The following is a 72089-nucleotide window of genomic DNA, read 5'->3' on the forward strand; positions in this document are numbered from 1 at the left end:
GCTTAACTTTTTATTAAAATTGAAATTATATAATTTAAAGTTTTAACTTATTAACTTATTCATGAGCCAAATTTCTTTTTTACCACCATGTCCACTAATACCCTAATGTCCTCTGTTGAGTGGGTGCTATGTTTGGCCCTGTGGCTCAGAGGACTCATCTCTAATACGAATTGAAGGAATTGCTTAAGATGATCCATTGGGATAAAGGAAGAAAGAAGGGGGGGGGGAACTAGGAAAAATAGATGTAAATAGGGGGAAAAGAAAGGCAGACTGCCACGTGCAGCGCCTCATTTGGATGTGTCTGGAGTCTTGGAAGCTTGACTACCCTACGTTCTCCTACAAATGGACCTTGAGAGCTTGTTTGGAGGTTCTAGCAGGGGAGCGCAGCTACTCGTATACCCTTGACCGAAGAACGGTCCTCCTCTATCGGGGAAGGTCGTCCTCTTCGACCGAGCGCGCAGCTTCGGGAGGGACGCACATGGAGCGGTGAGGGAGGAAGGGGACACCCGCCTAGCCAGCCAGATCAGCCGAATCAACCCTGGCGATCAATGGGGTGACAGATGTCGCAGCCAGATCGCCCTCACATCCGAGAAAAGAGGCTGGGCTACAGGCTATATAAACCTAAAGAGATTTACAACTTTACACATAGGCTGAGTTTCCTGTTTACATTTTTGCCCATAACATGACTTTATAACTAAAACAAAACTTGCTGCAATCTCTATAAAGGTAATTTAAACCCCCAAAATGCTAAAATTGAAATGAAAGTGTCTTAAATTTGGGATTTTTTCATATTATCCAGAATCCCTTGCAGCTGGGTGGGGCATGCTAAATATTGTCTTCTTGATTGGTGAAGTCCTCCCGGAGCCTCGCCCATGTGGAGCGCCTCCTCCACTGGCGCTCCGCCCGCCTCGCTGCAGACAGCTGGCCGAGCGCTTTGTGCAGTTCGTGGCGCTCCGAGTGGACCCCAGGTCTGTCTTCCTCCCGCTGTCCCCGCCCGCCCTTTCCCCTCTTGTTGTTTCTCCTCCCGGCTATTCTCCGAGCCCCTTGCTGCCCCATCCATCCCTCACCCCCTCACTATTCAGACTTTTTTTTTTTTGTCTTTCTCCCTCTTGTCTTTTGCACCTCCGCCCCCATCTGGGAAGACGCGGCCCTTAGGTTGGGATTGGGTCATTCTTGGCTCTGGGTGCATTTTTATTACCCTCCTTTGCGAAGGTAGGCTCATATCGCCCCAGGCGACCAGGCAACGGCTGCAGCCCTTCGTGGATTGAGCTGGGAGTCTCGTTTTCAGAGAGCCAAGTGTGGCCTGGGGGGATTTCTCAAGCCAGGGAATCATCTTCTAGCTGGGGGTGGGCACGTGCGGGGCCGGGAGGGCCACAGCAGATTCACTTCTTGCGGACAATAGCAATATTTGTCCTGTCCACCTCCCAGTTGCTGTGATAACATATGACGATGCATGTAAAACATGAAGATTCCAGTGGGCGTGCATTTCGCCCCCGCGGCCCTCTGTAACTTGCCCCTCCAAGCTGAATTTGGAAAAAATCCTAAGATTGTCAAGGTCAAAAAAAACATCATAACGGTATGATGAATCTGTGACATACTGTACTGCTAGCACAAATGTCTTTACAACAAATCGCCCCCAGGTTCCCAAGATCCAGAACAAGGAATCATAAATAGAAACAATATGAAAGCCAAAGCTGTTGTTTTTTTCTCCATGTTTTAAAATGGTGGTATGTTTTTATTGAGTGAAGGAAAATGCAGCAATAAAAGAAATCAATTTCCTGTTCCAAAATCCTGAATATTCATGTAGCTCCTGAGCACTGGCAAAGGACACGATATTAAAAACGTGGGTTGTTGGTTCCTGTGCGAGGAGCTGCCTGCTGCATTTGTTTTTCAGAAGCCTGAAAAGCCATCATGGCAGCGAGGCCCAAGCTCCACTACCCCAACGGAAGAGGCCGCATGGAATCCGTAAGATGGGTTTTAGCAGCCGCTGGAGTCGAGGTATCTCTCTGCTGTTTCTTCACAGATTTGCCATACAACTTTGAGACTTTTGAGGAAACAATAAGTTTCAGAGAACCTGAAAGGAAAGTGACCACAACACTCAGAGCAACCAAAAGATCTTTATTGCAGCAGTGCAACAAAGAGAAAGGAAAGAAGGAAAGAGAGAGAAAAGAGAAGAGATGAACAGGGAGAGAGCAAGAGAGAGAGAGGGCGCCTAAGAAAGATAAAGAGCAAGAGAGAGAAAGAGCAAGAGAGAGGGGGGCCTGGCCGGAGGGAGTTTTTATAGCCCAAATCTAATGGGGCCTCTGGGTCTGCAAGCTGCCTTGTTGGCCCAAGGGGGGGTTAAATGTTCAGCCTTAAGCAGGGTTGAATGTTCAGACTTGAGGGAAACAGGTGATAAAGGACCAGATAGAGGGGGATTTGAGTGCCTGGGCTATCTTGCAGCCAACGTCTGTTCAGCCTGCCCTGCAGACAACACAGTTCAGCCTGCTCTGCACCCAACAGAACCTATTCATCCTTTACCAAAATCACAGCTGTGCTTTGGGTCAGAAGATTCCTTCCTGTCAAGGGACTTTTCTTTATAAATGGAATGTAATCTATGGATTTCTGTTTCTCCTTTGACTTTTACTTAATCACTGGCCTCTGATCTAACACCAGTGAATAATAAGGAGAAAGGGAATTAATCAGAAAATTTCCAATTTCACCCTGAACATTTACTAATTATGCAATCTCTGGGCAAATTTCCTGTTGATAGCTTCCAAATGGCAAACCTTGGCATTTTGCCAGCATACTCTTGAGCAATGGTCCACATAGCATTTCTGTTCCTTAGGTTTTTTATTATGAAAAGTTTCAAATACAAACCACATCGAGCATTGCCATAAATTCTATGCATTACCCATCTTCCAGCTCAAAAGATCATTAGCTTTATGCTAATCCTGTTTGATCAAGCTCCTCCCTCCACTTGTTTTGTTGGAAGCATTTTTAAAGCAAAATTCAAACATCATATCATTTCATCTAGGAGGACTACTTCCACATTGCTCTTGAATGGGTTGGGAATTTAAAACTTAACAACAGTGTTATCACACCCAACATTTATCACATTTCTTGTTATCATCTAACACTCAGTCTAATTGTCTCCGATTTTTTAGTAGTTTGTTCCAGTCCTGATCTAAACAAGGTCAACATATTGCATTTAATTTTGTGTCTTCCAATATTTTAAAATTCTCTAACAGTTTTCCTCCACATTAAAAAAAAACTATACTTAGCAATAATTCCAGATTTCTAGAAAGTTGTAAAATTGTGCCATGTAACCCTAAATCCCCCCCAATGATCACATTTTACATGTCAAACTAAGAAATATGTGACTAACTACAGATTTTATTTGCTTTCACAATTTTTTTTCCTACCAACGTCCTTTTACTATTCCATGGTTCAACACTATATTTGTATGTTTCTCTACTTGCCCTCAATCTGTGATAGTTACTCAGCCTTTTCTTTATTTCACCTCCTTGATGTATTTTTGTAGGATTCTCCATGTCTGATGTTCTCCCATGTTAGATGGGTTTATGAGTTTGAGGGCAGGAAGTGCCAAACTGATGTTCTCTTCTCTTTGCATCTTATCCTGGGTGAGATGATATCAACATGAATCATCACTGGAGCTGGTAACCTTGGTCGTTTGGTTAAGGTCTGTCACATTTCTCCATTGTTGTGTTATTGTTTTTCCCTGTATTCTTTGGAAGCAAATCATTAAGTCCAGCCCACAAGCAAAAGGATGGGAACTAAAGCTCCACCTCCTGGAGGAGGGAGTATTTTACATTTGGAATTTTTATGTAAGGAAGATTTCTCTACACACACACATACATACATACACACACACACACACATCATTTAGTTATTGCTTAGGTCGTTCCAGCTTTGGCCATTGGTACTCTTTCTTTCTTTTTCTTAGCCCTTCATTACTTTCTGACACTATAAGATGCTCTAATGCTCATCTTGTATTTTCAATCAGGTATTTCTCCAAGGAGCCCTAGTCCCTTGTAGTAGGAAATTATATTAGAAGCCAAGATCTGGGTGCTAGTTATCTGCGTCTGTTTCTTAGTTGTTTTTTTGTGGGGGAAAAAAAAACCTGCCTTGTCGAGTGTCACCCATTCTGGATTTGGCTTGTTTACCATCTGGGAGTTATTTTGAGGTAACATGGTGAAATGAGACTATCCTCTCTTCTCTATATTTCCTATAAGCTGCTCATTGAGCCCAGAGGTGTGATTAGATCCAGGCTTCTTTTTGTCTTAGATTTTATTTGCCTCGCCAGACTACATCAGGAGAACAACTTGGAAAGTACTTCTATTGTACCACATCAGGGGCTGCATTGTACCGCATCAGTGACACTGAGCTTGATATTGTAAACTACAATATCACTACATCACTTTTTCAACTAGTGGTTTTAGTAGCTACTAATCATCATCATCATTGCTAGGGATTACAAAATAACAATTTTTCTATCATTTCACCTGAATTTATTAATTTATTAATGATGATTCCCTTATAATGAATAATTTTTACTCCTTATTTAATTTCCTTGAAATATGGCTCATATAGAAAGTCTTGATTAATGTTTGGTTCTATTTACCCTTTTCAGAATAAATGGTTGTTGCCTTAGCAACTTCTAAAGATAACAAATGTTGATTTGGGTTTTATTTATATGTTTTTGCATATCTTTATAACTTTCCACACAGTATTTTACAGTTTTCCAAACTGGTTGACATCATTTTTATAAACAAATCCTGTTTCTGACTTCTGTTAAGAAATTGGAAGATCTGATGATACTGGGCCCTAATTTGTACAGAGCAGCAATTGCTGGATCTAAATAAGAACTTCCCCACCATTCCCTGTTGTCTCAGCTTTTATTTTTTAATCGTGTGAAGAAAGGAAAGAAAGCAATTGTGGTCCCAGGACCTGAACCTGGTTGACTTCCCTTGTTTGTCACTTGTCTAATTCTGGCAGGGCTTTTGATTTTTTCATAGGTTTTGAATAGATACATGTATGTCATATACACGTATGTCATATCATCCTTTGTCAAAGTCTCTTTTTCCCTGCCTTCATTCTACCCTGCCCCTCCTACTCTCTTATGAGTCAAGAATCTTCCTTAAAAAAGTTAACAAAATCTTTAAAAAGTTAACAAAAAGAACATGGGTCATATAATCACCTACCAAAGACCAATCGTATCGAACAGGCCGATGGGGTGGAATAATGAGCCTAGCGGGGTCTCCAGGGTGAAGAGAACTAAAACTGTCCTCCTTGCCAGGGCCAACCACATGGTGTATAGTAGTAGTTTCCAAAAGATGGTGTTGGGGGAGGTCACTCCCTATCTCTTTACCAAAAGATGATTTTAGCTAAATTTATTCTCATGAAGCCAGCAGACAAGTTTGTGTTTTCCAGTAACCCAGGACTGGGTGTTTGGTCCTCTTATGGAAAGCACACAGACCTAAGTAATGAGGTGCCTAGAAGTGGCTAGAACCTGCTGAAAATCAGCTGTCCTGATTCAGGGAATCAGCATCCTCTTCTCAGTCACTTGGTTTGAGCCCTCGCTGACATTGCTCTGAGCTGGTTGTTGGTCTTTTTTGTGCTTCTCTTTGATGCTTTGATGCTTTGGACTTCATTTATCTGAAGACCCCCTCAGAAACCCAGCAAATACCCATATTAAGAGGAAGAGTAACACATATAAAAGAGAAGACTTAAAGGCTAGGAACTCCTGATTCAAGACTTCTAAGTAACTCACTTAGAAGAAAGAGTGTTTGGTGTGGAAGGGGACAGTTCTCTATAGAATCCTACATGGGGAACTGTATCCTGGACTAGGGAGAAAAGACAAGTGACTGGGTGGATAGAAGTTGAGCTGCTGTCTCTATCCCTGCAGCCATAGACTGTTACTTAGGATTTTTCCTTCCTTCTATCTCCCTGTCCCCATGCCAGTGCCAATTTCTCTTATTTACCAATGGTTTATAAAGCTTGATACAAAGCAATCAGTGAGAGATAGCATTTATTTAGCACATTTGTTCTCAGAAATAAAATATCAGAATCATTCTTGTTTTTTTTAAAAAAATTCTGCAATTTTGGGCCCTCCCAAGTACTGAATGTGAGTCTCCCGGGCATATGTATGTTTCCTGCTTTCCCATTTATGTTTTAAGTGATCATGGCCATAAAGCTTGAGAAACAGTAGTGTGGAGAGAAAGCTACTTGCACCACCTTTGACCTTCCAGGATTTAGGACAAATGTCCTAATTATTGTTGCCTTGAGGCTACTGCCCCCATGGGCCTCAGATGGGGATCCTCTGGGGAGTTAGGATTCCTCTCCTTGCATTTGGAAGACCCTGATGAGTAGCAGAAGTCACACCTATACCCCTCACTCTGGTTCATCCACATCAGCCAGCTCAGATGGATGAGCGGAAGCCTGCGGGTGCTGCTACCCTGTTTAGCTCCACTCTCCTTAGAATGACCTAGGCAAGCAGTGCAGGGTCCCAGCTGCTGGGGACTCCTCCTGGGATTCTTGACACAAAGAGCATTGGTATGGAGCATTATAGAATGTGTTTCATGCTGTCGCCAGAAGAGGGCCTTGTTTTCATTCCTTTTTCTCACCTCAACTTTTAAATTTGAAAACTCAGACCTACAGAAAAGATGTGATAGCATGCCTTTCAACTCAACTCACCAGTTGTTCACATTTTGCTACATTTACATTTTCCCTTCCTCTCTGTATTTTTTTTTTGAATCATTTGAAAGAAGAAAGAATAAATATTTTGATAAAGAACAATTAAGAAAATTAGCACTAAGTCCCTAACATCTAATATGTAGTCCATATTCAGATTTTTCATATTGTCCAGTGTCTCTGTTACATGTTACTTAGCAGATATAACAATTTCCCCTCATCTAATCTAGAGTTAGGCATTTGGTAGTTTTGTCTTAGAATGGGTCTAAGTCTCATTTTATTGAGAACAATACCTACTTCTTTCTTCTTTTCTTTTTTTTTTTTTTTTTTTTTTCCCATGCTGTTAGCTCTTAGAGTTCAGGTCATTGTGTCACTGAATGTCCCACATCCTGGATATGCCTGATTTCTACCTTGAGATTAAATTCAAGTTAAATGTTTTTGGAGATGTTTTTACAGGTGATAATCTGCCTTTCTCCATTGGTCACAACAGAAAGCACAGGATGTCTGAGTCTCCGCTTTGCAGAGCCCAGTTTGATCATTAGATAGACAGTGAGATCTCCAGACCCTTCTATTGAAAGGACACATTTTCCCTTTATCACAATTAAGTAACTTTGGGATGATACTTGGAGAGTAAGTGAATGTTCTCTACCCCAGTGATTTTAGTGGCCATTATGATCCTTGTCAGAATTAGTTATTACACAAGAGGATGCAAAGTTAGGATTTCCTAATTTTATCATTCATTAGCATTAATACTTTATCAGTTAGCACTACTTCTTTTTCAAAACAGAGCTTTTGCCCCCTCCCACCATTTTTTTAGTATTATCATTTATAGGCATAGAGATTTTGTTGTGTGTTATAATCCACACCTGACATCATTCTTTTTGATGCTTGATTTGTCTCACATTTGATTAGGGAATCCATCTAAAATAGTGTCCTCCATGCCTTTTCCTCTGCCATGTATCATTCATCTGTGAGCACTTCCTTACTCTGACATAAAAGTATAAACCTTTACTTGTAAGAGCCCTGGGTCATTTTGGTGGGTAGTGATATTTAGGAACCAAGATATGGATGCAAAGTATGCACTTGGTCTCTGCTTCTTGAAGCAATTTAAATTGATGTTTTCACTCCTGTACCTCTAATGATATTTACCTTCTTGTGGCGGGGGTATCTTTTTTTTTTTAATTTAGTTTGATGAAGAATTTCTGGAAACGAAAGAACAGTTGCACAAGTTGCAGGATGGTGAGTATGAACATGAAACTATTGTCTACAGTACTGCTGAGTTTTTTGTTTGTTTTGTTTTTTGGTACCAGGGATTGAATTCAGGGGCACTCAACCACTGAGCCACATCCCCAGTCCTATTTTGTATTTTATTTAGAGACAGGGTCTCACTGAGTTGCTTAGCGCCTCACTTTGCTGAGGCTGCCTTTGAACTTGTGATCCTCCCATCTCAGTCTCCTGAGCTGTTAGAACTATAGGCATGGGCCATCACAACTGGGTGTACTACTGTTTTTAAAGAACGTATTTATGTGAAAGGGTAAAGATGCAGAAAATATTAAGAACAGTATCCTAAAACCAAAAAAACTAAAAGAGAATATACAGCTGAAATTGCCAGGAAGTCATTTATTTTTTGGTGGTGGTGGTGGGGGGGGGGGGTTGGTAATTCAGAGGCACTAGGCCACTGAGCCACATCCCCAACCCTATTTTATATTTTATTTAGAGACAGGGGTCTCACTGAGTTGCTTAGCACCTCACTTTTGCTGAGGCTGGCTTTGAACTTATGATCCTCCTGCCTCAGCCTCCCAAGGTGCTGGGTTTACAGGCGTGTGCCACTGCACCCAGCAGGAAGTCCCTTCTTGCTCAGGAGTTCTAATAAAAGCTCACTGAAAGGCAGGAACAGTTCCTTCCCCATCCAAGTGAACAACCCTTCTCCATCCCTGTCTCCTCCCTTAGCCCCTTTCAACCTTTCTTCCATTTTCCCTCTCCATTTTGCTCTTCCCCTCCTTCTCATCCTTCCCCATCTTCTCTACCTAGTTACCAAATGGAAGTGAAATCCATAAAAGGCTTCTCTTTAGTTCCTTGGCCAGCCCTGATCCCTCTGTGCCCATCCTCTGCATGGGAACCATCAGCATGCCCTGAAGGAATCCTACTAACTCTCTGAGCAATTTCCCAACCAGCTATCAGGTCCCAGGCCCAAGTCAAGGCTCCCTCTAGGGCCAGGTCTACAGGACTGTAATGCCAGCTTTTGTGTGTGACACTGGTCTGAAGTTAGTGCCCCAGCCCAAGGGCTGAATCTTTTCTCTGCATCTCATCACAAGGTTGGGTATGTGGAATGTGTTTGATATAGGTTTGTTGGAGAAGGTTCTGGGTTCAGTGGTAGCAAACTTGGTAGTAAATGGCCTGTGACTGTAGAAGAGGAGAAGCCAGCAGGAATACCTAAGAATCCGCAGTGCCTTAGGTTTCAGGATCAGATTCTCTCAGTGCTGTTCAGTGCACTCTGAAGTGACAGAAAGGTCCTGTTCTACACTGTCCAATGCAGCCACCACCCCCCTGCCACCTCTGACCACTGATACTTGAAATGTGTCTAATGTGACTGAGGAACTGTATTGTAATTTTTAGTATTTTAATTATTCTAATATAGGTATAAATATTGACTGGTGCAGCTCTGAACACGTATCTCCAGTATGTGGCCTCCCCAATCCCTTGTCTCAGTGGTAGGTATTATTGATTGGGAAATAAGAAGGGAAGATTTACAACAGTGTTAGTTTTCAGGCTTCTTTCATGGTTAAATCTGCTCCCCTGGATGAAGTTGGAAGTTAAAGTTCACTTTCATCCGGGAGATTTCTGATATTTCCTAAGTCAGTGGCTCCACTGCCCCTTTTCATTCAATAGAGCCCTTTTTTAGGGGTTGGAGAATGGGAAGAAGAGGTCAATTCTAACTCTGGGCTTCTGTTTTCAGGTAACCACTTGCTGTTCCAACAAGTGCCCATGGTTGAAATTGATGGAATGAAGTTGGTCCAGACCCGATGCATTCTCCACTACATAGCAGAAAAGCACCATCTGTTTGGCAAGGACCTCAAGGAAAGAACCCTGTATGGTGGCTCCTCTGACACCCTTTCTAGTGCCTTAGCTGATTAGCAATCCTCTGCAGCACACCCCATTCCTTTATGTCCTGAGTCATTAGTGTGAACAGGAAACATACCCCAGAAAGGCCATGAAGACTGTTTGGAAATTCAGTATAGAAAATCTGAGTAAAATAAGTTTGGGCCATAATTCCTAAAGACACAGTCCTAAACATCAAAATCCCAAAAGGTCTAAAATTTCTAAGGTCTAAAATCCCAAAAGAAAAAAATCCTAAAAATATATTATTCTGTCTAGACAAACTAATTCTTAAAAATTCTTTTAGAAGACATTTATTTATATTTTAAAGGGGTTTTAATTTGAGAAACATAAAAACATGGCAGAACTACCATAGCCTACTTTGCACAATAAAAAAAAATCTGTTACCAGATATTTTTGCAAACATAAACATTCAGGTAAACTAACAACAGTCACATGGATATAATATTTATGAGAAGAAAAACAGTATTCATTAAAAAATAGGCCAAAAACCAAAGTATATAAATTCATGTCACTGTGGTTGGTAGTTGTGTGTATCTAGCTTCTCAACTGCAGTCATCTGGAATACTGAGAGAGACAACCTAAGACCTTTGGCAAGCTGGTCATATGCTGCAGTGAGGCTCCACAGAGTCGGTCACCCAGAGAGCTGACATGCTGAGAAATTTTATCTTTCACAAATGCAGATGTACAAAAAGGCCATCTCTTCATTTACTGGGGAAATGTCAACATTTTTATGTACATGCACAATGCTTAGACACAAAACAACCTTGGGATAATGCCCCTTTAGGGAGTCAAAGTTGCAAAACATACATAAAATGAATTAGAATTCTCTAAAATTCTTCACGTAATGTATACCTCCAATATTGGAAATGATGCAAAAATGAAATACATGGAGAGTGAATTATAAAAAGTAGTGCTGGCAACTTAAAATAGTGTGTGGGGAGGGTGTCTGTAAAAAGATGCCCTGTCCAAAAAAAAAAATACTAAAAAGAAAATTTGACTTCTAGGATTTAATATTCAGAATTTTAATCTTTCAAGATTGTGTCTTTTGGGTTTATAATCAGACTCAAGTTAAATGATAGAAAGGAATTGAATTCTGATATATCTATTTAAGATGTCATGATTTCATAATGTCATAAATATTTTAACATCTTTAAATACTTCAATACTACTTTTTAACTTCTTTGAGTATTAGGATTGAGAAACAGACATTCAAGGCCTGGGATAGCATGCATTGATTATAGTTTGAACTGAGTCTGGTTCTTGCACTTTCTGGATACATGATCCTAGGCAAAGGGTTAGGCCTCAGTTTTCTATACATCAGGTGTAATAATAGCACATCTACGTGGTGTCATGGGATTCAGTGACATAATGGATGCAGAGTGTTTAGCACCATGACTGGTGTGCTCCAAGTATTCTGTAAATGATATTCATTATTTTTATAAATGTAAAATTCACACCAGGAGCACTTGGTGTGAATGCTGGGGTGAGGGTGGAGGAGTAGGAGCTGGGGAGAGAGGGCAGCTGTGACTGTCAAAGTTCTGATTTGTGAAGGATGTTTTCGAACCGTAACTAGAATGGACTCTCTACCTTTGCTCTTCAGACAGTTTTAGGCAAATGTTCTTTGGTACTTAAGTTAGCAGAGCCTGAAGAAAAAGCACTCTATATTCTTAGATGTGAAAACCGTTGAGTTCAAGGAGGAGAACTGAGACACCTGCTTTTCTGTTTGAAGGATTGACATGTATGTGGAGGGGACACTGGATCTGCTGGAACTGCTTATCATGCATCCTTTCTTAAAACCGGAAGATCAACAAAAGGAAGTGGTTAACATGGCCCAGAAGGCTATAATTAGATACTTTCCTGTGTTTGAAAAGGTAGGTGGCAGAGAAGCCCGAATAATCCCATGGGGCATCACAGATGCCCTTTTCTGTTCAGGGTAGAATAAAGCTGAGCCCAGTTGAGCTTTACTAACGTAAGAGTTAACAGACTCCTAAGAACTAGCTAACTATGGCCATCAATACAGAGCTGAAGCCTTGGAGCCCCTCAGACTCTCTGAGAGCTACATTTTTCAGAAATCTAGCAAAAGTTTGTGCATTTTTATTCGTACTTCACCCAGCACTTACCTTGTATAAGAGAGAAAAGCAGGAACTACCTCATTCATTCAATCAACAAACACTCATTAAGACAGCTCTCATGATCAGACATCCTCCTTGATAGTTTGATGTGAAGAAACCCATTTCCGTTTTCTCTTCCCTTTGCTCTTACCTTTTTTGTTTTGCAGTTTTCTACTTGGTATTATCATACTTATTTCCCTGAGCTTTAAATCACTTTTTTTCCCTTGAATCAGAAGGAATTTTTTTAAATGTTTCTATTAAAAACAAACAAGAGGATATAAAATTATGGAAAGGCCTATTTGGCCAACTCCCTCTGACCATCTTCATGTCATTAGAGTAAAGAAAAAGAAGTGGCATTGGGCTGGGGTGGAGGGGTGTTCTGTAGTCTAGTTTCATGGTATTTTTCCCATAAGCCCTTCGTGAAGTAGGAGAGTCACTGGTGAGTCTAGTGGCCCAGTGGCCCATGTCAGGCTCCTTGTAACATAGCTATGAAGTAAAAATTGTTATCCTTCTTGCACATAATGAAATGGAATCAGCAATCTATCAACCTGTCCAAGGTATGTGGTTAGAAAATGGACAGCAGGACTGAAACGCTGGCCTCTGCGTACGCATTCTGGATTCACTGTGCTTTATCACTCTGGCTCTAGTAGCTGTGTTTGATTCAGAATCAATTTCGGGGTCCCTGTCAGACATCCCCACACTCGTATGTGCACACACATATTCTAGTGCACATAAAAGTTCACTGAGAAAGGAAGAACACTTTGTTGCCACTGTTCTTTGCCTCTCCCTGATCAGAACTTGTTCTTACAAATCCCCATACCTAGGTGTTACCCTCAACCTCAAAATGGAGTCAGGATGAACTTAAGCCTTTACTTTTCTCTGTTTGGGAAGTTGTGAGGTTTATTTTCATGGTCAGGTTTGGTTTATTACTACAAGTCCCAAGGGTCACAGAACTGGGAAGAGAATGGACCCCTTGGAGACAATGTATCATTTAGGCTCCTGATATCACTCCACCCCTCCCTGACCTGCAGGGACTCATCATGGCCAGCTGTTTGCTATAGGTGCATTTCTGGAATGGCTTTATTCTTTTCTGAATGCAAAGTTCAGAAACTGATGTTTTCGTTTCCCCTTTTAGTGTCTCATTCTGATCTACAGCAGATATTTAAGGCTGCTTTAATTTCCATACTTGTTTGTGCTTTCTCTTCCTCTCCCGCTTAGATATAGAGGTGTCCTCTTCATTACCATTGTTATAAAAGGATAAAAGGACAAGGCCACAATTTCAACCCCTTCTTAGATACTACACTGATAAAATAGCTTCTTCAGTTTTTTCACATGGAATATCATAACCAATGTAAACCATTTATATCCTGCAGGTTTTAAGGAGTCATGGACAAAACTTTCTTGTTGGTAATCAGCTGAGCCTTGCTGATGTGATTCTACTCCAAACCATTTTGGCTCTTGAAGAGAAAATTCCTAATATCCTGTCTGCATTTCCTTTCCTCCAGGTAAATAAAATGGTGTATTGGAAAACTGGCCCAGAATTCTTGGGCCTGTCTTCAGTTTCTGGTGAATATGTGTGTGTGTGTGTGTGCGCGTGCGCGCACACGCAAATGAGAGATAGAGATTAAGTTTTAGATTCTATTTAGTAGCCTGGTGTGGTGGTGCACACCTGTCACCTGTAATCCCAGTGGCTCGAGAGGCTGAAGCAGGGGGATTTCGAGTTCAAAGCCAGTCTCAGCAACTTAATGAGGCCCTAAGCAACTTAGTGAGACCCTGTCTCTAAATAAAATATTTTTAAAAAGGGCTGAGAATGTGGCTCAATGGTTCAATGCTCCCTGGGTTAAATTTCTGATACCAAAAGAAAAAGATTCTATTTAGTAAAATGAAATTAAGTTATAGACCTGAAAGTGTTTTTCTGCTTCTCAAATCCTTACAGGTGAAAGATAATTGACATGAAAGAAGTTTTTATTTTCACTTTACATAACTAATAGGCAGTGAAATACTATACTTTGAATATACATGAAAGATCTAAAGAGTCTAGGGTAAACGATAAACATCTAGCTTTTTGGGTAAACTGTGGCACCAGGACCTTGATATTTTATATCCATGAAGCTGACAACTTCCTTTTAAAACCCAAGGCGCGTATATGGAAACACAACTTTAATCTCTGAGCAGATTAAGTGTCAACATTAAAGGACTTCAGAATCTGATAGCAGATCTGGATTGGATTAAACAGTATTCCTGTATTGACTGAAGGGAAGGTAAAAATCATACAAGTTTTATTTACATAAATAGGAACTTCAAGTAAGTCTTGAAATGACAAATCATTTGGAATAAGCCTTCAAATATTAATATAATATTCAAAATTAGATAATACAAATAGATCTTAAGTAAATAATAAAAAGATTGTCATATTTGTGTATTAATTGACATTAGCGTTTTTGTTAATAGTGAATGTATTTATGTTTTTCATATGTATACTTAATTAATCTGTGTCTTACACATAATAGGCATTTAATAGTAGCTTAAAAATAAATGGCCTTATTTTAAAATAAATCTTATTTTAAGTAAGATAATTTAATAAGAGAATTTTTAAAGATTTGTTTTAAACATTAAAAATATTTTTAATAAATAATTTTAAAAGATTTTAAAAACATATATGAGTGTACATAGCTTCATATATATAGTTCAAAATTTTCATTAGAGCAAATGAACTTCTCAGTTACTGAAAATTTTAAGATTTGACTCTGAGTGAAAAACACATTTTTTTTCTTTCTTTACAGTTTATATAAATATCTGGTGTCTGAGTGCCCGGCTCTGAAGCATGCCGCTGGCCATCTCCCACACATAGCCAAAATGAGAACTCATTTGCTAATAGGAGTAAAAAGAACAAGGAAGCAGAATCAAAATAGAAATTGTACCATCTGATGACTTTTGAAGCACTCTTATGTAAATGGATCATACATGTCCTCTGAGCACATCAATGCCCTTAAAGCATTTCCTGTGTCCTTTTTTTTTTCCTTTTTTCCTCTTTAAGCCAAGTATTACAATCGTTCTCTAAGTATTTTTTTTTTTTTAATTTTGCTGTCTCTGAAGAGAATTCACATCCTTGTGTGAAGCATGAGTTTTGCATAAACCCTGGTTTTACCGTTGGAGACAAGGATTGCAAATAATCATTACACAAGATCAACCTTAGAGAGATGTTGGATTGCAGTTCTGGTAGGGTCCCTTCAACAGATGGTGGTGGAACAAATTTTAATGAGACATTTAATACAACCATATTTTCATAGTTACTAATTCTTTTGCTCTTAACTTTGAACTTGTATGCTTTCCTTTTTTTAGGAATACACAGTGAAATTAAGTAATTTCCCTACAATTAAGAGATTCCTTGAGCCTGGAAGCAAGAAGAAGCCCCCTCCTGATGAAATCTATGTGAGAACCGTCTACAACATCTTTATGCCATAATATGACCATCTCTAAATGGGAGCCTGTCCCCAGAGATGGCTGTGTCTGCAGTGCTATCTTAATTGCTCTCAGCTCTGTTGTAGTGCTGTGTGTTGAGTTGGGTCTTTCATGTTGAGGAGATCTTCTCTTTGAAACATGTCAACCTTTTTTTTTAGTCCAGTGAACAATTGTTATGAGACACTTTTTGGAAAACCTTTTTTGGAAAATCTGGCATATGACTTAGATCTGGTGAAGTTACTCATGTCCTGTTTTAGTCCATCCTGATAATTGGCAGGATCTCATGTTCTCCCCTGAGTTCCTTTCTCTCTCTTTATATCTAAACCCCCTCTCCAGTCTCATCCCTATTTTTAATGTCTATTACAACTCAACTTTTAGTGAGTGAGTCTGCTCTGAGCTAAAGTCAAATGGTAGTAATGAATGCAGTTGATATTAGCTAAAATAAAGAATTTACCAATTATTGTCCTATTGCTAGAATCTTTTCATTAATTATTATGGAATCTAGAAAATATTCACATGGCTCAAAAATCAAGCAAGCCTTGAAAGTCTTCTTTCTAACTCTGCCTCCTAGAAACTGAGTTCCTCTCACAAGCACACACAGTTACTCCAGTTATTTTTAACACATGTATAAGAAAATGCAAATATATTTTATCATCTCACTACCCAAATGTTATTCCTAGGCTTCTAATATTTTTTGCATTTCAGAACTAAGTACAGTCTATTAATACTGCCTTCAAACATGTGTTGCCTCTCAAATCCTAATTGAATGCCTATGGTAAGTGAGGCAGAATGTCAGGAGGCAGAATCATAGAATGGAGCCTCTGCTCTAGAAAAATTTACCACAGGGTGGAGGAGATATGCATATAAACAGCAGAAAGGAATTTTGGAAAAGGAAGAAATGCCACTTTTCAAATATCAACTACTCAGATATTAAAAAGCCCAGGAAAAGCAAGTTTTCAATGAGGGTTTCATAGCCAAGCTTTTGATGAGGGTCTAGTAGAGGGGACATACATCCTTCACTATATGAGGGATCATTTGCTCAGAAAGAATAAAAAGGGGGAAAAAAGACACTTGCAGGGTGGTTGGTAATGTCTGTCACAGCACAAAGACCTCAGTGTTTCTGTTAGAGGGAATCCAGCACAAACACTTGTCACTACTTGTCTTTTGTGAGCATTCATCACTGTGATATTTAAAATCTCCAAAAGACCAAAGTCGGTGGCAGGTGCAGCACCCGGGCAGTTGGAGGAACAAATATCTCCTCCTGGGCTGCATCTGAGGGCTGGCCCAGTTCAGTCAGGCCCCTAAATGTAGTAGCCAACACAAGAAAAAGTGGAAATGAGTAGGATTTCACCTTGGTCTGAGAGAGACTGGTCTTTGCCTCTGGGAAACTGTTTAAACCCATGCAATGCGTGGCCGACACCAATACAGTGGTGTGGTTTAGGGGAAGCACCTTGAGCCATACCTGCAGTGTGACAGGGTTGAGGCTTTGAGTCAGGTCATATCATCTCAACTCTGGAGGGGGTAAACACAGACCAACTTGGGTGCTCACTTGTCCATATCACAGACCCACAATGAAAATCCTGGGCACCAGGGGTCAGGTGAACTTCCCCAGTTAATGGTATTCCATATGTTCTGTTACACATTATTGCCAGGAGAAATTCACACTGCCTATGACTCTACAGAAAGGACTTTAGAAACCCTAAATTGGAACCTCCTGGACTCTGTCCTATGTATCTCTTTCCTTGGCTACTTTTCATTTGGATCCTGTATCACAGGTTCCTCATTCTGTCAGCACAAAAATCCCACATGAGGGAATCCTCTGACACTGAGATCTACAGAACTATAGCTGTGCGTATAGCAGCTTTCTGTGAGTCCGTCTAGTGAATTAGTCAACCTGAGGATGGTTTGGGGAAGCCCTTGAACTTGCAGTTGGTGTCAGAAGTGAGGGCAGTCTTGCACTGCTCCCTTTGAACTCTTCTGGAAGGAGAAACATTTTACTCTCATTCGGAGATTGATTTACATATGGGGACAGGACATTGACTTGATCACTCTCAAGAGATTGTATTACTAAGTTTTATGGAATGACAGTGAAATTGGGCTACTTTATACTATTATCTTGGTATGTTTTTACAATCTAATACCTCTAATGCCTGATTTTGATTGACAGCTTACTATGTAGTCATTTTGCAAACAGTGCTTTGGGGTTTTAATTCATTTAGACACAAGGGGGCTCTCGACACCAGCCCTTTGAGGAAACAACTAGAGGGAAAGGTTGGTTTCTGCACTTTAAATTAGAGGATGAGGGAAATGAAAACAAGAGGCAAGGATGTCTCCAGTGAAGACAGATTCCCATGTCTTTCCTGGCCATGACTCTATGACCTTCACATGTCATTCACTTTCCATAGTAGACCCAGTCTCCTCCCCTGTCCTGCCTCAGGACACACACATCATTTTTGGTGTATAATCCTACTGGTTAGTCTCAAACCTCCCGTTGCCACTACCACCGTCTCATTGCCATGAGTCACCAGACTTTGATAATACAGTAGAAGTTCAGAGACAGGATCATTTATTCTCAAACATAACATGTTAGAGTGTTCAGGGATGAACTCAGTTTATCTCCTCTGCATACTCCCAATATAATACAGGGTGCAAGACAGAGCAGGGACAAGGACCAACCCATGACAGGTGAACCAAGGGGGTTAAAGTGCACAACCATGTATAAATGGGATTGTTGCAAAGGCTCTGGAATTTAGGATGATGAGGGATGGTGGATTGAACATGGCACTGGTGTCTAGGTGCAGCATGTAATGAGCCAGGTGACACAGTATAAAGCCATACTCTCTCTCAGACTTTGGCCTTTAGAAAGCTGATTCTCTCCTGCCTCTGCCTGGCTGGAGCAGTTGTTAGGGACCAAATTATGGAGGACAGTACAGAGCAGAAAGTGAACCCCAGAGGGCAAGGTCTGAACATGGGCCTTTGTTTTTGCTGGTGTTACAGCATTCTTAAATGTACTTTTTATTACTTTAGCTCAAATTATCTGGCCCAGTACCCTGTACCACAGGTTCCTCATTCTGTCAGCACAAACATCCCACATGAGGGAATCCTCTGACCCTGAGATCCACAGAACTTTTCATAGGGAAAACACTCTAACTTCTCTTGCTTTTAGTTGACTTTAATAATGACTAATTTTGGAAGTCACACTGTTGAGCAATATATTAGTAGTCTTACACTAGTGTTGCTGTAGATGATACTTCTGACGTGTTGGCCATAATGACAAAGTTAGCCTAGGTTGGTTTTCAGGGACTTAATGGATACTTTGGCTGAAAAGTGGCATAGAAAACCTCTCTCTGCCTTGGTATCGCATCTGTCTCCCTTGCTACCTTAAGCTTTGGGTCAGATTTTTGCTCAACTCTGCACATTAACATGTTAATTACTTATGCAGACATCCTTATATCCATAGATGTATTATATATATAATATATAAACATATTTTATATAATATATTACATATAATATATAAACATATATTAGCAGTTGTCTTATAGTTTGCAGTATATAGTTACAACTAATCTTAGACCATTTTATTTTTTTTATTTATTCTAATTTGTTATACATGATGGCAGAATGCAATTCATTTCATTTACACATATAGAGCACAGTTTTTCAAGACACTGGTACATAAAGTATTTTCACACCATTCATGTCTTATACATGTACTTAGGGTAAAGATGTCTAACTCATTCCATCATCATTCCTACTCCCTTGCTCCCTCTTTTCCCCTCCCTCCCCATTGCCCTATCTGAAGTTTCTCCATTTCTTCCATGCCCCCCCCCCCCGTCCAATCGCCATTATGAGTCAAGATCCTCATGTCAAAGAAAACATTTTGCCTTTGGTTTTTTGGGATTGGCTTCCTTCACTTAGCAATATATTCTCCAACTTTGTCCATATACTTGCAAATGCCATGATTTTATTCTCTTTTAATGCTGAGTTATGTTCCATTGTGTGTATACACCAAAGTTTCCCTATCCATTCATCTACTGAAGGGCATCTAGGTTGGTTCCATAATTTAGCTATTGTGATTTGTGCTGCTATAAACATTGATATGGCTGTGTCCCTGCAGTATGCTGTTTTTAAATCCTTTGGGTATAAACTGAGGAGTGGGATAACTGGGTCAAATGGTGGTTCCATTCCCAGTTTTCCAAGGAATCTCCATACTCCTTTCCATATTGGCTATTCCAATTTGCAGTCCCACCAGCAATGTATGAGTGTGCCTTTTTCCCCACATCCTCGCCAACACTTATTGTTGTTTGTATTCTTGATAGCTGCCATTCTGACTGGAGTGAGATGAAATCTTAGTTTTGTTTTGCATTTCTCTAATTGCTAGAGATGATGAACATTTTTTCATGTTTGTTGATTGATTGTATATCCTCTTCTGCAAAGTGTCTCTTCAGGTCCTTGGCCCATTTATTGATTGGGTTATTTGTTTTTTGTTGATTTTTTTTTTGGGGTGTTTAGCTTTTTGAGTTATTCATATAGTCTAGTAATTAGTGCTCTATCTGATGTGCTGTGGTAAAGATTTGCTCCCATTCTGTAGGTTCTTTTTTTATTATTTAATTGATTTTATTTTTTTTAAATACACAACAGAAGAATGCATTACAATTCTTATTACACATATATGCCACATTTTTTTCATATCTCTGTATATAAAGTATGTTGACACTCAATTTGTGTCTTCATACATGTACTTTGGATAATGATGTCCATCACATTCCACTGCCCTTGCTAATCCCCTGCCCCCTCACTTTCCCTCCCACCCCTCTGCCCTATCTAGAATTCATCTATTCCTCCCATGTTCTCCCTCCCTACCCCACTATGAGTCAGCCTCCTTATATCAGAGAAAACATTCAGCATTTGTTTCTTTGGGATTGGCTAACTTCACTTAACACTATCTTCTCCTACGCCATCCATTTACCTGATAAATGCCATGATTTTTATCTCTTTTATTGCTGAGTAAAATTCCATTATATATATATGCCACATTTTTTTTTATCCATTCATCCACTGAAGAGCCTCTAGGTTGGCTCCACAGTTTAGCTATAGTGAATTTTGCTACTATAAACATTGATGTAGCTGTGTTCCTGTAGTATGCTGTTTTTAAGTCCTTTGGGTATAGTCCAAGGAGAGGGATAGCTGGGTCAAATGGTGGTTCCACTCGCCATTTTCCAAGGAATCTCCATACTGCTTTCCATATTGGCTGCATCAATTTGCAGTCCCACCAGCAATGTATGAGTGTACCTTTTTCCCCACATCCTCGCCAACACTAATTGTTGTTTGTCTTCAAAATAGCTGCCATTCTGACTGGAGTGAGATGATATGTTAGAGTTCACCTCACTGATTGTTCTTTTGCTGAGAAGAAGCTTTTTAGTTTGAATCCATCCCATACCATTTATTGATTCTTGGTTTTAATTCTTGAGCTACAGGAATTTTATTAGGAAAGTTGGGGCCTAATCCGACATGATAGAGATTTGGGCCTGTTTTAATTCCTAGGTCCTTGATCTACTTTGAGTTGAGTTTTGTGCATGGTGAGAGATAGGGTTAATTTCATTTTGATACATATGGATTTCCAGTTTCCCAGCATCATTCATTGAAGAGGCTATCTTTCCCCAATGTTCAGTTTAGAGCCTTTGTCTAATATAAGATAATTGAAGTTATGAGGGTTAGACTCTGTGTCCTCTATTCTGTACCATTGGTCTACCAGTCTATTTTAGTGCCAATACCATGCTGTTTTTGTTACTATTGCTCTGTAGTATAGTTTTAGGTCTGGAATAGTAATGCCACCAGCTTCACTCTTCTTGCTAAGGATTGCTTTGGCTATTCTGGGTCTCTTATTTTTCCAGATGAATTTCATGATTGCTTTATCTATTTCTATAAGGAAGGCCATTGGGATTTTGATTGGGATTGCATTGAAACTGTCTAGTGCTTTGGGTAGTATGGTCATTTTGACAATATTAATTCTGCTTCTTCAAGAACAGGTAGATCTTTCCATCTTCTAAGGTCTTCTTTAATTTTCTTTAGCGTGTTGTAGTTTTCATTGTAGAGGTCTTTCACCTCTTTCCTTAAATTTATTCCCAAGTATTTTATATTTTTTTGAGACCATTTCCAAAGAATACTACATGACTTCACAGGTACTTCATGACACCTGCTGTAGTGTGAATATGTGTCCAAGTCTGTGTGTTGAAAACTAATCCCCATTGCAACCCTTAAGGGGTGGGACCTCTAAGAGATGACTAGATCATGAAGGCTCTGCCCTTATGAGTGGACTAATATCATTATTTGAGGAGTGGGTTACTTTTCTTGACAGAGGGTGCCTAATAAAAGAATGAAGCTAGGCAATGCCTGTAACTCTAGCAGCTCAGGAGGCTAAGACAGGAGGCTTGCAAGATCAAAGCCAGCCTCAGCAATTTAGCAAGGCCTTGAGCAACTTAATGAGATCCTGTCTCAAAATTTAAAAACAAACAAACAAAAAAGAACTGGGGATGTGGTTCAGTGGTTAAGCATCCCTGATACAAAAAAAGAAGAAGAAGAAGAAGAAGAAGAAGAAGAAGAAGAAGAAGAAGAAGAAGAAGAAGAAGAAGAAGAAGAAGTTGGCCCCCTTCCCTACTTTCTTTCTTTCTCACTCTTGAGTGCAAGTGATTCTCTTCATTTTAACTTCTACCATTGGATATGACAACAAGATGCTGGCCTCTTCACCTTGGATTTGCCAGCCTCCAGGACTGTAATAAATAAAATACAAGTTTCTGGTTTTTTTCTAAATTTCCCAGTCTCAGGTATTCTGTTATAGCATCACAAAACAGACTAAAACACAGTGCTCCTATTCTTCCTCCCCCTCCAGACCCTATAACTCTTGTACAATTCACCATGCACAAGCCATAATCATCCATCATATGATGTTGTTATTATTAATTTTTTAAAAGCAGAAATTTTAAATATATACTTATACTGCCTGTCTTCCGTGACTAGAATGTGAGCTCCCCAGGTTGAGGAACTGGATGGGTCATGTACACCTTTGTTTCGCCAATACCTGCAACACTGCCTAGCACAAAATTGTACTCAGTAAATACTTGTTGAATGAGCAGGAGTAAAACTTGTTGAGTGAGTAAATTTTTCCTCTTTGGGTAACTTGATATGCTAGGAAAAACACAAACAAAGAATGTAAAGTGAAGCCTCAGAGGTATGTGAACAAACTGGAATGTTCTTTGGCTTATTCTTAGAGTGGGTGGAGCTTTCGATAGGAAAGGAGAGTGTTATAAACCGTCCTTTAATCTCTCCTCCAGCCACGGGAAGGAACAAGAGCCTACAAGAGATAAGGTTAGTGATGTATTTCTTATGTAAGCTTCTTGAACTTGGTTGGGTAATTATATTTTACTGCCAAGTGTGCAATTTATAATCATCAATTGTTTACTTTATGTTCAATTTATTGCTTATTATTTCGAAGCTTGACCATATCAAATAAAAGGAACAGTTCTGTTTTTTTTTTTTTTTTTTTTTTTGTTGTTGTTGTTTTTGCAGAGCAGATACGTAAATGAAAAGGAGCTAGTAAATGTATATATAGATAAGGCCCTTTTGAAGTATTCCATTGCCTGTGCATTATATAGTATCAGACATTAAAATGTTCCCACACCCCTATCATATATTAAATGTATTTTCAAAAATAAATACACAATAGAGAATTAGAAGCTTCTCTGCTAAAAGCACTGACTCTGCTTAGGCCTGCAAGTGGGTGACTAAAAGCAGGTTAAAGCCTGACATCTCTGCCTTCTCTTTGTGTCTGACGTCTTTATTACTTCAAACGTTGAGTCAGCTTTGCATGTAGGCATGCTAATACAGGATTTTTTAGCCATAAATTTACCTAATCTAACTTATTTCATCCCCCTTCAAGACTGAGGACACCAAAATAAAAATAAAAAAGATATTTCCAGGGACATTCAACTGCCTGCTTTTACAAAGTCCTGTTCTAGACCCCTGGAATGGCACCCAGAAGTCCCCAGTCATTGTTTTAAAGCTTCCAGAAATTGTGGGACCTTCTAGACAGTTTATCTCATGAGACTGCCCCCCTAAGCAGGAGCATTCATCTCATGGGAACTGAATTTCCCCCTTTCAGGAACACAGGTCTAATTGATAAACATCTGAGCAGTAAATGCACTTTGTTCCCTCAGCTAAGAACCTCTCTGAAGCCACCCTGCAGAACCAGAATTGAGATAATGATCAACTAGATCAATTTGACCAAGACTCTTAATTATGCGTACCTCTCACCCCCTGCCCCAATTCTTCCTCTATTTAAACTTAAAGCTTATATCAGCTCCCCAAAGACAGGACTGAGACCGTAGATCTCACTTTGCCTTCTCAATATGGCCATATTGATTAATGTTCCTTTCCTGCTTTTCATCATTTGGTTTTGGGGGCCAGTAGCTAGACCTAATTTGTTGGGAGCCCCAGGCCTCTGGCCTGGGACTCTAGTAGCAGGTATGTATGAGTTTAATGGTATTTCAGATTATTGATTGACATAATATGTTTAGTAGAATTTGAAAGCATGTATTAATTTTTGAGTCATTATGTTTTTTTTTCCTCCCTAACCAAATCTCAGATATTTTTATACCCAGTGGAAAAGAATATAGGTACCAGCCACACTGTGTCATAGGGTCTAATGGGTAAACTAAGTTTTCCTACATCTAAGCATCTACTCCAAGTATGATTAGAAGATTTAATCCAGATGAGCTGACACTGTGTCTTCTTCCAGTGTCCTGAACGCTATGCCAGGTTGAGAAGCAGTTTGAGTCGAACTCTGACACAAATTTTCTCAGACTTGTCCCAATCTTTAAACAGTAATGGGTCATATGGTGGTACACTTTATTTAGGCAGTGTTAAGAAGCTGGGTAGATAAAAGTCTCTTGCTTGACTCATTTAAGTAAATTTGTAAGCCTTGGAGGAAAAAGTCCATCCCTTGGAAGTTTGGAGACTGTAAATCAATCCATTAGACCCTAATTAATAGGACATTTAGTTTCTGAAAATTAAATATATATTAAATATAAGTAGATGAGCTTGGGATGAATCTATCTCCTCAATCACTGTACTACAAAAATAACAACCCTCTCCCCACAGTAATATTGCATGGTTAGTTGTGAAGTAACTATGTCATATCAATACTTAAGTTTCATGTAGCAGACTATATTGACTGGTAACTTTAGAAATGGCAATCTCTCAAGTTGACACCTTATAAGTTTTATTATCCAGCCTATTTTTACCTTTTCATATAATTGAGAAAAAACATCTTTTGTATAAATTATGCAGAATAATTGTTAACATTGTCAGAAAATTTCACCCCAAGAGATTATCTGCCTTCTCAAGATGTTTGTTCTGCAGATAAGAACATAGGACACAGAATGAGGGCATGGAAAGAAAAAACGAGATCAGAAAGCTTTTTAAAACTGGAAGAAACTAAGGAGATGATCTAATTCCAGACCAACTCCTCATTTTATAGTTGAGGAAACTGACATCTCTTTCTGACCTTGCCCAGGTCTGAGTCCCAGCAGCTGGTACTTTGTCGAATCTGGGAATTGAATGGGAACTTTGAATTCCAGGAATTCCATTCTTGAAAGAAGGCCAACGATTCCCAAGTATTTTATTTTTTTTGAGGATATTGTGAATGGAGTGGTTGTCCTCATTTCCATTTCAGAGGATTTGTCGCTGATATACAGGAATGCCTTTGATTTATGCGTGTTGATTTTATATCCTGCCACTTTGCTGAATTCATTTATTAGCTCTAATAGTTTCTTTGTAGAGCCTTTTGGGTCTGCTAGGTATAGAATCATGTCATCTGCAAATAGTGATAATTTAAGTTCTTCTTTTCCTATTTTTATGCCTTTAATTTCTTTTGTCTGTCTAATTGCTCTGGCCAGTGTTTCGAGAACTATGTTGAACAGAAGTGGTGAGAGAGGGCATCCCTGTCTTGTTCCAGATTTTAGAGGGAATGCCTTCAATTTTTCTCCATTCAGAATGATGCTAGCCTGAGGCTTAGCATAGATTGCTTTTACAATATTGAGGTATGTTCCTGTTATCCCTAGTTTTTCTAGAGTTTTGAACATAAAGGGATGCTGTACTTTGTCAAATGCTTTTTCCGCATCTATCGAGATGATCATATGGTTCTTATTTTTAAGTCTATTGATGTGGTGAATAACATTTATTGATTTCCGTATATTGAACCAGCCTTGCATCCCAGGGATGAATCCTACTTGATCATGGTGCACAATTTTTTTGATATGTTTTTGTATCCGATTCGCCAGAATTTTATTGAGGATTTTTGCATCTAGGTTCATTAGAGATATTGGTCTGTAGTTTTCTTTCTTTGAAGTGTCTTTGTCTGGTTTAGGTATCAGGGTGATGTTGGCCTCATAGAATGAACTTGGAAGTTCTCCCTCTTTTTCTATTTCCTGAAGTAGCTTGAAAAGTATTGGTATTAGTTCCTCTTTAAAGGTTTTGTAAAACTCTGCTGTATACACATCCAGTCCTGGGCTTTTCTTAGTTGGTAGTCTTTTGATGGTTTCTTCTATTTCCTCAATTGATATTGGTCTGTTTAGGTTGTCTATATCCTCCTGACTCAATCTGGGCAGATCATATGACTAACAAAAGAGGTGAAAGACTTATACAATGAAAACTACAGAACCCTAAAGAGAGAAATAGAAGAAGATCTTAGAAGATGGAAAAATATACCCTGTTCATGGATAGGCAGAACTAACATCATCAAAATGGCGATATTACCAAAAGTTCTCTATAGGTTTAATGCAATGCCAATCAAAATCCCAACGGCATTTCTTGTAGAAATAGAGAAAGCAATCATGAAATTCATATGGAAAAATAAAAGACCCAGAATAGCAAAAACAATGCTAAGCAGGAAGTGTGAATCAGGCGGTATAGCGATACCAGACTTCAAACTATACTACAGAGCAATAGTAACAAAAACAGCATGGTACTGGTACCAAAACAGGTGGGTGGACCAATGGTACAGAATAGAGGACACAGAAACCAATCCACAAAACTACAACTATCTTATAGTTGATAAAGGGGCTAAAAGCATGCAATGGAGGAAGGATAGCATCTTCAACAAATGGTGCTGGGAAAACTGGAAATCCATATGCAACAAAATGAAACTGAATCCCTTTCTCTCCCCATGCACAAAAGTTAATTCAAAAATGGATCAAGGAGCTTGATATCAAATCAGAGACACACTGTCTGATAGAAGAAAAAGTTGGCTACGATCTACATACTGTGGGGTCGGGCTCCAAATTCCTCAATAGGACACCCATAGCACAAAAGTTAATAACTAGAATCAACAAATGGGACTTACTTAAACTAAAAAGTTTTTTCTCAGCAAAAGAAACAATAAGAGAGGTAAATAGGGAGCCTACATCCTGGGAACAAATCTTTACTCCTCACACTTCAGATAGAGCCCTAATATCCAGAGTATACAAAGAACTCAAAAAATTAGACAATAAGAGAACAAACAACCCAATCAACAAATGGGCCAAGGACCTGAACAGACACTTCTCAGAGGAGGACATACAATCAATCAACAAGTACATGAAAAAATGCTCACCATCTCTAGCAGTCAGAGAAATGCAAATCAAAACCACCCTAAGATACCATCTCACTCCAGTAAGATTGGCAGCCATTATGAAGTCAAACAGCAACAAGTGCTGGGGAGGATGTGGGGAAAAGGGTACACTTGTACATTGCTGGTGGGACTGCAAATTGGTGCAGCCAGTTTGGAAAGCAGTATGGAGATTTCTTGGAAAGCTGGGAATGGAACCACCATTTGACCCAGCTATTCCCCTTCTTGGTCTATTCCCTAAAGACCTAAAAAGAGCATGCTACAGGGACACTGCTACATCGATGTTCATAGCAGCACAATTCACAATAGCAAGACTGTGGAACCAACCTAGATGCCCTTTAATAGATGAATGGATTTAAAAAATGTGGCATTTATACACAATGGAGTATTACTCTGCATTAAAAACTGACAAAATCATAGAATTTGCAGGGAAATGGATGGCATTAGAGCAGATTATGCTAAGTGAAGCTAGCCAATCCCTAAAAAACAAATGCCAAATGTCTTCTTTGATATAAGGAGAGTAACTGGGAACAGAGTAGGGTCGAAGAGCATGAGAAGAAGATTAACATTAAACAGGGATGAGAGGTGGGAGGGAAAGGGAGAGAGAAGGAAAATTGCATGGAAATGGAAGGAGACCCTCAGGGTTATACAAAATTACATACAAGAGGAAGTGAGGGGAAAGGGAAAAATAATACAAGGGGGAGAAATTAATGACAGTAGAGGGGGTAGAAAGAGAAGAGGGGAGGGGAGGGGAGGGGAGGGGGGATAGTAGAGGATAGGAAAGGCAGCAGAACACAACAGACACTAGTATGGCAACATGTAAATCAATGGATGTGTAACTGATGTGATTCTGCAATCTGTATATGGGGTAAAAATGGGAGCTCATAACCCACTTGAATCAAAGTGTGAAATATGATATGTCAAGAACTATGTAATGTTTTGAACAGCCAACAATAAAAAATTTAAAAAAAAAAAGAAAGAAGGCCAACGAATTGACATGGGGAATTTACTTAGAATTTTCCAAAATTCCTTTTCCTCTGAATGTTCTCTCTCCTCAGCCACTCACAACTCCAGAACTTCACCATTTTTCACAATACTTTTACAGCATCTGGTCCTTCCACATATACATTCCCAGCATTCCTGAAGAACAGTCTAGGGCCCTCAGGACAGATCAGTTGATTTTTTACTGTAGGCTCAGTTTCTCGAACTTTGCTTTCATATGCCTGTGAGTGACCTTGTTCAACATGCAGACTCTGATTCACTGGCCTGGACCAGGGACTGAGATCCTGCATTTCTAACAGGTTCCCAGAAGTTGTCACTGCTAGACCCAAATCATACTTCTAGAGAATGTTGTCCACTTCTAACAAAAGCAATTTGGACTTCTTTTCTTACATGTGAATGTTGCCATAATCTGTGGATGTGGGGCCACATTTTAGGTCCTTACTATGTTCTGCAGTTTGTACATGTTATTGCTTTTCAGCTTCATAACCAACCAAACAAATTAGACTTGCTGCACAAATGAGAAAAACTGAGGCTCACAGAGGTTAAGATAATTTTTCAACACCTAGGTATAGCTGCGATTTGAACTGGTACCCCGGGCCTTAGCCAGGTAATTGTGTTAGGAAAAAACGTGTTCTTTCACACTTTCTAAAAGATTTTGGTCCCATTTTTTTTTTTTAAATCAAAGAATCATACTCCACCCAGCCAAAGATTGCCATGTCACCATCACTATTTTCTTCTCAGCCCACCTGAGATGCATAGCTGGGGCTCTAGGGGTGGCGAAGTGCTTCCTACTGCACCTCAGGTGAAGCTACATGCAATTGGAGTTTTGAGCCCTGAAGAATGGGGCTGACTCCCAATGTCATAAGACCCAAGTAAGAAGCCTACTTGGTAATCCCATTTTTCTTTGTTTATTTGTTTTTGGTACCAGGGTTTGAACCCAGGGGTGTTTAACCACTGGGCAACATCCCCAGCCCTTTTTTGTATTTTAGGGTCTCACTGAGTTGCAAGTGCCTCACCACAGTTGCTGAATCCTCTTGCTTCAGCCTCCTGAGTTTCTGAGATTATAGGTGTACGCCACTGTTCCCGGCTCCAGTTTTGTTTAATTCAGGACACATCTTTTGGCCAAAAGCAGAGGCAAAAACATCAGAGTTGAAGAAATAGGCATGGGTTTATGCCTAGTTGGAATACTCAGATTTTGTGTTCTCCAGCACCAGAGTTTTCGGGGAATTGGTATTTGGGCAAAATCCAGAAAGTACTGCTTCTTTGTTTCTTTCATTTCCCAGAGATGGAATTAATATTTTCATTGCACCTGTTTTTTTCCATGTTCTGACTGTGGACTTTGAGATCATTAGATCTATTTATTGAAGCATTAGGAATCTTGATCTTCTGCCTTATCAACAATTAGCAACCTGTGATTTTTCCTAATCTTTGTTTAGTAGAAAAAAAAATGATTAGAGGATCTATGCTTTAAAATAGGAAGGGGTGGGGGCCAGACAAATGGATACTTACACTCACTCTGTGAGACTCTGTTCAATTCCTATAATACCATCCTGTATCGCCACCACCTGCTCTTTGGCTGGAGATTGAGCACAAAGCCTTCTCATGCTAGGCAAGTGCTCTACCACTGAGCTACAACCTCCAGCCCCATGTTGCATTTTTACTAAACATTTATTTCGTTTTGACTTGCCTCATAGTAGGATGGATGTTTTCGATGGCAGGAAATACACTTTATTAATCTTTGTGTGCCTAGAGTTCCTTGACTAGCGTTTTATTCAGCTATTTTGCTGGTCTGACTAAAGGACAAACTAGAATAATTTTAGAGGAAAAAAAGTTTATTTGGGGAATCATAGTTTCAGAGGTCTCAGTCCACAGACAGCTGGTTCGAGGTGAAGCTGAACTTCATGGCAGAAGATTGTGGCAGAGGGAAGCAGCTCACATGATGATCAGAAAGCAGAGAGAGAGAGACTCCTCTTACCAGATACAAAATACCCCAAAGCCATGCACTGCCCACCTCCTCCAGCCACACCCTACCAGCCTTCAGTTACCACTCAGTTAATCCCCATTAGGGGATTAATTCACTGATTGGGTTAAGGACCTCATAGCCCAATAGTTTCTCTTCTAAACCTTCTTGCATTGTCTTACATCCAAACCATAACACCTAGTAAGGTACCATAGTAAAAGTTCAATACATATTTGAGGTTGAAAGAAAAAAATGAAATAATGAAGAAAGGAATCTCATCAGGGTTAGAAACTGGTAACTCCAAACGGCACATTGACAGTACCAACAGTATATGTTACACATCTACAGTGTCTGGGATAATACTGGGCTGGTTTTATAGGGGATGAAATATAATATGACCCTTGCGTCCTAAGAGCTTGTCACTTCCATGTAATTTTACAACATAGAATCCAGGGAGAACAGTTGGATCTTGGCTGGGTATGAGAGTGTAAGAGGTAAGGGCCCTTCTCTGGGCTTAGCATTGTTTTAGAAGGAACAGCTCCTCCTGGGAGGGGTTCAGATGGGGACTGATGTCCTGAAAATGCTTTTTTGCTCATCCATCCATCCTCCACCCTGCGAGACTAATGTAGAACACTCTTAGTCCCAGGCTGAGAGGCCAGTAACAGGGACTGGCCAGAGCCAGCTAATTAGGGAACAACAGACATTTGCTAAGACTTTCACAATAGTGGTGATAGTTATCATTTGAGTTGCTGGTTTTTAACAGCTTGTCCTCTAATGCTACATCCCTGAATCTGTGCCTGAAAAATGGAAGGAACAGGCAGAAATGAAGTGGGAGAAACCATGCTGGCACAAAACCATTGAATGAAATTCCAAAACCAACTCCCATAGACCAGCAGACCACAACAATTCTCTAATTAAGCTAAAACATCACAGCATGAAGATAAAAGCCACACTGGATTTTACTTTTTTAAATATTTTATATTGTAATACTGGGTGAAATTTCCAAGTTTTCCGCCCTCCCTTTTATGACATAGCCATTGCATTTGCAATGAACCTTTATAAATGACATCTAAAACAGACAATCCAGTCTTTACAAAAGAAATGTTAGACAGCACTAAATTGGTTTGTAATTCATTCAAAAAAGCATGGGGACTGTACTTGAAATGATACTGGGGTATGATTTTATCTGTTACTTTATTCAATCCTCAGTCCTCATGAAAACCTTCCAAGGACAGCAGTATAACTGCCACCCTCATCTTAAAGATTCAGAGATTGAGGTTTGGAGAGGTGGGGTAAGTTTGCCTAGCAACAGTGAGGACTCATAACTCAAGAGCCCAGAAACTCTTTCTGCCTTTGAACGGAGGGGATAGAATGATATTGGCCAAATTATATTGTGTGCATGTAACGAATCCTACCATTATGTACAACTATAATGAAACAATAAAAATTGGACAAAAAGAAAGGATGGCCTATTAACACCCACTTATGTTCATTGGATATAACATAGGTGCTGTTGCCATGGGAGCCAGTGAAGGATCAGATTCACACCTGGGCCCTCTCTTTCTCACTCTGCCTTCCCTTGTCAGGCCAGAGAGATGGCTATTAATTCACACCCAGGAGGTTATATCTCAGCAAGCAGAGGTTTCCCTTCTTGTTTGGTGACTATGCCTCTCCCAAAAGAGAACAATAGATCCATGAATGGTACCCAGACTCACATCCTCTCATGGGCCGGCTTTCCACTAGTGTATTCCTTCACCTCTGAGGGTCGATATTTCTGCATCCCTTTGAGTGTTGATGCTGGAATGTCAGCAAGAAGCCGGCTCCATTCTGGATCAATTCAGGGTGCATTTTGCTGCCTCTCCTTTTGTCTGAGATTTCATCCACTGGTACCCTACATAGTCATTAGAGTCTCACTCTTGACCAAGTCTCTGGGACAAATATGGTCTCTGGAGCCTACAAGTCATGACACTCAGTGTTTCATTAGGTACCAGTCTTCCCAGGGCAAGCAAGAGTGGAGAGTTTAATCTTTCTAGGTTTTAAATCACTAAGAGAATGATGAGACAGGAGAATAGCCAGCCACCCTGCATTTTAAGTGACCCACTGCTTAAAAACAGCTTTCTGGAGACCATCAGAAATGCCATTGTCTAGATCCACAGGGTTAACCAAAGGATAACTGGGAGAGTAGAACAGAATCACTGAAAAAAAAAAAAGGAGGTTTCAATTTCAGCAGTCTTTCCTGTGCCTTTCACTTTTTTTTTTTTTATCTAGGATTTATTTCAAACACAATTTGGTCTAGTTAAGGGTTTCAGGGAGATAGGACCAAAGAAATAACCAGATCCACCCCCAGCCAAATTTACAGCTCTATCTCCACTTCTCAGAGTAGGTGCAGTTTAAGTAGTCTGAGCTCTATGCACCCAAAGGATAATAGACAGATGGCACTTCCCAAGTGAAACTCCAATATGAACTTCACCAAGATTGCTTTATTTTTTGTTTGAAGGCAGCAGGATGGAGAACTGCAGGGGGGTCCTCTGAATAAGACTTGTTAATTTGCCCCATTGTTTCTTTTGTGTTGCTGACTTCCTATGAACTGGTCAGTGCCTGGCTAATTTCTTCCTGTGTGTGTTTGTCCTGAAGTGTCCTTAGCAGGTTTGTGAATTCCTGTGCCCTCCTCTTTGTTTTTATTCCAAAATTTCTAAAATTTATTTTAATTGGCAAATAGAAATATGTGTATTAATTGAATAAATATGATGTTTCAAATAGGTGAAGGTTGCTCCTTCACCATTCCACGTGGGACACTGGGGGAGATCAGAGGATTCAGAAGTTCTTAGATTGAGGAGAGGATCAGGAGAGAGCATGCTCTCCCTTCTTTCCTCTTCTCATCTGCTCTCCACATTCACTGTATTTTAAGGTTCATTTCCTGGTTCATTAGCGAGTCACTGAACCTAAACATGGTTTCTCTAATCAGGGAATTCTGGTTAACAAAGTGACTTTTTTTCCCTTAGTATCTCCGAAGACATTCAATGGTTGATTCTGTTTTTTTAAGAAGCTCCTGAAATATTCAATATGCTGTAGCTAAAGAGGCAATTTAAAAGGACTGAATCTTGACAGCAACCCAATATAGATAGTTCCCTGAGATAAGAAAGGAATCAAACTTCTCAAAGAGTTAAGCTGTAAGTAGATCTAATACGAATGAAACGGGACAGCTGTAAGGAAGAATGGCTTCCATGCACCTAAATGCACCTAAACGATTTCGTGAACCTTGTGGACTTTGCTGTCACACGATTGTGTGTTTAATAGTTAACTTTCATATCATTAATGAAGTTACTGATATTTCAGATTTTTAATATCTTGAGTCCTATTTGTGCAGTAACTTCCTCAAATTGGATTTTAGCGAGGGTATGATATTTGGTGGTTTGGCCTCTTTCTGGTTTGGGGACCATGGGAAATGCTCTCTTGGCAGCCAGGGCAGCATAGTGTCTCCATGGATGTGCTCCTCAGTGCCTCCTAAGCACCTTCTGAGCCAAGTACCACAGGCACTCTGCCAGAAGTTGGTATCTTTTGCTGTTCCTTTAAATGAAGTGTGCATTGTTGTATTTAGAGTAGGAGGGGCAAAGGTGAGAAAAGGAGACCAAAGAGTTATAGTACCTTCAAAGCTCCTGATTTTATCTCATATGATCACTGCAATAATCCTGTGAAACAGGTACGGTCACTAACAACAGCTATGTTGGGCTCTGGCAACAGTGAGATAGAAATGCTATTAGGTACAAGGGCTTTATGGACTCTCTTTGAAGGCTGCAGATGGTGCTGGGAGATTCTTCCCAGTTGCAGGTAAGGACCTGTAGGCAGACAGAGGTTAAGCGAATGAGATCTAAGGTTACCCAGCTTATTGATGACCAGGAAAGAACCTGAATCCAGGTCCTGTCTAGGCCTGCATTTGTGCTTGTATCAGTGCTCCAGGAAATCTTGTGACAGCAGCCAAACCATCCCCTGTTCCCACAGAATGCTTCAATCCAAATGCCTCCTTGTTGCTATTGGAAAAGGTTTTCTTTTACAGTCATTCATGAAACCATTATATTAACTCCTGGTACCTTTCAACAAATATCAGAGAACATCTTTCAAATCTACAAAAATACCTTGATGCCTTGATATGTATAGTTTGTTCTTTCTAAAATTTTGACCTAGTCCACTTATAGAGTATTTCATGTACAATTTAATGTACAATCTAATTATAAAGGCTACTAATTCTGCTCAAGAAATAGAACATCGCTGGCATCATAGAATATCAAATGTCCCTCCCCAGTTGCAACCCCCTTCTCCTCCCAAGAGGTAACTTCTATCCTGTTTCTGTGATATTTATTTCTTACTTTTCCTCATAGTTTTACCTCCTGTGTTTGAGTCTCTACAGAGTAGGTTTGTTTTATGTGCTTTAACATTGCTATAAATGAAGACATAACATATGGTGTGTGTTAGTTCTAACTAGTTAGTTAATTAGTTCTTTAAAAGTCATTTTCTTTTTTTAAAATTTTCCCCTTTAGGAAACTCTGAGCCAAGAGTCATGGCAGCCAAACCCAAGCTCTACTACTTTAATGGCCGAGGCAGGATGGAGTCCATCCGCTGGCTGCTGGCTGCAGCTGGAGTGGAGGTTGGTTCCTGATTGGGAAAAGGAAGTACGGTATCTGGGTGGGTGTGCAGTCCCCCTTCCCCCTTCAAAATTTAGGATTGTTGTATCTACTCTTTCCCTTTCCAACTGTTTTCCTTTTAAGAGATAAGGGAGGGGTAGGGGTAGGAAAGGAGTTGGGGATCTGGAAGTGATCTGGAAGCTTTGTAGGAATGAAGGGATCTTAGTGGATCTCAAGATTAAGGAGAGAGAGGAGACCCACATCTGACTCATCTTCTCCACTGGGACCAGCTGATTTTGGGGGGTCATTTCTGTCTGACTACAGCACCTCAGTCATGTAATACTCATGGCCACCAGCTGGAACCTTATACCCAGCTAAGTTCTCCCCTGTGGGACCATCCCTTAACACTGAATTCCCTCTCCACTGACTTCTCTTAAGTGTCTCAAAATTGTTTTTTGTCGTGCAAGTATAGACTTATGAAGGATCAGGCCGAGGGTCAGGCCAGTGAAGCACCTACAGTGCAGAATTTAGGGAGGCACGGCTTCTCAGACCTTAGCTCTTATGCCCTAGGTGTCTCATTAGTTAGTCCCAGCCTTAATCACATGTCCCAAAACTGCCCTGCTCCTCTTTGAGTCAATATTTACATTCCATCAAGGACCTTGCCTTAAAGACAGTGATCTTAGAATCCTTGCTTCATGAGTGGTGGAGTTGCTAGGGAAGTTTGTCATAAAGTTACAATAATGTCTCTCTGTTCTTTATCTAGTTTGAAGAAGAATTTATTGAAACAAGAGAACATTATAAGAAGTTGCAGAAAGGTGAGTCTAGGTTAATTCAATGTTATTAGAAAAAATAGAAACTTGTTTCTGGAAACATTCATTCTGATATAGAACACGGGGCTAGAGAATGTCAGCTATGAGAAAAGGCAAGCACACAGCATGCTGGCTAACATTGATTGATTGGTTCCTATGTCCCTGGTGTACAGCTAGATGCCTTCTCTGCATCAGCAATTCAGCCTTCACAAATACTCATCAAGGAGGTTATGGTGGGAAACTCAGTTAAGCATGGACTCAGCAGTGAATGCTCAATAATCCCCTCCCACTGAAGAACACTTTTGAGAATTCTTAAATGCTCACCCAGGGGATCCAAGGGGAGGAAGCTTGAGGGAGTATTCTCTACTTCTCACAGTTCACTTTTAATTTTTTTCTCAGATTAACAGAAACCATTTTTATCAAATCATAATAGATCATCCACAATGTAGAACTCAGACGGTGGAAAATATTTGATTTTTTTCACTAAATATTGACCAAAGAAAAAGACCTTAATTATTACAATTCCCTAGGTAAATTTCCCACACTGGGAGAAAAGTCTAGCATTTTAATAGTATTTCTTAAGTTTCTAACAGATACAATGTTATTGTCCTTATCAAAGAAAACACAAGCGAGCATCCCCACTGTTGTTGATAAACAATCATGACGTTTGTACAAATTATTTTTAAGAAGGCCGTTCAGCCAGTCGTTAGCAGACTGTCACTGATAAACTGTATGATTCTGGGCAAGACTTTTAACTTCTCTGCCTCTCTGTCTCTTCTCCATAAAATAAAAAAATCTCAGTGGTGGTAGATTACAGTGTACCAGTAGATCTTAGTGACGTGGGGAAAGGTCTGGTTATCCTTTCCCTGATTCTTGTTCAGGAACCTTATTATCGGTTATTCCTCTTTATTTCTGCCTTATTCCACTCCAAGCAAGGAGAGGCCCTGATACAAGTATGGGCTAAATATATACAAATTGAGTAAGTGACTAGCTCCATATGCCATTCCATGAACATTCTGGCAGGAAGTGCTCCCTAATATTCTCTGATATACCCAGTCCTTCCTGAGCCTGTAGGGCAGCTATTGCACTGGGAACATTCTCCTGGGCCTTACTGTTGTTTGTGAACAGAAAGCAGGGAGGCACAGCAGAGAGCGCCAAATGAGTCAGAAGGCCCACTTCTGTTGGCCTCGCCATCCCTGAACTGTATGAATTTGGGCAAATCACATTCACATCCCTTGGCCTCAGCAGTGTCTTCTAAAAAATGAGGGAATTAAACTAAGCGATATCAAAGACCCTTTCCTGCCCTCTAAATCTGAGATTTAAAAAATCAGCCTAAGATCATCAACTCCTAGAAGTGGGCATCAGTAGTAATTTAATGTTTGTGCCACTCACAAGCAGTAGCACATGCCCAGCTGTTAGGGGTTCATTCAATATTGAACAAATGTGGAAATACCTTCAGAGAATGGAGGCTTTGTATCCTCCCCATTAACAATAGTACTGATATTTCCAAAGCTTTAACTTATTCTTACTCAAAGAAACTGGGTAAGAGGGCAGGACAGATACTTACAGATTGGAAAATAGGCTCAGAGAAGTCAAAGACTTGCCTAATTCATCTAAGTAGAAAGAGACGCTGGTTCTCAGCAGCTGTCACTGGTTTTGGGGGAGGCATTCTTCCCACAGTCTTCTACTGCCTCCCATTGAATCTAATAGGAACATCATTAGAAGTTGGGGGAATCAACCCAGATCTTTGCCAATGCACTAGTGAAGTCTGATTCCTATTCTAGATAACATTTCTTACAACAATGTGCAGATATTGTACAAATTCAATAGCTATTCATTTCTTCAAGACTCCATGAAAAGAGCACCAAATTAGAATATATCTCAAATGCACTGTAGTCATATGCTGCACAATGATGTTTTGGTTGACAGTGGACCACGTATATAATGGTGGTCCCCTACGATTATATCGCCTAATGAGATCATAGTCATCTTAGGTTGTACAAGTACACTCTATGATGTTCATACCATGATAAACCTGCTTCACAGTGCAGTTATCAGACTATATTCCCATCACTGACCAGTGCTTGACTTATGTATGTAGGCAATTAGTTACAAAAAAAAGAGAATTTAATTTTTATTTCACTGAATATTATTGGCAGTGTTTGTCTTTTACATATCTCATTTTATCTTCTCAAAATCCTCCTAGATAGACACGACTGGTATTTTAGAGACAGGAATCTCAAGGTTAGATAAGTAATTTGTCCAAAGTCACAGGGCTGGAGGGGGCTAAAGCTGACATTGATCCCAGGTGTGCCTGGGTTCTTGCTGTCACGTCCATTATGCAGCTGTGGATGTTTTGCATGAGACCACATGTACTTTGGGAAGAATGCAGAATCCCAGACTCCTTCCCTGAGGAATAGGGAGGGCATTTTTTAACAACCCTCACCACAGATTTATTCAGCCTAAATGTTGAGAACCAGAAACACTTATACTCTAACACAGTTAATGTGGAAAGTCTTTAAAAATCAAGATTGACCAACACACAAAAATACAATAAAATGCATTTAAAATTTTGTCTTTTAAAGATCTCATTTTATCTTTCCAAAATATTGCTGGAGGGCTGGGGTTGTAGCTCAGAGGTAAAGCACTTGCCTACCATGCATGAGGCACTGGGTTTGATCCTCAGCACCACATAAGAATAAAATAAAGATATTGTGTCCACCTATAACTAAAAAATGGCTCCAGACCTAAAATGGTGAATCTGATGCCAAAATCTTGCTAGATAGACATTAGTGCTACTGAAGCAAACAGAAGGCATTTCTTCAATTACTGGGATCTGCAACTCATCACTTTGGCTGAAAACCAAAAATCACTCAGTGGACTATCTTTCGTCAAAGAATATCTTACCCTTTCTTTGTTCAAACTACAGATGGATGCTTGCTTTTTGGCCAAGTGCCTTTGGTTGAAATTGATGGAATGATGCTGACACAGACTAGAGCCATCCTCAGCTATCTTGCTGCCAAGTACAACTTGTATGGGAAGGACCTGAAGGAGAGAGTCAGGTACCATACTGTTCATTCCTGTACTTGAGTTTTGTTCAAGCTTCTGTAGTTCTGCATCAACTGAGACCTAGTTCAAGTGTACCTTTCAGCCTGGACTGAAGGGAGAAAGCTAGGGGGATAATGGTGACATGCTGTGCTAGACCTGGCATGTCCTATGTAGAATTCTGAACAAATATTCCACATCTCCCCTTGTGTGTGCGTATACTTCATAGTGGTCTGCATGTAGCATTCTCATATTCTCTACTAGCAACATATGTTTTCAGAAGATGACTTGGTAAATGATTCTACATGCAGGTGGAAATAACTGATTTGACAAATAAATATTGAGCATTTTATCAATGATCTATTTATCATAAGTAACACTGTGTAACATATCATCTTTATACAGTGATTTGGGGCTGGGGTATAACTCAGTGGTTATAGCATGCCCTGCATTTAATCTCTGGTGCTGCAATATAAAGAAAGAAGGTAAAACAGAGCAACTTAAAGCAACAAGCATTTATTATTGCTCACGTGTCTATGGGTCATCTTAGTGGTTGGTTTTTCTGGGCCACACTTGACTTACCCCAAGTGGCCTTAGACATATGATGTGGTCAGCCAAACAGTAGCCATGTGGCTTTGGCTTTGGGTGTTGGCTGACTTTTGGGAGAGAAAAGGGCCATGTGTCTCTCATTCTTTCATCTTGAGCTTGTACTCATGGTAGCTAGGCAGGGTTCTGAGAGGAAGAGTGAAAGTACACAGACCTCTTAATTTCTGGGCTCAGAACCGGTTCCGCATCATTTTCACCTCATTTTATTAGTCAGAGAAAGTCACAGGGTCAGCCTGGGAAATAGGCCTCACCTCGGATGGGAGGAGCTGCCAAGACTTCTCATATATCTATTGGAGGGTGAAGGATTGCCACCATCCCCCACCTCCCATCTATGTAACATAAGCATCTTCTCTGCGGTCCACCTTGCTAGCCCTAATAGAGGATGATTGGATTATTAGCCCTAAAGAATAGTTTCATGGTGAATAAGTAGACTTAAGACAAAATTTAAGACTTGCAACTATAAAACTTTATCTGGATTTTGGGTCAAGTGGCCTTTTCTTTGGACCCTAAAATCTTATTACCATAAATGTGGAATGGTGGGATGGTTAGTATACCTAGAAGACAAGCTAGAACAAAGCCAAGTTCAGTGTTTAGAAAAAGGAGAGCAAGTGCATAAAGTAGAAATGTACAAAGTCCATAAAAAGGAAAAGCCCACCCAGCTTTCCCACCTCTCCATCTTTAAGACAAGTTTGTCATTACAGCCTGCAATCCCGAACCTACATGGTCCAGGGAGCAATGTCAAACAGTGTGTGAACGAAGCTCTCTGTAACCATGTAAATAAGTATTAATATGCAAAAGCAGTCTCTTTCTCATTGTTTTGATGTGTATTTTTCATTGTTTTCTTTCCTTTAAGATGAGTGCGCTTAGCTACAGACAAAATCATTGATATTATTTCTTTAGATTAGACATAGACTATAATAGGCAAGTGGGTTAGATGGCAATCTAACATGGAAGAAAAATGATTTGTAATCCAGATAGTGCAGTAAAAATTTATTATTCTTTTGTGTGCTGTTAAAAACAAAGAGACTACAGAAAATCATTAAACTAAATTTTTTGAATACTTGACACATAATGGGGGATACAAAGACCATCAGTAGAGCAAACTGCCACAGCAACCCAATGCACTAGTTGGCCAGTAAATAACTGTGATGCATCTACCTTTATTAGTTTTTTTTTTTAAAAATGTCTTTTAAAAGAGTGCTTTTCAATGAAAAAAAAAATTAAAGGGAATGAAAACCAAACTGTTTATGTGACCTGCCTGGCTTTCTTAGTTTCCAGGTATATGGAAGACCTGTTAAATAATCTATCTCCTCTAAATTGATGAGAAAGTTCTAGTATTAAAAGTTTTGTACTTTTGATAAACTTATGAGTTCAGTTTTTAAAACCATAATAACCCAAGCATTTGCTTATGGCAGATTTCAACTTAAAGGCATCCATCAATTCTGTTTTTTAAATTGGTGCATTTAATTGGTGCATTATTTATCAGGATAGTGGATTTTATTGTGGTAATATTTATGTGTACATACAACTGTGATTTCATCAATTTTTTCATACATCCTTATATTCAGTAAACATTTCCAGAGACCCTACTACATTACTTGGCTGGATCTGGTAACCAAAATTACTTATGAGAATGGGAGCTTAAGGGAAGAATCAAAAATTGTTTGTTCCGATGACTATTTAATATACCATGGAGCGTTAGACCAGGAAACCATGTATCTGTTTTGTCAGGATTGACATGTACACTGATGGCACCCTGGACCTGATGATAATGATTGCATATGCTGCATTCCAACCCCCCAAGGAGAAAGAGGAAAACTATGCTGAAATTGTGAAGAAAGCTAAAACCTGTTACTTCCCCATCTTTGAAAAGGTAAGCTGTAGGAACCCAGAGCTTTTATTTCTCCTGTCACAAAGAATACTTAAGAGTCAGTATGTGAAAAGCCAAGAGGATCAAAACTTTAGTGAGGATTCCAGAACAAACAACAGGTGAAATTATAGAGCCCCCAACAAAACAGAATTGGAATAAGGCAAGTGCAATTTCTTTTCTGATTTTTAAAAATAAGCCATCAGCCCAAAGAGTCACCACTTGAATTTGCTGTCAAGGTGCATTTTTAGGCCTAGTAGCGGACAGTAATTGTGCCTCAATCAAAAGACAAAAATCTGTTAAACTTAAAACTTGTCTGAAGCCATTCTGTCATGAATACCAGTGATGAGTGTGCAGCTGGTAAAGGTCCAAACCTCCAGGGCAGCCTGGGGAACAAGAAAAACTTGACAGTGTAGCTTCCATTGTTATGCCAAATTCATGGGACCCTAATAGACCTCCAGGAGCCGAATCCGATGAAATCACACAATAGTCTTTTTTTTTTTTTAAATTTTTTATTGTTGGTTGTTCAAAACATTACATAGTTCTTGATATATCATATTTCACACTTTGATTCAAGTGGGTTATGAGCTCCCATTTTTACCCCATATACAGATTGCAGAATCACATCAGTTACACATCCATTGATTTACATATTGCCATACTAGTGTCTGTTGTGTTCTGCTGCCTTTCCTATCCTCTACTATCCCCCCTCCCCTCCCCTCCCCTCCCCTCTTCTCTCTCTGCCCCCTCTACTGACATTCATTTGTCCCCCTTGTATTATTTTTCCCTTTTCCCTCACTTCCTCTTGTATGTACTTTTGTATAACTCTGAGGGTCTCCTTCCATTTCCATGCAATTTCCCTTCTCTCTCCCTTTCCCTCCCACCTCTCATCCCTGTTTAATGTTAATCTTCTTCTCATGCTCTTCGACCCTACTCTGTTCTTAGTTACTCTCCTTATATCAAAGAAGACATTTGGCATTTGTTTTTTAGGGATTGGCTAGCTTCACTTAGCATAATCTGCTCTAATGCCATCCATTTCCCTGCAAATTCTATGATTTTGTCAGTTTTTAATGCAGAGTAATACTCCATTGTGTATAAATGCCACATTTTTTTTATCCATTCATCTATTGAAGGGCATCTAGGTTGGTTCCACAGTCTTGCTATTGTGAATTGTGCTGCTATGAACATCGATGTAGCAGTGTCCCTGTAGCATGCTCTTTTTAGGTCTTTAGGGAATAGACCGAGAAGGGGAATAGCTGGGTCAAATGGTGGCTCCATTCCCAGCTTTCCAAGAAATCTCCATACTGCTTTCCAAACTGGCTGCACCAATTTGCAGTCCCACCAGCAATGTACAAGTGTACCCTTTTCCCCACATCCTCCCCAGCACTTGTTGCTGTTTGACTTCATAATGGCTGTCAATCTTACTGGAGTGAGATGGTATCTTAGGGTGGTTTTGATTTGCATTTCTCTGACTGCTAGAGATGGTGAGCATTTTTTCATGTACTTGTTGATTGATTGTATGTCCTCCTCTGAGAAGTGTCTGTTCAGGTCCTTGGCCCATTTGTTGATTGGGTTGTTTGTTCTCTTATTGTCTAATTTTTTGAGTTCTTTGTATACTCTGGATATTAGGGCTCTATCTGAAGTGTGAGGAGTAAAGATTTGTTCCCAGGATGTAGGCTCTCTATTTACCTCTCTTATTGTTTCTTTTGCTGAGAAAAAACTTTTTAGTTTAAGTAAGTCCCATTTGTTGATTCTAGTTATTAACTTTTGTGCTATGGGTGTCCTATTGAGGAATTTGGAGCCCGACCCCACACTATGTAGATCATAGCCAACTTTTTCTTCTATCAGACGGCGTGTCTCTGATTTGATATCAAGCTCCTTGATCCATTTTGAATTAATTTTTGTGCATGGGGAGAGAAAGGGATTCAGTTTCATTTTGTTGCATATGGATTTCCAGTTTTCCCAGCACCATTTGTTGAAGATGCTATCCTTCCTCCATTGCATGCTTTTAGCCCCTTTATCAAATATAAGGTAGTTGTAGTTTTGTGGATTGGTTTCTGTGTCCTCTATTCTGTACCATTGGTCCACCCGCCTGTTTTGGTACCAGTACCATGCTGTTTTTGTTACTATTGCTCTGTAGTATAGTTTGAAGTCTGGTATCGCTATACCGCCTGATTCACATTTCCTGCTTAGCATTGTTTTTGCTATTCTGGGTCTTTTATTTTTCCATATGAATTTCATGATTGCTTTCTCTATTTCTACAAGAAATGCCGTTGGGATTTTGATTGGCATTGCATTAAACCTATAGAGAACTTTTGGTAATATCACCATTTTGCTGATGTTAGTTCTGCCTATCCATGAACAGGGTATATTTTTCCATCTTCTAAGATCTTCTTCTATTTCTCTCTTTAGGCTTCTGTAGTTTTCATTGTATAAGTCTTTCACCTCTTTTGTTAGGTTGATTCCCAAGTATTTTATTTTTTTTGAAGATATTGTGAATGGAGTTGTTGTCCTCATTTCCATTTCAGAGGATTTGTCGCTGATATACAGGAATGCCTTTGATTTATGTGTGTTGATTTTATATCCTGCCACTTTGCTGAATTCATTTATTAGCTCTAATAGTTTCTTTGTAGACCCTTTTGGGTCTGCTAGGTATAGAATCATGTCATCTGCAAATAGTGATAATTTAAGTTCTTCTTTTCCTATTTTTATGCCTTTAATTTCTTTTGTCTGTCTAATTGCTCTGGCCAGTGTTTCGAGAACTATGTTGAACAGAAGTGGTGAGAGAGGGCATCCCTGTCTTGTTCCAGATTTTAGAGGGAATGCCTTCAATTTTTCTCCATTCAGAATGATGCTACCTGAGGCTTAGCATAGATTGCTTTTACAATATTGAGGTATGTTCCTGTTATCCCTAGTTTTTTCTAGAGTTTTGAACATAAAGGGATGCTGTACTTTGTCGAATGCTTTTTCCGCATCTATTGAGATGATCATATGGTTCTTATTTTTAAGTCTATTGATGTGGTGAATAACATTTATTGATTTCCGTATATTGAACCAGCCTTGCATCCCAGGGATGAATCCTACTTGATCATGGTGCACAATTTTTTTGATATGTTTTTGTATCCGAGTCGCCAGAATTTTATTGAGGATTTTTGCATCTAGGTTCATTAGAGATATTGGTCTGTAGTTTTCTTTCTTTGAAGTGTCTTTGTCTGGTTTAGGTATCAGGGTGATGTTGGCCTCGTAGAATGAATTTGGAAGTTCTCCCTCTTTTTCTATTTCCTGAAGTAGCTTGAAAAGTATTGGTATTAGTTCCTCTTTAAAGGTTTTGTAAAACTCTGCTGTATACCCATCCAGTCCTGGGCTTTTCTTAGTTGGTAGTCTTTTGATGGTTTCTTCTATTTCCTCAATTGATATTGGTCTGTTTAGGTTGTCTATATCCTCCTGACTCAATCTGGGCAGATCATATGACTTAAGAAATTTATCGATGCCTTCACTATCTTCTAATTTATTGGAGTATAAGGATTCAAAATAATTTTTGATTATCTTCTGTATATCTGAAGTGTCTGTTGTGATATTGCCTTTTTCATCCCGTATGCTAGTAATTTGAGTTCTCTCTCTTCTTTTCTTCGCTAGCATGGCTAAGGGTCTGTCGATTTTGTTTATTTTTTCAAAGAACCAACTTTTAGTTTTGTCAATTTTTTAAATTGTTTCTTTTGTTTCGATTTCATTAATTTCAGCTCTGATTTTAATTATTTCTTGCCTTCTACTTCTTTTGCTGTTGTTTTGCTCTTCTTTTTCTAGGATTTTGAGATGAAGTATGAGATCATTTATTTGTTGGTTTTTTCTTTTTTTAAGGAATGAACTCCAAGCAATGAATTTTCCTCTTAGAACTGCTTTCAATGTGTCCCATAGATTCCAATATGTTGTGTCTGTGTTTTCATTAATCTCTAAGAATTTTTTAATTTCCTCCTTGATGTCTTCTATAACCCACTGATCATTCAGTAACCTATTGTTCATTCTCCAAGTGATGTATTCTTTTTCCTTCCTTCTTTTATCGTTGATTTTCAGTTCCATTCCATTATGATCAGATAGGATGCATGGTATTATCTCTACTCCTTTATATTGTCTAAGAGTTTCCCTGTGACATAATATATGATCTATTTTTGAGAAGGATCCATGTGCTGCTGAGAAAAAAGTGTAACTGCTTGATGTTGGGTGGTATATTCTATATATGTCAATTAAGTCTAGGTTATTAATTGTGTTATTGAGTTCTATAGTTTCCTTATTCAACTTTTGTTTGGAAGATCTGTCCAGTGGTGAGAGAGGTGTGTTGAAGTCTCCCATGATTATTGTATGGTGGTCTATTAGACTCTTGAACTTGAGAAGAGTTTGTTTGATGAACATAGCTGCACCATTGTTTGGGGCATATATATTTATGATTGTTATGTCTTGTTGGTGTATGGTTCCCTTAAGCAGTATGTAGTGTCCCTCTTTATCCCTTTTGATTAACTTTGGCTTGAAATCTATTTTATTTGATATGAGTATGGACACTCCTGCTTGTTTCCGAAGTCCATATGAGTGATATGATTTTTCCCAATCTTTCACCTTCAGCCTATGTATGTCTTTTCCTATCAAATGCGTCTCCTGTAGGCAGCATATTGTTGGGCCTTGTTTTGTGATCCATTCTACTAGCCTGTGTCTCTTGATTGGTGAGTTTAAGCCATTAACATTTAGGGTTATTATTGAGATATGGGTTGTTCTTCCAGCCATATTTGTTTATTTATGTTACTAAACATGGTTTGTTTTCCTCTTTGATTATTTTCCCCCTTTACTGTCCTACCTCCCACTGTTGGTTTTCATTGTTATTTTCCATTTCCTCTTCCTGTAATGTTTTGCCAAGGATGTTTTGAAGAGATGGTTTTCTAGCTGCAAATTCTTTTAACTTTTGTTTATCGTGGAAGGTTTTAATTTCATCTTCCATCCTGAAGCTTAATTTCGCTGGAAACACAATTCTTGGTTGGAACCCATTTTCTTTCAGTGTTTGAAATATGTTATTCCAGGATCTTCTAGCTTTCAGAGTCTGTGTTGAAAGATCAGCTGTTATCCTGATTGGCTTACCCCTAAATGTGATCTGCTTCCTTTCTCTTGTAGCTTTTAAAATTCTCTCCTTATTCTGTATGTTGGGCATCTTCATTATAATGTGTCTAGGTGTGGATCTCTTATGATTTTGCACATTCGGCGTCCTGTAGGCTTCTAGGATTTGGGATTCTGTCTCATTCTTCAAGTCTGGGAAGTTTTCTCGTATTATTTCATTGAATAGATTGCTCATTCCTTTGGTTTGAAACTCTGTCCCTTCCTGTATCCCAATGACTCTTAAATTTGGTCTCTTGATGTTATCCCATATTTCTTGGATGTTCTGCTCTTGGTTTCTTAACAGTCTTGCGGAGCTGTCTATGTTCTTTTCAAGTTGAAATACTTTATCTTCATTGTCTGATGTTCTATCTTCTAAGTGTTCTACTCTGCTGGTAGTATTCTCAATTGAGTTTTTAAGTTGGTTTATTGCTTCCTGCATTTCTAGGATTTCTGTTTGTTTGTTTTTTATAACCTCTATCTCCCTGTATAGTTGATCTTTTGCTTCTTGGATTTGTTTATGTAATTGATTGTTGAAGTGATCTTTCATTGTCTGATTTTGCTGTCTGATGTCTTCCTTGAGACTCCAGATCATCTGAAGCATGTATATCCTGAATTCTTTATCTGACATTCCATCTGCTGCAGCTATTACCTCTTCTAACGTTGAGTTGACCTGCATTGCTTGTGGTCCTTTCTTTCCTTTTCTCTTCATACTGTTCGCGTTCCTTTCTACTTGGTGAAACTGTTGTGCTATTGAATTTTCCCCCTATATATTTATATTGGTCTGGTACAGTTGCAAAGTCTCCCTCACAGGCGCGGGCGGCGGCTCTGCCCCTCCTCCAATTGGGGCAATGTGCCTACCACACCGGCAGGCCGCTGGGCCTGCTCTGCCGGTCGGTAGCAGGTCCGCCTACCTTGCAGGCGTGGGCAGCGGCTGTGTCCCTCTGCGGGCCGCTAGGCTTGTTCTGTTGGTGGTCGCAGTTCTGCCTACTTTGCAGGCGCAGGCAGCGGCACTGCCCCTCTGCAGGCCTCTCGGGCTGTTCTGCCAGTAGGTCGCAGGTCCGCCTACCTTGCAGGCACGGGGGGGGGGGCGGATCTACCCTTCCTCAGGCCACTGGGCCTGTTCTGTCTGTCGGTTGCAGGTCTGGCCTGTTCTGATGGTGGTCACAGTTCCGTCTACCTTGCAGGCGCGGGGGAAGGGGGCGGCTCTGCCTCTCAGCAGGCCGCTGCTCCTCTTCTGCTGGTGGGTCGCAGGCCCACCTACCTTGCAGGAGTGATTGGAAGCTCTGCCCCACCGCGGGCCACTGGGCCTTTTCTGTTGGTGGTCACAGTTCCGCCTACCTGGCAGGCGCGGGGGGTGGGGGGCGGCTCTGCCCCTCAGTAGGCCGCTGGGCCTGCTCTGTGGGTGGTCAGAGTTCCGTCTACCTTGCTGGCGCAGGGGGAGGGGGCGGCTCTGCCTCTCAGCAGGCCGTTGGTCCTCTTCTGCCGGTGGGTCGCAGGCCCGCCTACCTTGCAGGAGTGATTGGAAGCTCTGTCCCGCCGCGGGCCACTGGACCTTTTCTGTCGGTGGTCACAGTTCCGCCTACCTGGCAGGTGCGGGGGGTGGGGGGCGGCTCTGCCCCTCAGCAGGCCGCTGGGCTTGCTCTGTGGGTGGTCACAGTTCTGTCTACCTTGCTGGCGCAGGGGGAGGGGGCTCTAGATTTGCTTTTATATATCTGCTTGATGTTTCATTTCAGACTGAAGACTCTTCTCCCCACACACTTTTTCATTCTGGATAATTCTATACTGCTTGAATTCCTTCTGTTCTCTTTGTTCTGTCTTTCTGCACTCTTATTAGATACATGTTGAAATTTCATTTTAATGTTCTGTGTCTCGTAACTTTTCTTTCATATCTCAGTCTCTTATTTATGTGGGTTTTCTCATATATATATGCCAAATTGCTGATACTTTAAAAAAATTTCTCAAGCTGGCACAGTGGCGCACCTTAGTGGCTTTGGAGGCTGATGCAGGAGGCTTGCGAGTTCAAAGCCAGCCTCAGCAAAAGTGAGGTGCTAAGCAACTCAGTGAGACCCTTTCTCTAAAAAATATACAAAATAGGGCTGGAGATGTGGTTCAGTGTCTGAGGGGCCCTGAGTTCAACACCCCCCAAAAATTCTCCATTGAGTTTTTATTAATCAATGTTTATGTCTTTGATTTCAAAAATTTTTCTTCTACTTTTTCAAATCCATATCTTTTTTTTTCTACATGCCATTCTTTTCATTATCTCTGAACATTTAAGCATTTTAAGCCCTTATTCACTGTAATTTTTGGCTCTATGGCTCAAAGTTCCTTTTCATGAGTGTTTTGCCTCTGTCTTGGATGAGTTGAGTTTCCTTATGTGTGATGTTAATTTAAGTTAAGCTTGTCTTCAGCAAAAATTATACCCCCCCCCCATATATTATAATACAAATTTTGTCTTTGTTCTGGTTAAGAAACTCTAGAAGTCACTGATTTTATCCTTTTTTTCATCAACATTGCCATTTATTTTTTGTTCTTATATGTATCACAGAAAGAGATAATGCCTGAATTTATCTTTGTTCCTTATTTGTGGAGTAACCCATATTTTATGCATTGCCATTCAAAGATGCCCCATAGAGATTATTTATACTCATTTTTCTAGTAAAAAAATGAGCTTTTTTTGTGGCTGAGGTTTGGGCTGCTGCTATCCCATTGGTGACTTCTTTCCACCTGTGGTAGAGCAGTCAGGTGCTAGCTATGTGGCTTTTGTGACTCCCTGTACTGGTGGGTATAGTTTTACATAACCACCTACCTCCAAGCTTGTAACAGGAGCCCAGCGTCGGCACTTCACCATCTAAGGGACCTTGACAATCACCGACCAATTTCCAAAAGATCGTGCTAATTTTCAACTTGTAAAAGGGTGTTGGTTACAACCTATTCTTGCCAGCATTGAAGATTATCAGTAAATCTGATCAGTGTGAAGCTTTTATGCTTTTTAAGGTGTTTAGCCAGGCAAAATAGTCTTTCTAATTCCATTTGGTAATCTTTTTCTTTCCTTTCTTTCTTTCTGTAGATTCTGAAAGATCATGGAGAGGATTTTCTCGTTGGCAACAAATTCAGCTGGGCAGATATACAGCTGTTAGAAGCTATTTTAATGGTGGAAGAACTTGATGCTCCTGTCCTCTCTGACTTCCCGCTGCTAAAGGTACTATATTAACATCCCCAAGAAGCCCAGGAAAACATGAGCAGAAACAATGACAACAAAATGTGTCTCCAGGTCAATCTCAATACTATTTCAAAATTATTATTTTATTCAGTCTGGTAATTTTCTCTTGCTTACTCTATAGGGTCTGTTAGGAGATAAAACCTTATGATGGGAAAATAGATGTTTTGATTTCTGACATGAAAAATTAGTACTTTCTCCTTGTTTTCTTTTTATGCGTTGAGCATTTTTTTTCCTGATGAGACAAGACTAACAAACTTTCCTCTCCACCTCCTACCAGACAGTCCTGCCCACTTTTAGTCCCCATGAGCCTGAGCCCCCTACACAGTCCCTCCATTGCTCAGAGTGAAGTGTGCATGTGGCACTGCTGTCCCTATCGCATTGTCTGACCCTCAGACAGAAGCCTGTCACTGAGGCCCTGACCCAGACTCTGTGCGATTCCTTAGAAACATCTTGTCTCATGGGTAATTGTGGGTTTTATAATTTAAGAATAGAATTTTTTCTTATTATAAAAGAAATGCAAGTTCATGTAGCTATGATAGACATTTGCCTTAATCAAAAGAAGGGGGAAAAAAAAGATTTATAATCCCTCCAGCCAAGTGTTACTGGCATGAGGGCATGAGACTTCCTGACATATTATTTTTCTTAATATAGGATTATGCCAAATATCGTTTTGTGGCTTGCTTTTAAAATTCTTTTCAATTATCAACAAATTTTCTTCTGCAATACTTTTACTTTCAGTGGGCAATGGAATAATTTTTTTTTTGGAAGAATGGAAGCTATATAAAAAGGACATAAATTGAGAAGTCTCATTTTCACCACTGCCCTCCCATTTTCCTGTCTTTGTAATCATTTTTACAGAATTCTGCATATCCTTTCAGTGCTCCTATTTATGCAGATATCAGCAAATATGAAAATATATTCTTGTTTTCATCCTCCACTTTCGTATACACTATATAAAGTACTATATATTCTGTTCTGCTCCAGTTTTTTTTTTAACTAAAAAATACATTCCAGAGATGTTCCCCATCAACAAAGGGAACTTCTATTTCTCTTTCTTGTTATATAATATCATTTTAAATTGCTGACTTATATTCCTTGTAGAAATATAATTATATACATATCACAATTTGTTTATGTAACCAATTCCCCTTCCTGAATATAGATTATTTTCTGTGTTAAAATTCTGATAACTATTTTCCTTGCTCACAACCCTACTTATTCTCGTATAATAAATTCCTAGAACAAGAATTGATAGGTAAAAAGTATGAATATGTTATAGTTTTTGATATGCACTGCCTGAGTGTGATAATGTCTTTTTTTTTAAAGAGAGAGAGAGAACTTTTTTTTAATATTCATTTTTCAGTTTTTGGCGGACACAACATCTTTTTTTGTATGTGGTGCTGAGGATCGAACCCGGGCCACACGCATGCCAGGCGAGCGCACTACCGCTTGAGCCACATCCCCAGCCCTACAGTGTCTTTTCATTAAGATAACTCATGCTCAGTACACTGGCAATGGCATCGCTCTCCCAGGAACATCCAGAAATGCATTGAAGGATTGACTGTTACAACATACCAGGCTCTGCATACTAAAGTCTAAGCACCGTCCTCTTGTGACAAAGTTCTGATTTTTCTAAAAGGTCATGAGATCTATGGAGGCCCTGATTTTACTATTTCTTTTTCAGGCATTTAAAACAAGAATCAGCAACATTCCTACAATTAAGAAGTTTCTACAGCATGGGAGTCAGAGGAAGCCGCCTCCAGACAGCCACTATGTTGAAGTTGTCAGGACGGTTCTTCAGTCCTAATGGCAGCAGGTCTCGGGTGGCTTCAGATCCACTTGCAGCATCAGTGCATGCCAGCTATGGGCACACCAGAAACAAACTGTAAATTCTAGGAGTGAAACATTTAAAAAGAACAAACTATGCTGCCATCAACAAATGCTGATTAAATGCAGTATAAAACCATTCTGTATGTGAGGTTTTTCTTCAGTTTGTCAATTGTGGATGGAGGTCTAGAATTTTTATGAAGTCAATGCTCTGCATAAATAAATAAGAGGCAGACATATTCAAGGCAGGGAACTACATGCAGCACTCTTCATGCTGTCTTCATCAAGATTCTGACCACTGGGGAAAGAGTGACCACACATTTAGGGGAACAGGATCTCTCTAACACCCACACTGATTTCTGAGTACTTTAAATAAGAAAAAAAGAAGTAGCAAAGGGTGAAGTGGGATTAGCTGGTTCTACTTAGTAAGTCCTAGGGGGAAGTAAGGAGGCATGGGAATGTCCAGGGAACCCTATTTTGAAACTTTGGAAAAAAAAAAAGAACTTGGATAACTAGATGACACTTTTCCACCAAAGACTGGGTTTTGCTTTGATTTAAAAAAAAAATCCCAGATAGCACTGAGATTAAGATATAACCAATGAATATTCCCTTATACAACTTGACCATAATATTTCTCAGCCTTGATATATTTTCTTTAAGGACTATTGTTCCCAAGTTGTATGATTTGGAGTTCAGCCCCACATAGGGCTCATTTGATTGGGAGGATAGAAGAGCTGGTTTAGTGATGGAGCTTCTCTTAAGGACAATGATACAGGCACAATTGTGGTTCTTGGTGCTGTCTGGTCTGGAACAAGTCTCCTGCCAGTGGTTTAGAATACATGACTCTATCTGCTCCAAATCTCGCTGGGACATTCTGTCAATTTTTGATCGTGTATCTGGGTACATATCCTTACTTGTAGAATGATCTGGTGACACCAGATTGCATGGCATTTTCTAAGGGCATGACCTACTACATGACACCCTGCCCCATTCATTATTCTTTCCCTTTCTTCCGACAATGGATTGATCAACAGAATTATGACAAACCTGGGCATTCACCATTCCCTTTGTTCCAGTCCACATGAACCTAAGTTCCTGCTCCCAGCCTGGTTTTCTGTGTTAGTCAACTTTGTGTCACTATAATGAGGTATCCAAGATAATTAATTTATAAAGAGAAAAATGCTGATTTTGGCTCACAGTTCTGGGTGTTCTAGTGCAAGACCAAGTGGCTTCATTGCTTTGGTGAGGATGGTACATCATGGTGGAAATGTGTGGTGGAGCAAAGAGAGGAAGGATCGGGATTCTACAATCCCCTTTGAGAGCACACCCTCAATGACCCAAGGGCTTCCCACTAGGTCCCTCCTCCTAAGGGTCCACAACAGCACCACCTTGGAGATCAGGCCTTTAACACAAGAACTTTTGAAGACTATTCATCCAATCCACAGCAGCAGATGATTGGTATTTAGCTAATGGCCCAACTTCATCCCCCAATTAGAGAAAGCCATTGTTGATCAGCAGCTGCTTAATTAAAAAGATATGGAGCAAGACAGAAAGAGACAAGACTACCCAGAAGACTCCCTCTCTGTGGGACAACTTTCCTCTGACCTCTACCAAAGTCAAGTGTCTAATCTTACAGACATTAAGTAGGAAAAGAAGAAGAAATAATTTTCTAATGACTCAAAACTGTACAGTATTTTTTTTTTTTTTGGCAATTTCTTGAATTTTCTTTTTATGATGATCTAGTTAAATAATCCAAAGAGTTTATAAGGCTATGCAGAGAAAAATAAAATCCTCCCTTCTTCCTGGGCCCTTACTGTTTGGGCCAGTGCCTCCCTCAGACTTAGCCAAGTCTGTGTGGTTGAGCTCCCCAAGCTGCCAGGCAATTTTCCAGGGTTCTTGATTTGTCAGCCCTTAGGCCTGACCTCAATCTGGCATACTGACATGTTCTCAAAGAACACCCCAAAAGCACCACACCACAAACACAGCCAGCCAGCCATCACCAGAGCTTGTTGCACTGTCACATGATCTCACAGATGCCACTTGATGTTTTTGCAGTTGCTTCTTGACTAATGATGGATTTGTACTCCGGCAAACCCGTTGTTAGTTGAAATATTGTTAAGACAGAAATGCAAAAGGTCCTAGCTCAGCAGCACAGCACACTGTAGGGCATGATGGTTTCCTCTCATGATCTGGAGCTGTGGCTTCCTGCTGCCACTGCCCAGCCTCACAAGAGAGTTATCTCACTACATACTGCTAGCTTGGGAAAAGATCAAAATTCAAAATTTGAAGTATGGTTTATACTGAATTTGTATCACTTTTGCACTATCATAAAGTCAAGAATTGTAAGTCAAACCATTGTAAGTCAGGGACCATCTGCACATCCTAACCCTTCCTTTGTGGTTCTCTTTGGCTCCACCACCCAACTAGTAGAAGTAACTATGGTTGCCCAAAGAAGAGTAAACCTCAGAAAAAATAATATCATAAAGGAGTACTCAAGGCCCCATTTCCACTCTCCCATCACGGAGGGTCTTGGTTTTGGACGGAGAGAAGGTCAAACTTAGTGTCCAGCTCAATAGACTCCTAGGAATGAAGGGGTGGGGTTAGGGGGGGCTTGGTCCTATAACCCAGAAGACACTATTATGGAGACACTGTTACTAGCCTTGGTTCACCACTTAGCACTCTGGCAAGTGACAATCTCTTTCCTTGGGTGGCTATAAATCTGTCCTTGCTTCAGTTAAAGTCATCTTTTCAAAAATTGCCGTTTGGACTTCAGAGAACCGTTTTGTCAATGACCCTTCCTAACTTGACCTTGGTAGTTAGTTCATTCTCCCTTTGGGCTCCTCTCTAGACTTTAAAACGTGATTTTAGAATCAAGTCAGAGATGGTTTACTTTCCCTGGAACACCACTCCTTAGTAGAATTGAGAAGAAGGATTTTGATTTTGGTTTTGATTTTGGTCTTTAATTTTGTTTTGGGGTGGTTTAGGATTGTAGTTGATGTTTTTAAGCAAAGAAGGGGACTTTTTCATATGTATTCTTGAAAGAAAGAGAATTTCTAGAGTGTCAGGATTTTCCATATCTCCTGACAAGATCAGGTACCTTCCCAGATATTGAAAGGATAAAAGAAATTGAAGTTAAAGACCAGGCATTGTAAAGCTTCTAAGTCCCAAAGCCTGAGTTAAAATGTAAAAGACCAGGTATTGTAAAGTTTCTAAGCTACACTCAAAGCCTGACATTCCTGTGGCAGTTAAGACAATCCCCGCAACCGCCCATTAGGTGTGTGTCGGAATTTCCCCCTTGACTACCTAGTTGCTTAATAACCCGGACCCCGAGCAGCTCAGCACGTACGCACTCCGGGGCCTAAACCAATCAGTTTAAATGTGTACCCCGCTTTAGGACTAACCTATCACCCCCGCCTGACCTGTTCCCGCCAATGAATGTAGTAATCATGTTCGAGAGTTGCTGTTTGATTTTCCCGCAGTGTATGGTGATTTGTTGAAGGGGACTGTGATGTATGTAAAGTCCCTGCCCTCCCTAAAAAATGTATATAAACCCTGCTCAAGTTGTTCTCGGGGCTCTTGGCCGCTCTCCCTTCTTGAGTGAGCATGGAGCCACAGCATGCTGGATCTTCAATAAACCCCCTTTTGCTGTTGCATGAGTCGGTCTCTTGGTGGTCTCTTCCTCCGTCGTTCGCCGGTCCCTTACATTTGGTGCATTGGCCGGGAATCCTGCATCGCCGGACAAGGAGACCCCAATGGACTCCTCTAGGGGTAAGTAAGGCGCCTTCTTCCTTTTTCTTGCGATTGCTCAGGGCTTTCAGTTCAGTTTTGGTTTAAGGGTTGGCAGAGTGGCTGTCGGTGAAGAGCGTGAGCTCTCTCCAGCGGTGGTGGACAGAAGTGTCCTGAAGCCACAGGCCACGTCTCCAAGGGACGCCTTGGAGGACTCGGGATATTGGGGGATGGAAGGGCCCTCAAATCAGGGAATTGGGGGACGGAGGAGCCCTCAATTCAGGTGTGTTTTTGCCACTGACTCAGATTCAGTGACTCTGCTGCCAACCCATCAGGTTTTGCCTGCCACTCAGTTCTGTTAATTGTCTCGTGTTGAGTTTACTGTCTGTCTTTATTGTCCAGCTCATCAGATTTTGCCAGTTACTCAGTTCTAATCTTTGTCTTGGACTCGTGTTAGATGTTTACTGTGTGTCCTTGTCTGTGTCGCGTTTATATTGTCCCTGTCCCTGTTTGAGTAACTCCCATTATGGGACAAAGCCATTCCACGCCTCTGTCCCTGAAGCCTTTCCTAGTCCCTGCCCCCACTCTGACTCCTTCCCCCACGATCCTATCACTCAAACCTTCTGCTCCTCCCCCTCTTCCCTCCATTCTCCCTGAGTCACAAGAAACGGGAGCTGCATGGTGGAACCCAAACTCCCCAGACAGTAACTAATCTCCCAATCTGGGGTCGTCAGACCCAATCTGAAGGGGATGCTCCCCCAATCTGTTTGTCTGAAGGGAAGACCCCAGTTGGCTTGGGACCAGCACACACTTTCAGTTTTTTGACAATCTGAAAAGGAAGTCTATGTCTTTGTGTGTCTTTGTATGTCTTTTTGTTTGTGTCTCTGTTAAGTGTGATGGCATTGTTTTACTTTGGACCAATGCAAAGTCCCAAATTCCAATCTGCCTTAGATGTGTGGAGATAACTTTAGCTAAATTTTAGCCTAAATTGTCCCTAATATGCTCCTCCTGTGAGGGACCAAAAGTCAATAGAACCACCAGCTTTTCTGTTCTTACCTTTTACACCTCTTTTAGCTGTGTTTTAAAGAACTTTGATAAACTTTACTCCCCTTTGTTAAGCGGGATTAAGGAAGCAGTGTTTTCTTTTCTTCCCGTAGTTGGCTTGAGCGCACCCACTGCAGAGGGAAATGCCTGGGGTCTAAGAACTTTGATATCTCGCTTTAACTTTTCTCAAAACCCTGTCCTCATTATTAAATTGGCATTAATTGGCTTTGGGGATGGGAACCAAACTTTCAGTCATAAATTTTGGCACCCCAGAGGGGACTTTAGAGGAGTCCCCACTCTGCCTTCTTGGGGAAGCCTAGCACTCGAAACAACTGCAAGCAGAGGATGAACTTTTTGGGAGCTGACTACTGAAAAGTTAGGAGATGTGGAAAATGCCTGGTGCCTGGGGTCAGACCAAACCAGAGGAACTAATCCTGTAAGTAAAAGGTGGGGCTAAGGGACTCCCAGAAGCTGCCAAAGCCATTTTGCTTTGGGGAACTCCCTCTTCCTTACCTGCACTTTAAGGATTATTCCACCTCTGTCTACTTAAAAAAAGGGGACAATGAATGCAGGAATGTGTTGATATTATAGATTGTTTCTTGGGGATGACTTTGGTTAAATGTGTATCTAAAAGATGATTTTTTATTGTAACAATCTGGTATCTGAATGGGTTTCTAAAGCATTGCACAATCTTGCAGTTAAGAGTTGGGTTTAAGTAATTGTTTAGTTTGAAATTTCAGATAGTTCATGCTAGAAAACTTAAATACTTAGGATAGAAAATTAAAGAACTCTACTTCCAAGTTGGCAAGTAACTCCCAATCATTTAGTTTTATTTTTCATCAATTTTTGAACTGGGTAGCCTGAAAAGATTTCACTAGGTGTACCAGTACATTAACTTGGGCAAGGATAATAAATTATGATATGATATCTGTTCCCCTCAGTGTGTAAGATTCAGGAAAAAAAAAGGGTGCTAAATTAAAACGTTGGTCTGGCTTATTGAAATGACATTAATTAGCAACAGTCTTGGGAATTTTAAAGCTTAATTTTAGATATACATGGTAGAACTTAGTACTACTTTAGGAACTTTAGAACAAAGAAAGTGACTTAATGATCCTAAAGAAATTTCTTCTGATGGTAGAGATCCTATTTTCAGTTTTGTGTGAGCAAGTTTTTCTAGTGTAGAAAAATGTAAAGGTATGAAATTTTATAAATTATATCTTAAACTTGTATCATAATTTTCAACATCCAAACCTAAAAATTGTGACTTATGGTTAAAATACCTTAGGCATGAGGTTTCTGCTCAGAATTCCAGTTTTCCCAGTTCCTTCCAGACCTCAGCCAGGACTTAAGTTGATATGCAAATAGAAGCCTGGAACTCAGTATGAGACGGATCTGAGGCCCAAGGGAAAAAAAAAAGAGTAAAAGTATCTTTTTACCTGAACTCAAACTAGACCAAACCAAAAAGTAAATTATATGGTATTTACTAATTACTGGCCAGTCATCTTTTTTTAGGACTCTTGCTTTTTCTTAGATTCTGTATTTTTTTGAGCTCATGATTTTGATCCTGCAGATGGGTTGATGTTTTCTGATCAGTTCTATTTTTGATCAACTGTGGAGTTTTTAAACATTGCAATGGAGATTTCACCTAAAAAAAAAACAAAACAGCTACAAGGCCTTGTGTATGTGTGCACACTTGTGTTATGTGTTGTGTGTCTGTATATCTGTATGTGTATGTCCATATATCATGCAGTGATATGACAATTGACAGATGAAGAGTGCTCATGAAAAATTAAAAAAAAAATGGACCCAAATATCTTTGATTCACGTGATTCAAATGGTTCACTTTAAATTGGGTAAAAAGATAAAAGTAAAGATGTCTTTAAAATTAAGCTTATAAGTTTTTCTAGGTGTTCAAAAAAGGCCCTAATAAAATGTTAAATCTGCTTAAATTAAAAAATTTACAAGTATTGTTTCAAAATGTGAACAGAAGGAGGTTAACAGATAAAAAAGAGAAACTAGAAGGTTCTAGGTATGGATTTAATAGAGGGAAAATGTGTTTCTGGATAAGAGTCTATGTGATTAAGTAATTAAGAGGGTTTAAGTAAGTGATATAAAAAAGGTTTGTGTAAGTTGGTTATATGTGTAAATTTTTGAGCAAGTAATCTTAAGAAATTAAAAATTATACAACTATGGTTAAACAACAACTGTTATTTTTCAATACTTTTTTTTTGTGCTCTCTTGCCCTGCATGATGAAGTTCCTTCAAACCCAATTGCAGAAAATTTCTAATCAAACTTTCAACCAGCTTCTGCTTAGGCACTACCAGCCTCTGATGACCGATGAACCCCCAACATCTCCAAGAGAACAGTTCACTCAGTGCTGAAGCTCACTACCAGGCACGATGGAATGCAACGGACATCAGACAGCGGGAGACAGCGAGCTCAGAGAACCTCTTAATCTACCATCCTGGATTCATGAGTCTTTATGTCCTTCTAAGCCTCCTCATGGCCCTTGGCCTCTTCTGTGTCAGTCCCCCAACATGGAACTTCTGCCAAAAATTGACCTTTGCTTTAATTTTTATCTTCATTCTGTTTTTATTCGCTCTGATCTTCTTCAGGTGCTGGTGACGCCGTGTCCAGGCAACGCTTCCAGTACCCCAGAGAATCTCGCTGGCGGGGAACCTTAGCCCCAATAAGAACTAATTCCTGGGCTCCGGAGCTGATATCTGGAAGAACTTACCAATAAACGGGTTGCCTGCCACTTATCTAAGCCCAACCATCTCCCCCTTAGTTCTATATAAGCACACAGCTTTTTGCAAGGTTAATATAAAAACATCAATGCAACTATGGTAATTTTAATGTGTTCATATCTTCCAGGTATACAAGTCTGTAAGGTAGAAGCTTCAAAAAGAGCATTATATCAAGCTGGTGTTCTAAAGTTGTATGGTAATTTTGGGCTTAAGAAAAAAACATGTTGGAGATTTATTTATATCATTTGTGTTCTATAACTGGACTTGTTATCAATAAGATATGTAAAGTTCTATGTTACTTTTTACACTAAGACACAATTTAAATGTATTTTTAAGTTAATGAGAGCCTAATCTGTGTGAAGGTTTTATTGCAAAACACAAAAATACTTTGCTACTTTTCTACAAAAGGTTAAAAGCTTTCAGCCTTTCTTTAATTCAGGTTTTAGGTGTGATATTATATTGTATTAGCTAATATTAATGTGAAAAAAAAACAAAGATCAGTTTCAGAACGACAATATTTAAGATTTATGAAGAGCCCTGCCTTACTTGAGATAAGGCTCTGTTCCATCTCACTACATGTGAAAGTGACTATGAAAGAAGTAGACCAGATTTCAGTACATTTAAAGTTGTGTCCAAAAGTTGGTTTTTGTCATGATTGCCAGGATCTCAAACAGGGGATATACTCCACCAAAATTCAAGGTAGCTATTATATGAACTAAATGTTTTTACTCTTGATAATTTTATTTTGTAGTATGCTTATAGATGGTCTAAGGATTGCCTGTTAATGTTTTGCAGAGGTACTGATTTAAGAACACACAACCTGGGTTAATTTAAGATAATGAGGTATAATGAGTAATCACCTACAGGATAGAGAGATAGACATTAAAGCCCAGTACTCTTAATATAAGGCTGTTAACTTATTTGCTAGATGTTTAAGATTAAGTGTTAAAATTAAAATTAAATTAAAAGGGCCAAGAAAACCAATATTTGGCTCTTGCCCTCTGAGTTGGTCTGAATCAGGGAATAGGAGACTTCTCCAAAGAGCTTTGCAACTCTAGGCCACATACCTCCTGATCAGGGAGATTAATGAGACCAGTAGAGGACAGAAAGCCAATCAGTGCATTTGCTGTGAAGAGGAGGGTCATCAGAAAAGGGAGACATCCCTGATGCTTCCAAGGGAAGCCACATGGTCAAGCAAGGCCTGGACCCATCCTAGCGCAAATGGCACTAGCAGAACTGAGAAGCTGCTGTAAGTTCCCTGAGGACTCCCAGGGAAACTCAGCTGACTGTTAACAATAGATAGAAACAAAAGTCAGTTTGACTTGCTTCATCTTAAACACTTAGCAAAGACAGTGAAAGCCAAAGCACAGCTATTCCTGGGCATCTTAAATAATAATAACAGTTAAATGTAACTTCCCAAAATAAGTAAACTGGAGGCTACAAAAGAGATTCTCAGACAGGAATGCCTGATAACTATCAAAAGGAACTGCCAGAGTAGTTTTTAGTTTACGGCCCACAGATATTCCTAACCTACACAGGTAGGCTTGGTGTTTGCCAGTATGGTTATCCAGCCCTAAGTAACAGAATTAAAGATTTCTCTATTAGACACAGAGGTTATACTAGTAAAAAATTTTGCAAGATCAGATGACATTAAATTATTAGACTATATCTTAAGGGAAAGGACATCTGTAAACCTAAATGTTAATTGTTGTGTTCACATCCCTGACATTTCTGGGAATGTGGCAAATATCCTTAAAGATTTACATGCTCAGATAGAAGCCATGTACTCAGCAACTTTGTCATGGAAACAATATCTTAGCTCCTGGTTCTTGGTATTTCCTGGTGGAAAACACTGTTAGTCTTTGTCTTTGCCATCATACTCATTGGCATATTCCTGTGCTATGGCATTTATTGCTGCATCAATATGGTTCCAGTACTAATGAATTCTTGTTTCTCTTATAGACCACCCATCACTCAAATGGCCCTCCAGCCTATTACTTCTCAATCGGACTTTTATCATGGACCACTCGATAGACCCAATTTTTAAAGGGGGACTCCAAACTGCTTGCCCCACACCGTCCCTTATCAGCCTGAAGAAGCCAGAAAGATTTTCTTCGCGCCCCCCCCCTTCCTTACAGCAGCAAGGAGTTCCCAAATTAGAGGGGGGAAATGAAGCCAGATTTAAAGTTAGGTAGTCAGTGTAGTTAGGTAAATTGGGGTCTAATACCGAGTGAAATCTAAAATGGAGGCCATGCTGAAAATGATTCCAGGAAACGCAGGACAACTCATGGTAATCAGACAGCAATATGCTCCACTGACAGAGCTGGAAAATGAGATTCCCCAATAATTATGATTCATTACTTTTAAGATTAAAAGTAGTCAGAAAAAGGAGTGGGGAATGAAGGATAAAAGAAACTGAAGTTAAAGACCAGGCATTGATGGAAATGGAAGGAGACCCTCAGGGTTATACAAAATTACATACAAGAGGAAGTGAGGGGAAAGGGAAAAATAATACAAGGGGGAGAAATGAATGACAGTAGAGGGGGTAGAGAGAGAAGAGGGGAGGGGAGGGGAGGGGAGGGGAGGGGGGATAGTAGAGGATAGGAAAGGCAGCAGAATACAACAGACACTAGTATGGCAATATGTAAATCAATGGATGTGTAACTGATGTGATTCTGCAATCTGTATATGGGGTAAAAATGGGAGTTCATAACCCACTTGAATCAAAGTGTGAAATATGATATATCAAGAACTATGTAATGTTTTGAACAACCAACAATAAAAAATTAAAAAAATAAGACCAGGCATTGTAAAGCTTCTAAGTTGCAAAGCCTGAGTTAAAATGTAAAAGACCAGGTATTGTAAAGTTTCTAAGCTACACTCAAAGCCTGACATTCCTGTGGCAGTTAAGACAATCCCCGCAACCGCCCATTAGGTGTGTGTCGGAATTTCCCCCTTGACTACCTAGTTGCTTAATAACCCGGACCCCGAGCAGCTCAGCACGTACGCACTCCGGGGCCTAAACCAATCAGTTTAAATGTGTACCCCGCTTTAGGACTAACCTATCACCCCCGCCTGACCTGTTCCCGCCAATGAATGTAGTAATCATGTTCGAGAGTTGCTGTTTGATTTTCCCGCAGTGTATGGTGATTTGTTGAAGGGGACTGTGATGTATGTAAAGTCCCTGCCCTCCCTAAAAAATGTATATAAACCCTGCTCAAGTTGTTCTCGGGGCTCTTGGCCGCTCTCCCTTCTTGAGTGAGCATGGAGCCACAGCATGCTGGATCTTCAATAAACCCCCTTTTGCTGTTGCATGAGTCGGTCTCTTGGTGGTCTCTTCCTCCGTCGTTCGCCGGTCCCTTACATTTGGTGCATTGGCCGGGAATCCTGCATCGCCGGACAAGGAGACCCCAATGGACTCCTCTAGGGGTAAGTAAGGCGCCTTCTTCCTTTTTCTTGCGATTGCTCAGGGCTTTCAGTTCAGTTTTGGTTTAAGGGTTGGCAGAGTGGCTGTCGGTGAAGAGCGTGAGCTCTCTCCAGCGGTGGTGGACAGAAGTGTCCTGAAGCCACAGGCCACGTCTCCAAGGGACGCCTTGGAGGACTCGGGATATTGGGGGATGGAAGGGCCCTCAAATCAGGGAATTGGGGGACGGAGGAGCCCTCAATTCAGGTGTGTTTTTGCCACTGACTCAGATTCAGTGACTCTGCTGCCAACCCATCAGGTTTTGCCTGCCACTCAGTTCTGTTAATTGTCTCGTGTTGAGTTTACTGTCTGTCTTTATTGTCCAGCTCATCAGATTTTGCCAGTTACTCAGTTCTAATCTTTGTCTTGGACTCGTGTTAGATGTTTACTGTGTGTCCTTGTCTGTGTCGCGTTTATATTGTCCCTGTCCCTGTTTGAGTAACTCCCATTATGGGACAAAGCCATTCCACGCCTCTGTCCCTGAAGCCTTTCCTAGTCCCTGCCCCCACTCTGACTCCTTCCCCCACGATCCTATCACTCAAACCTTCTGCTCCTCCCCCTCTTCCCTCCATTCTCCCTGAGTCACAAGAAACGGGAGCTGCATGGTGGAACCCAAACTCCCCAGACAGTAACTAATCTCCCAATCTGGGGTCGTCAGACCCAATCTGAAGGGGATGCTCCCCCAATCTGTTTGTCTGAAGGGAAGACCCCAGTTGGCTTGGGACCAGCACACACTTTCAGTTTTTTGACAATCTGAAAAGGAAGTCTATGTCTTTGTGTGTCTTTGTATGTCTTTTTGTTTGTGTCTCTGTTAAGTGTGATGGCATTGTTTTACTTTGGACCAATGCAAAGTCCCAAATTCCAATCTGCCTTAGATGTGTGGAGATAACTTTAGCTAAATTTTAGCCTAAATTGTCCCTAATATGCTCCTCCTGTGAGGGACCAAAAGTCAATAGAACCACCAGCTTTTCTGTTCTTACCTTTTACACCTCTTTTAGCTGTGTTTTAAAGAACTTTGATAAACTTTACTCCCCTTTGTTAAGCGGGATTAAGGAAGCAGTGTTTTCTTTTCTTCCCGTAGTTGGCTTGAGCGCACCCACTGCAGAGGGAAATGCCTGGGGTCTAAGAACTTTGATATCTCGCTTTAACTTTTCTCAAAACCCTGTCCTCATTATTAAATTGGCATTAATTGGCTTTGGGGATGGGAACCAAACTTTCAGTCATAAATTTTGGCACCCCAGAGGGGACTTTAGAGGAGTCCCCACTCTGCCTTCTTGGGGAAGCCTAGCACTCGAAACAACTGCAAGCAGAGGATGAACTTTTTGGGAGCTGACTACTGAAAAGTTAGGAGATGTGGAAAATGCCTGGTGCCTGGGGTCAGACCAAACCAGAGGAACTAATCCTGTAAGTAAAAGGTGGGGCTAAGGGACTCCCAGAAGCTGCCAAAGCCATTTTGCTTTGGGGAACTCCCTCTTCCTTACCTGCACTTTAAGGATTATTCCACCTCTGTCTACTTAAAAAAAGGGGACAATGAATGCAGGAATGTGTTGATATTATAGATTGTTTCTTGGGGATGACTTTGGTTAAATGTGTATCTAAAAGATGATTTTTTATTGTAACAATCTGGTATCTGAATGGGTTTCTAAAGCATTGCACAATCTTGCAGTTAAGAGTTGGGTTTAAGTAATTGTTTAGTTTGAAATTTCAGATAGTTCATGCTAGAAAACTTAAATACTTAGGATAGAAAATTAAAGAACTCTACTTCCAAGTTGGCAAGTAACTCCCAATCATTTAGTTTTATTTTTCATCAATTTTTGAACTGGGTAGCCTGAAAAGATTTCACTAGGTGTACCAGTACATTAACTTGGGCAAGGATAATAAATTATGATATGATATCTGTTCCCCTCAGTGTGTAAGATTCAGGAAAAAAAAAGGGTGCTAAATTAAAACGTTGGTCTGGCTTATTGAAATGACATTAATTAGCAACAGTCTTGGGAATTTTAAAGCTTAATTTTAGATATACATGGTAGAACTTAGTACTACTTTAGGAACTTTAGAACAAAGAAAGTGACTTAATGATCCTAAAGAAATTTCTTCTGATGGTAGAGATCCTATTTTCAGTTTTGTGTGAGCAAGTTTTTCTAGTGTAGAAAAATGTAAAGGTATGAAATTTTATAAATTATATCTTAAACTTGTATCATAATTTTCAACATCCAAACCTAAAAATTGTGACTTATGGTTAAAATACCTTAGGCATGAGGTTTCTGCTCAGAATTCCAGTTTTCCCAGTTCCTTCCAGACCTCAGCCAGGACTTAAGTTGATATGCAAATAGAAGCCTGGAACTCAGTATGAGACGGATCTGAGGCCCAAGGGAAAAAAAAAAGAGTAAAAGTATCTTTTTACCTGAACTCAAACTAGACCAAACCAAAAAGTAAATTATATGGTATTTACTAATTACTGGCCAGTCATCTTTTTTTAGGACTCTTGCTTTTTCTTAGATTCTGTATTTTTTTGAGCTCATGATTTTGATCCTGCAGATGGGTTGATGTTTTCTGATCAGTTCTATTTTTGATCAACTGTGGAGTTTTTAAACATTGCAATGGAGATTTCACCTAAAAAAAAAAACAAAACAGCTACAAGGCCTTGTGTATGTGTGCACACTTGTGTTATGTGTTGTGTGTCTGTATATCTGTATGTGTATGTCCATATATCATGCAGTGATATGACAATTGACAGATGAAGAGTGCTCATGAAAAATTAAAAAAAAAATGGACCCAAATATCTTTGATTCACGTGATTCAAATGGTTCACTTTAAATTGGGTAAAAAGATAAAAGTAAAGATGTCTTTAAAATTAAGCTTATAAGTTTTTCTAGGTGTTCAAAAAAGGCCCTAATAAAATGTTAAATCTGCTTAAATTAAAAAATTTACAAGTATTGTTTCAAAATGTGAACAGAAGGAGGTTAACAGATAAAAAAGAGAAACTAGAAGGTTCTAGGTATGGATTTAATAGAGGGAAAATGTGTTTCTGGATAAGAGTCTATGTGATTAAGTAATTAAGAGGGTTTAAGTAAGTGATATAAAAAAGGTTTGTGTAAGTTGGTTATATGTGTAAATTTTTGAGCAAGTAATCTTAAGAAATTAAAAATTATACAACTATGGTTAAACAACAACTGTTATTTTTCAATACTTTTTTTTTGTGCTCTCTTGCCCTGCATGATGAAGTTCCTTCAAACCCAATTGCAGAAAATTTCTAATCAAACTTTCAACCAGCTTCTGCTTAGGCACTACCAGCCTCTGATGACCGATGAACCCCCAACATCTCCAAGAGAACAGTTCACTCAGTGCTGAAGCTCACTACCAGGCACGATGGAATGCAACGGACATCAGACAGCGGGAGACAGCGAGCTCAGAGAACCTCTTAATCTACCATCCTGGATTCATGAGTCTTTATGTCCTTCTAAGCCTCCTCATGGCCCTTGGCCTCTTCTGTGTCAGTCCCCCAACATGGAACTTCTGCCAAAAATTGACCTTTGCTTTAATTTTTATCTTCATTCTGTTTTTATTCGCTCTGATCTTCTTCAGGTGCTGGTGACGCCGTGTCCAGGCAACGCTTCCAGTACCCCAGAGAATCTCGCTGGCGGGGAACCTTAGCCCCAATAAGAACTAATTCCTGGGCTCCGGAGCTGATATCTGGAAGAACTTACCAATAAACGGGTTGCCTGCCACTTATCTAAGCCCAACCATCTCCCCCTTAGTTCTATATAAGCACACAGCTTTTTGCAAGGTTAATATAAAAACATCAATGCAACTATGGTAATTTTAATGTGTTCATATCTTCCAGGTATACAAGTCTGTAAGGTAGAAGCTTCAAAAAGAGCATTATATCAAGCTGGTGTTCTAAAGTTGTATGGTAATTTTGGGCTTAAGAAAAAAACATGTTGGAGATTTATTTATATCATTTGTGTTCTATAACTGGACTTGTTATCAATAAGATATGTAAAGTTCTATGTTACTTTTTACACTAAGACACAATTTAAATGTATTTTTAAGTTAATGAGAGCCTAATCTGTGTGAAGGTTTTATTGCAAAACACAAAAATACTTTGCTACTTTTCTACAAAAGGTTAAAAGCTTTCAGCCTTTCTTTAATTCAGGTTTTAGGTGTGATATTATATTGTATTAGCTAATATTAATGTGAAAAAAAAACAAAGATCAGTTTCAGAACGACAATATTTAAGATTTATGAAGAGCCCTGCCTTACTTGAGATAAGGCTCTGTTCCATCTCACTACATGTGAAAGTGACTATGAAAGAAGTAGACCAGATTTCAGTACATTTAAAGTTGTGTCCAAAAGTTGGTTTTTGTCATGATTGCCAGGATCTCAAACAGGGGATATACTCCACCAAAATTCAAGGTAGCTATTATATGAACTAAATGTTTTTACTCTTGATAATTTTATTTTGTAGTATGCTTATAGATGGTCTAAGGATTGCCTGTTAATGTTTTGCAGAGGTACTGATTTAAGAACACACAACCTGGGTTAATTTAAGATAATGAGGTATAATGAGTAATCACCTACAGGATAGAGAGATAGACATTAAAGCCCAGTACTCTTAATATAAGGCTGTTAACTTATTTGCTAGATGTTTAAGATTAAGTGTTAAAATTAAAATTAAATTAAAAGGGCCAAGAAAACCAATATTTGGCTCTTGCCCTCTGAGTTGGTCTGAATCAGGGAATAGGAGACTTCTCCAAAGAGCTTTGCAACTCTAGGCCACATACCTCCTGATCAGGGAGATTAATGAGACCAGTAGAGGACAGAAAGCCAATCAGTGCATTTGCTGTGAAGAGGAGGGTCATCAGAAAAGGGAGACATCCCTGATGCTTCCAAGGGAAGCCACATGGTCAAGCAAGGCCTGGACCCATCCTAGCGCAAATGGCACTAGCAGAACTGAGAAGCTGCTGTAAGTTCCCTGAGGACTCCCAGGGAAACTCAGCTGACTGTTAACAATAGATAGAAACAAAAGTCAGTTTGACTTGCTTCATCTTAAACACTTAGCAAAGACAGTGAAAGCCAAAGCACAGCTATTCCTGGGCATCTTAAATAATAATAACAGTTAAATGTAACTTCCCAAAATAAGTAAACTGGAGGCTACAAAAGAGATTCTCAGACAGGAATGCCTGATAACTATCAAAAGGAACTGCCAGAGTAGTTTTTAGTTTACGGCCCACAGATATTCCTAACCTACACAGGTAGGCTTGGTGTTTGCCAGTATGGTTATCCAGCCCTAAGTAACAGAATTAAAGATTTCTCTATTAGACACAGAGGTTATACTAGTAAAAAATTTTGCAAGATCAGATGACATTAAATTATTAGACTATATCTTAAGGGAAAGGACATCTGTAAACCTAAATGTTAATTGTTGTGTTCACATCCCTGACATTTCTGGGAATGTGGCAAATATCCTTAAAGATTTACATGCTCAGATAGAAGCCATGTACTCAGCAACTTTGTCATGGAAACAATATCTTAGCTCCTGGTTCTTGGTATTTCCTGGTGGAAAACACTGTTAGTCTTTGTCTTTGCCATCATACTCATTGGCATATTCCTGTGCTATGGCATTTATTGCTGCATCAATATGGTTCCAGTACTAATGAATTCTTGTTTCTCTTATAGACCACCCATCACTCAAATGGCCCTCCAGCCTATTACTTCTCAATCGGACTTTTATCATGGACCACTCGATAGACCCAATTTTTAAAGGGGGACTCCAAACTGCTTGCCCCACACCGTCCCTTATCAGCCTGAAGAAGCCAGAAAGATTTTCTTCGCGCCCCCCCCCTTCCTTACAGCAGCAAGGAGTTCCCAAATTAGAGGGGGGAAATGAAGCCAGATTTAAAGTTAGGTAGTCAGTGTAGTTAGGTAAATTGGGGTCTAATACCGAGTGAAATCTAAAATGGAGGCCATGCTGAAAATGATTCCAGGAAACGCAGGACAACTCATGGTAATCAGACAGCAATATGCTCCACTGACAGAGCTGGAAAATGAGATTCCCCAATAATTATGATTCATTACTTTTAAGATTAAAAGTAGTCAGAAAAAGGAGTGGGGAATGAAGGATAAAAGAAACTGAAGTTAAAGACCAGGCATTGATGGAAATGGAAGGAGACCCTCAGGGTTATACAAAATTACATACAAGAGGAAGTGAGGGGAAAGGGAAAAATAATACAAGGGGGAGAAATGAATGACAGTAGAGGGGGTAGAGAGAGAAGAGGGGAGGGGAGGGGAGGGGAGGGGAGGGGGGATAGTAGAGGATAGGAAAGGCAGCAGAATACAACAGACACTAGTATGGCAATATGTAAATCAATGGATGTGTAACTGATGTGATTCTGCAATCTGTATATGGGGTAAAAATGGGAGTTCATAACCCACTTGAATCAAAGTGTGAAATATGATATATCAAGAACTATGTAATGTTTTGAACAACCAACAATAAAAAATTAAAAAAATAAGACCAGGCATTGTAAAGCTTCTAAGTTGCAAAGCCTGAGTTAAAATGTAAAAGACCAGGTATTGTAAAGTTTCTAAGCTACACTCAAAGCCTGACATTCCTGTGGCAGTTAAGACAATCCCCGCAACCGCCCATTAGGTGTGTGTCGGAATTTCCCCCTTGACTACCTAGTTGCTTAATAACCCGGACCCCGAGCAGCTCAGCACGTACGCACTCCGGGGCCTAAACCAATCAGTTTAAATGTGTACCCCGCTTTAGGACTAACCTATCACCCCCGCCTGACCTGTTCCCGCCAATGAATGTAGTAATCATGTTCGAGAGTTGCTGTTTGATTTTCCCGCAGTGTATGGTGATTTGTTGAAGGGGACTGTGATGTATGTAAAGTCCCTGCCCTCCCTAAAAAATGTATATAAACCCTGCTCAAGTTGTTCTCGGGGCTCTTGGCCGCTCTCCCTTCTTGAGTGAGCATGGAGCCACAGCATGCTGGATCTTCAATAAACCCCCTTTTGCTGTTGCATGAGTCGGTCTCTTGGTGGTCTCTTCCTCCGTCGTTCGCCGGTCCCTTACATTTGGTGCATTGGCCGGGAATCCTGCATCGCCGGACAAGGAGACCCCAATGGACTCCTCTAGGGGTAAGTAAGGCGCCTTCTTCCTTTTTCTTGCGATTGCTCAGGGCTTTCAGTTCAGTTTTGGTTTAAGGGTTGGCAGAGTGGCTGTCGGTGAAGAGCGTGAGCTCTCTCCAGCGGTGGTGGACAGAAGTGTCCTGAAGCCACAGGCCACGTCTCCAAGGGACGCCTTGGAGGACTCGGGATATTGGGGGATGGAAGGGCCCTCAAATCAGGGAATTGGGGGACGGAGGAGCCCTCAATTCAGGTGTGTTTTTGCCACTGACTCAGATTCAGTGACTCTGCTGCCAACCCATCAGGTTTTGCCTGCCACTCAGTTCTGTTAATTGTCTCGTGTTGAGTTTACTGTCTGTCTTTATTGTCCAGCTCATCAGATTTTGCCAGTTACTCAGTTCTAATCTTTGTCTTGGACTCGTGTTAGATGTTTACTGTGTGTCCTTGTCTGTGTCGCGTTTATATTGTCCCTGTCCCTGTTTGAGTAACTCCCATTATGGGACAAAGCCATTCCACGCCTCTGTCCCTGAAGCCTTTCCTAGTCCCTGCCCCCACTCTGACTCCTTCCCCCACGATCCTATCACTCAAACCTTCTGCTCCTCCCCCTCTTCCCTCCATTCTCCCTGAGTCACAAGAAACGGGAGCTGCATGGTGGAACCCAAACTCCCCAGACAGTAACTAATCTCCCAATCTGGGGTCGTCAGACCCAATCTGAAGGGGATGCTCCCCCAATCTGTTTGTCTGAAGGGAAGACCCCAGTTGGCTTGGGACCAGCACACACTTTCAGTTTTTTGACAATCTGAAAAGGAAGTCTATGTCTTTGTGTGTCTTTGTATGTCTTTTTGTTTGTGTCTCTGTTAAGTGTGATGGCATTGTTTTACTTTGGACCAATGCAAAGTCCCAAATTCCAATCTGCCTTAGATGTGTGGAGATAACTTTAGCTAAATTTTAGCCTAAATTGTCCCTAATATGCTCCTCCTGTGAGGGACCAAAAGTCAATAGAACCACCAGCTTTTCTGTTCTTACCTTTTACACCTCTTTTAGCTGTGTTTTAAAGAACTTTGATAAACTTTACTCCCCTTTGTTAAGCGGGATTAAGGAAGCAGTGTTTTCTTTTCTTCCCGTAGTTGGCTTGAGCGCACCCACTGCAGAGGGAAATGCCTGGGGTCTAAGAACTTTGATATCTCGCTTTAACTTTTCTCAAAACCCTGTCCTCATTATTAAATTGGCATTAATTGGCTTTGGGGATGGGAACCAAACTTTCAGTCATAAATTTTGGCACCCCAGAGGGGACTTTAGAGGAGTCCCCACTCTGCCTTCTTGGGGAAGCCTAGCACTCGAAACAACTGCAAGCAGAGGATGAACTTTTTGGGAGCTGACTACTGAAAAGTTAGGAGATGTGGAAAATGCCTGGTGCCTGGGGTCAGACCAAACCAGAGGAACTAATCCTGTAAGTAAAAGGTGGGGCTAAGGGACTCCCAGAAGCTGCCAAAGCCATTTTGCTTTGGGGAACTCCCTCTTCCTTACCTGCACTTTAAGGATTATTCCACCTCTGTCTACTTAAAAAAAGGGGACAATGAATGCAGGAATGTGTTGATATTATAGATTGTTTCTTGGGGATGACTTTGGTTAAATGTGTATCTAAAAGATGATTTTTTATTGTAACAATCTGGTATCTGAATGGGTTTCTAAAGCATTGCACAATCTTGCAGTTAAGAGTTGGGTTTAAGTAATTGTTTAGTTTGAAATTTCAGATAGTTCATGCTAGAAAACTTAAATACTTAGGATAGAAAATTAAAGAACTCTACTTCCAAGTTGGCAAGTAACTCCCAATCATTTAGTTTTATTTTTCATCAATTTTTGAACTGGGTAGCCTGAAAAGATTTCACTAGGTGTACCAGTACATTAACTTGGGCAAGGATAATAAATTATGATATGATATCTGTTCCCCTCAGTGTGTAAGATTCAGGAAAAAAAAAGGGTGCTAAATTAAAACGTTGGTCTGGCTTATTGAAATGACATTAATTAGCAACAGTCTTGGGAATTTTAAAGCTTAATTTTAGATATACATGGTAGAACTTAGTACTACTTTAGGAACTTTAGAACAAAGAAAGTGACTTAATGATCCTAAAGAAATTTCTTCTGATGGTAGAGATCCTATTTTCAGTTTTGTGTGAGCAAGTTTTTCTAGTGTAGAAAAATGTAAAGGTATGAAATTTTATAAATTATATCTTAAACTTGTATCATAATTTTCAACATCCAAACCTAAAAATTGTGACTTATGGTTAAAATACCTTAGGCATGAGGTTTCTGCTCAGAATTCCAGTTTTCCCAGTTCCTTCCAGACCTCAGCCAGGACTTAAGTTGATATGCAAATAGAAGCCTGGAACTCAGTATGAGACGGATCTGAGGCCCAAGGGAAAAAAAAAAGAGTAAAAGTATCTTTTTACCTGAACTCAAACTAGACCAAACCAAAAAGTAAATTATATGGTATTTACTAATTACTGGCCAGTCATCTTTTTTTAGGACTCTTGCTTTTTCTTAGATTCTGTATTTTTTTGAGCTCATGATTTTGATCCTGCAGATGGGTTGATGTTTTCTGATCAGTTCTATTTTTGATCAACTGTGGAGTTTTTAAACATTGCAATGGAGATTTCACCTAAAAAAAAAAACAAAACAGCTACAAGGCCTTGTGTATGTGTGCACACTTGTGTTATGTGTTGTGTGTCTGTATATCTGTATGTGTATGTCCATATATCATGCAGTGATATGACAATTGACAGATGAAGAGTGCTCATGAAAAATTAAAAAAAAAATGGACCCAAATATCTT

The 72089-nt window shown here is 40.0% G+C and overlaps 2 protein-coding genes across 2 annotated transcripts; both read left to right on the top strand.

Annotated features, from left to right (window-relative positions):
• The first annotated feature begins 838 nt into the window (after positions 1–838).
• On the top strand, positions 839–15848 carry LOC124102297 (glutathione S-transferase A4). Its single transcript, XM_046458552.2, has 7 exons — positions 839–968; positions 1895–1998; positions 7881–7932; positions 9650–9782; positions 11543–11684; positions 13298–13429; positions 15267–15848. Exons 2-7 carry the CDS (start codon positions 1912–1914, stop codon positions 15387–15389), a joined length of 669 nt encoding a protein of 222 aa, XP_046314508.1. The 5' UTR covers positions 839–968; positions 1895–1911; the 3' UTR covers positions 15390–15848.
• A 6780-nt stretch (positions 15849–22628) lies between these two features.
• Positions 22629–51281, top strand: LOC124102298 (glutathione S-transferase A4). Its single transcript, XM_046458554.2, has 7 exons — positions 22629–22754; positions 34549–34655; positions 35396–35447; positions 38371–38503; positions 40824–40965; positions 49163–49294; positions 51000–51281. Exons 2-7 carry the CDS (start codon positions 34569–34571, stop codon positions 51120–51122), a joined length of 669 nt encoding a protein of 222 aa, XP_046314510.1. The 5' UTR covers positions 22629–22754; positions 34549–34568; the 3' UTR covers positions 51123–51281.
• The last annotated feature ends 20808 nt before the right edge of the window (positions 51282–72089 follow it).

The sequence above is a fragment of the Marmota monax genome, unplaced genomic scaffold (assembly GCF_021218885.2).
Source record: "Marmota monax isolate L192 unplaced genomic scaffold, Marmota_monax_Labrador192_F-V1.1 WCK01_AAM20220418_F8-fsc00191, whole genome shotgun sequence".
Taxonomy (NCBI): domain Eukaryota; kingdom Metazoa; phylum Chordata; class Mammalia; order Rodentia; family Sciuridae; genus Marmota; species Marmota monax.

What these genes read in the sequence shown, in the direction of transcription:
- LOC124102297 (XM_046458552.2), top strand. Translation starts at nt 1,912, where the DNA reads ATGGCAGCGAGGCCCAAGCTCCACTACCCCAACGGAAGAGGCCGCATG. An exon ending in GTTGCACAAGTTGCAGGATG is followed by an intron (nt 7,933 to 9,649) that starts GTGAGTATGAAC and finishes TTCTGTTTTCAG; the next exon opens with GTAACCACTTGCTGTTCCAA. An exon ending in GACCTCAAGGAAAGAACCCT is followed by an intron (nt 9,783 to 11,542) that starts GTATGGTGGCTC and finishes TTCTGTTTGAAG; the next exon opens with GATTGACATGTATGTGGAGG.
- LOC124102298 (XM_046458554.2), top strand. Translation starts at nt 34,569, where the DNA reads ATGGCAGCCAAACCCAAGCTCTACTACTTTAATGGCCGAGGCAGGATG. An exon ending in GACCTGAAGGAGAGAGTCAG is followed by an intron (nt 38,504 to 40,823) that starts GTACCATACTGT and finishes CTGTTTTGTCAG; the next exon opens with GATTGACATGTACACTGATG. An exon ending in ACTTCCCCATCTTTGAAAAG is followed by an intron (nt 40,966 to 49,162) that starts GTAAGCTGTAGG and finishes TTCTTTCTGTAG; the next exon opens with ATTCTGAAAGATCATGGAGA.